This window comes from Leptosomus discolor, chromosome 17 (assembly GCF_034619465.1).
Source record: "Leptosomus discolor isolate bLepDis1 chromosome 17, bLepDis1.hap2, whole genome shotgun sequence".
NCBI classification, from domain to species: Eukaryota; Metazoa; Chordata; class Aves; order Leptosomiformes; family Leptosomidae; genus Leptosomus; species Leptosomus discolor.
In genome coordinates this window covers 7,638,294-7,691,451 of record NC_141407.1, presented here as the reverse complement: position 1 = coordinate 7,691,451, position 53,158 = coordinate 7,638,294, and the positions used below count along the sequence as shown (strand labels likewise).

Genomic DNA, 53,158 nt, shown 5'->3' with positions numbered 1-53,158 from the left:
TCCCCGTAGGTGAGACCGTGTTAGTGCAGAGCCAGGCATCAGCCCCTGCTCCACTTGGAGAGGCTGATCCAGGCTTGGGTTTGATGCTAGGGCACCTCGGGCTGTACAGGGCATCAAGGTTCCTGCTTAAGTGGCCACTTCAAGAGTGGGTAACCACAAAGCAAGCCAAGTTTCTACTTGAGCATTGTCCAAACACACTTACAAATGTTGCTGAGTTTGTTGTTTCAAATGTTTTCATGATTTTCCCTTGCCTGATACTTTTTTTTTAATCAAGCCAGGATTTATTTCCACTGTCTCTGTGACCCCATCTCTCCCATGAGCCTGCACTGAAATCCAGCTGGCCAGCCTTCTTGTATCAGCAATCACTGCAGCAGAACAGCTTCTAGTGAAAAAGCAGTGGGAGGAAAAGTCAGGAATTTCTGGATTTAATCCTGCCTCGAGCAGTGATGAGTTGTGTGGCTTTAGGTGAGCTGCAGAACTATGTGAGTCAGTACGTAATGTGAGAAAAGAGCATCTCCCAGAGTTATGGCAGGCTCTGTTTGTCTTTCCACACAGCTTAAAATCAGATGAGTGCCTGACACAGTTTTTTTTGTTCTGAAAGGAGCAATACAGGATCATGCTGGCCATGGTTGTTTCTTTCAGCTGGAGATTTCTTTTCCCCTCTTTTTCCATTGCCCCCGCACCAGTGCTGCTGCTTTCCAAGATGTTCTGAAGCTAGTGAAATAGTTTTTTCTTCATAAACCTTTTAAATCATGTCAATCCTCCCAGCGTACCAGCTGACATTTTAGATGTTGCATTTTTGCGATTGTGCCAGGAAGCATTTAGCATGTTACATTTGCTTAAGTTGTTGTATTTTTTTTAAATAAGGGAAAACAGTTCCTTCTTCCTGTGTCTCCAGCAGAGAGACTGTTTCTCCTTGAGGAAGGAGTTCACATGATCACAGATGCGTCAGATAAATCCCTTCCCACGTTTGATATTTGCTAAAGTTGAATGATTGTTATTCCAAAGCCAATAGCTGGGAAGGTTGTGTGATTTAATGTCTCCAGAGCAGTTTTTTCTTCTGTTCACAAGCTCTAAAGAAATGAAGTCTAAAAATGAAATCCTTCAACTTAGAAAGACTCATTAACCAAACACTCTCGGCTGCGTTATCTTCACAAATATTTCTCCCTGTTTGTTTGTTTAAAGCTGGCCAAGAGTTCCAGAAATACTTTTAAGATAACAAAAATGGGCACTCAGATCAGAAGGGAATTCTGTATTTAGAAACTCTGAAATACTACTGGGGGCTGGCTGTGCTGCTAATGCTTTTCTGGTCACTCTGAACCTCTATGGCGTTGGAGAGTGAGTCATGGCGTTCTTTATAGAAATGTTTTTCCCATCCTAGATGATTTAGAAAAAAAAGTACCCTAGTGCAGTCTAATAATACAATACCTCCTCTGGTCACATCGCTGAGTTCAATAGGGTTGTTGCCTGAGAGAGTCTAAATCAAGTGGTTTCCCAAAGGCAGTGCAGGGCAGGAGCTGACAAGGCTTAGTATTCACTGCATCCACGTGCACTGGGGGCAGAAACAGCCACAAGCTTAATTCTGGAAGGGAAGGAAGGGGAAGAACTGAGAGCTGAGTGTTGGTTTATCAGGGGATCTTACAAAGCAGCTTCCTGCTGCAGGACACACTTGAGAACACTGAGCCTTTACTACAAATGCACACACACAGATTTCTAAAAGGTATGCTGAGGCTGTCATGTTATTGCAAAATTCAGAGCATCCCCAGGAAACAAAAGCAGAGCACCTTGCTCAGCTGGGCCTCCCGAGGTGTTTCAGCGGCAGAAGCAGAGTGATTTTCCCCTAATATAAGTAACAGTTCAGTTCAGAATTTGCTGTCTTTGTGAGATAATGGCAGAAGGAGTTTTTCAGACTCTAAAGGATGGCTTACAATTTTTAATTAAATTGTGTGTTACTATAACTATTTGTTACCGTGGTTTTAGGGGCTTGTGCAAAACCCACTGCCTTGACAGGCCCACAATGCAGTTCTTGTGGATATTTTCTTTTCACGGCTGTTTTTGCCAAACGTGTCTTTAGTATTGTTACAGTCCTCAAACAATTTCAAGCAAGAGCCATCAAGGCAAAGCAGAAATGCACACACTGATGCCCATTTGTATGTCAGAAAATTTCACTGCACTAGCAGTGGTTTCTGGACTGAGAAATAGTCCCTGCAAGAACACAGAGCCTTAGGTGAGATACAACGGTATAAACGAGGTGTCTCTTTTCCTTTCCTGCTTGGATGGGTTTCATCTCACTGCCCTGAAGCTGCCTACAAGGTAAGTATCTAATCCACGTAGTTACCAAGCTCTCCCTCTGGCCAGTGAAGATGGACAGATGGGATGAATTGCTCTCTGATATCTGATCTACCACCGCTCCCCTAGTCTGGCCTCTACTTACTGTCACTGGAACTTTGATGTCTTATTTTTAGATGAGTTTTTGTGGTGTTAGAACGAAAGTCTGATTGTAGCTGGATACTCATTTCAGTGAAAAAGACCATGTGCAGAACCCGATTCATGCTGGTCAAGAAGGAGTGTGGTGGGCAGGGGTAATCTTGACTCAATTATCTCTTTGTAGCGGTTGAAATTAAGTTAGCGTTTTATGGTTAGGCACCAGCTGGTGTTAAAATGTTGCTTAACTGAAGAGCCATTATTTACCGTTAATAAAACTGATACCATGGCACATTCCTTATGGCATAGATGTGCTGTCATGTCTTGGCAACGGTAGCAGGAGGAATCATTGTGCCAGGCTTGCAGTCTTGTCTTCATTGTAAAAGGAAAAATAATGAGGCTGTAATTACCCAGCTTGGAACTAAATGAACCCGACTGAAAATGCTGAATGATGAAAGATGACTTCTAACAGCTTCCCAAACTTAGCTTGTTTGAATAGCATCACTGACAGTGCCGCTGTCATCTCCTGGCTCTCGCTGGGCTGCATCAATAGCCAGCAGGCACAGCTCAGTTGTTTGGACTGTGGTGGCATCCCAGTTTGCAGTACCGATGAACAAGTAGCAGTAAATATACCATAAGCCTTGCCAAAATGACCTCTTTACATGAGGAAGGCAGCATGCAGCAAATTAGGATGAATTCATAGCACACATGGCCCTCCATATAAATTCTTGGAGTAAAGAACCCTATCATGTAGTAGTTTACTCCAAATTAGTAAATGCTTTGCAGATGGAATCACACACTCCTCCCTCCAACGTCCAACATTCAATATCAAATCGATAAGATTTCTCTAACTTTGTATCTTAAATTTGTCTAATAACCAGTAGATTCAATGAGTCTTTTCTTTATTATTATTTTCTGCAAATATAAGATGGGAAAAGGGGGGGAGGGGTCTGTTATTTCATTAATTCTAGTTCTTATTTTCACACAATTTCTTGTTAGCCATCAATGCAACAGCTAGCAGAGTTATTTCCCAAATTGATTCAGATACTGAAAAGCTGGTGACTTTCTGCCTTCAGCACAGAAAGTGGTGTGTTTGGTGGAGCTGTTGGAGAGACAAGGATGAACTTCCCATGGCAATGTGGAGCTATAAAGGATTGCTTCTAGGTGCCCAACTGGCTACATTCTTGTTCAACTCATTCTTGAAGACTGCTGAGATTTAATTGTGTTATTAATGATACCTTATATTGCCTGAAGACTTGGATAGATAATAACTAAAAAGGCCTCTTAGTCAAAATAAAGAGGATTTTCCCTCCTGGTTGCTCAGTTTGAGCCCTCATTTCTGCAGGAAAGCAGGCAGTGCAGCAGCACACACCTCTTGTCCAAGCAGTGAGATCTTCTGCCAGTTGCCATAGCGATGGAGAGATCTGAGGCTGTTTGGGGTAGCAATTCTGCAATGCAAGTGCCCGTTCACTACAGCATCCCCTTGCTTAGAGGCTCATCCAGTCAGCCAGGTCCCAGCAACTGTGGCCAGCTTGTGAAGGGCAGCTTGCAGAGTATCCATCTATAGAGAGGGCCATTTTACAGACACTTAGCTTGCTCTGGAGTTTGCTCCCTTAAATGTGCCTTTGCTGGATGGCCAACGTGTAGAAATATGTTGAAATTCAGAAATATGTCTGTCCTTATAGAAATAACGGCATAACTGTCACACCGATGGCCTGCAGCATACATGGCAAGTCACAAATACTTGCAGCCACCTTTGCCTGCAGGGAGGAGCTATTAGACAGCACAGAAATCTGGGCAACAGGTATTTTTGACGGTGACTGGCGTTTACACCTCAGTCAGTATTAGAGGACAAGGAACCCAGACCCTAACCCAGAATTTTAGATCAAATATGATGGAAACATTCTGATGCAGGACAGCCTGGATGGTGGCCTTTTATTAAAACGTCTTCTGCAAGACCTCCTTGTAAGACATCTAACTCAGGATTGTATGGAGCTAAGGTTTTAACGTGTGGCTCAAGGAAGCTGATGTCTATTTGAACGCTATTGGTAGATTATTCTTGCAGTGGATAATCTGAACAAATATACTTAATGCTTTATCTGGCTGACTTTTACAAAGCTGAAAACAATTACTTGAGAGATGTTATAAAAGGAAATTATTTAATCCACAAAAGTGTGTGGCATCTGGGATCTGTATGAAAACATTAAACTCTGTGTCCAAAAAGCTGTAATCCTGCATAAAAGTGAAAATTTTACACCTGTCCAAAAAACCCCAGACCAGCTTTGGGAGAAATCAAGAATCTGAAACAGATACAGTGAATTAAGGGAGTAGGTGGAACCCTTTGAAAACTGGAAATGCTAGAATAACCATAAGGGAATAGTCATGACACAGAAAGCAGTAAATAAAATACATTTCAAGAGCAGTAGGGAGTGAGATTGGCCATTATTAGGTGAGGAAGGTCTGCTGGCATGGACCCACAAGAGCATCAGGCTGTCCATCTGTGAGGGACATGGAGGAGCTGCCAGCAACAGTGTGGACAAGGTTAATGTTCTGGGCTGGGTGATAATCTGTCTCTGTAGCGGTCGTTTAGCCTTCTGTCCTTCCACTAGCCAACTGCCAAAAGGAGATGATAATACCTCTTCTCCTTTATTTTTGTCTGTCTTGGCTATTTAAAGGATTAAGCTTTCTGAGTCTGGGACTATGACTTAATACCTACTACTACAGCAGGGATGGAGCGTGGGATCTCAGTCTGAGACAATGGTGTAACACCATCAGAATCACTTGAGAACTGATGGCTGTGCCTTCTGGCAAATCCCATGTCCCGCAGAATCCTGCATTCCTCCCAGCGCCCAGCACCGTACTCTGCCCACACCGTCAGTAAGGAACAACAGGGTTTTGTCAGCCCCTGTGTCCACCCTGGGGTGGCAGAGCCCTTCTCTAGGCCACCCCATATGCAGGGTGGCCCCGTCACCTTTGCTTACACCTCCCGGTGTCAGCCACTGCACATCTGGGCAACATCTGAAACCCAGGACAGCTTCCTAGTATGGTCCTGGGAGCAGAGGGCTGTATGCAATGCCAGGTCCCTAGGCAAACCCTGTTTTTATTTCATATACACTGTCAGCACAAACAGAATATTTTGTTCCATGACCAGAACACAGAGCTCTTCCCGTGGTGCGCCTTGCGCTCCTGCTGCTCTCAGACCAAACTGCAGGGATGCCGCACCTCCCCAGTCTTAGTGCTTATGGCCTCGGGAACAGCTAGAATAGATACACGGCACTGTGTCTAAGGGCGTGGGATGGCACAGGACACAGGAACAGCCTTGTTGAGCTTATCCCGGTTGTTGGAGTGGCCAGCTGCTTCACAAGAAGGCATCTAGTTACACATAACCCCTTAATGAACCGACATGGAAAGCAGGGAATCATGCCAGGAGGTTAGGCTGAATTTTTTCCCATCCTTAGGTAGAGACCAGGTATATATGGCAAAGCCTGAATATTTCAGTCCTTTAACTCGCAACAGAGGAATAACCTGAGTTTGATCCCTCCCCATTCCACAGCAGGAGTACCCTGCTCCAGAATCCATAGAATAAAATCACATGAAAGCCCATTTAGCTGAGAGCACAAGTTGGGATCAAAATATTTACGTGGCTTCTGCACATCTGCAAGAGGAATCCTTGTCTGGTTGCCAAACACTGGGGAAGAATCATAACCATTGGCTGGGTGGCTCTGGCATATATTATAAAGCTGACAGAGATGATTATTTTCTTCTCGTTTATTAGCATACCCCCTTGCTCTCCAAAAGGGAGAAGCACAACTGCCAACCCAGCCTGCTACTTGTTTTCTTCCAACGACCCCCTCTAGCAGAAACAGAGGAACAAAGAGAAGCGGTACCTGTGTGTGGACCTCAGAGGATCTCCTGCTTTCCTGCCAGCAAGACCTAAGCAGTCAGTCGCAATCAACTTAAGCGATACCTCTCCTGTTGCACCTTCTCACCACGACAATAATTTTTAGCTCTTTCTGATTAACACTTACATATTCTCGCCAACACACGCCCCCTGCCCCCCCCCCAATCCGTCCCTGAGCTGACAGAGATGTTGCTATTCACCCTGTGTTCCAAACAAGAAAGCTTTTACTAGGGGGATGATTTTCTGGTGAAGCATGTGCTGGATGTATGACCTTTGCGGGTTTACACTGAAGAAGCTTCTGGATTCCTTTGGACAAACAAATCCCTGACCAAGCAGGATTTATGCTTGTTTTGTAGTCTTTGTGCCGCTAGCCAGCTGCCGTGCTTTCTCCTATCAGCAGCAGGTAAAGTGCTTCTTATATAGATGTGTAAGGGAGTTTGTAATGGGCTTTGGGACCCTTTGGGTAACGCGTGGTGTAGGGCAGTGCTGTCACTGACTGGTGACTCTGGCTTGCCATGAGATCTGAGTTTGAGACCTGCTTGTATTTGTGGCAGGAGCAATGAGGTAACTGTCTAGTGACTTACTTTGCAAGAGCCTTTGGACAGAAGGAATTTGGCAGAAGTGAAGGATTAGAGGGTGCGTGTCCACAATGGGCTTTCAGCAAAGGCTTTGAACCGGACTTTGGAGTCTATTAAAAAAAAGTTTGTTTCTTTTCCCAACTGAATATGATCCCTAAGCAAAAAGGAAAAAAAAAAAAAAAATAAAAAAAGAAGCAAGACTGGGCAGAGATTCCAACCTATCTAGTCGGGACAAACTTTTCGGAGGTGTTTGGCTCAGCAGACAGAGGAGATAAGGTCCCCGGGGAGTAGTGGCTGGGAAGGGGGAAGGGACGAGCTCGTGGAGTGAAATTGCCCAGAAGCAAAGCACAGCCACTCACTTTGCAATGAAAAGCTTTATCATCTCTGTACAGATTACTGGAGCTAAAAATAACTCCAGCTCAAAGTAAACAGTTTGTTGAGCGTGCTCTGCCTCGCTGGCATATCAGCCCCACGCCGTGCCAGCGGCCACGATGCGTGTCCCCACAGTCCCAGCGCTGAGAGGGGCTCCCCACTGCCAGGCTGGACTCTTTGACCCTGCCCGCGGATAGAGGTGACCCCGGAGGGGGTTCACTAATGAGTTTAGCCTCATTATAAGCGTTTTCTGTGTTTCACTTGTTGCTGAACCTTTCTGGACGAACAACTTCTATAAAAGCAAAATGGGTTTGAGCGCTGAGTAATTCATTCAGACATCCCGACACCCACACCCTCTTCCCTAGTCAGCAGCAAACTGGGTCCTTCCTTTGACAGCAAAAAGAGTGGCTTCTCCCTAAAGCTGCTTTTACCTGTCAGTTTATCATCTTCTCGTGAATCTCTGAGTGCAAGCTGTTATTTGATGGCTTAAGACATCCACGCTTTCCTTAGGGAGCCCAGCAGATCATTGAAATATGTTCTGTGGTTTTTCTGATCCAATGTTTATTTAAAGCATTTATTTTGGGGGAGGAAGTCTGGAAAAAAATCAGGTTGTCACATTTTTTCCATGCGTATCTTGTGCCGTTCCACATTTCCTTGCAATCTTGATGACATCAAGTGACACAGAGAGCTCAATGCCTGGGAAATGCAGCGGGAAGCTGCTCTTACGTGAGGAGGCTTCATGCTACATCAGCGGGCTATCACAGCGCTGCTCTAACCCCACAGCCCAAGCTTCTGAAGGAAGCAAGGCTCAGGCTGCAAAAACATTCAGGTCAGAGGCAGGTCAGATCCTTCTGAAGTGACAGCTTGTCTCCTTGGGCTTCAGAGCTTCCTGAAGGGTCCTTTATGCTGGTGGTTTTCCTTGCTGGAGCAGGCAGTGTGCAATCCAGCACTACAGCATTGCTCCGGGGGTGGGTTTCTTCACATTAGCACCCTCGGGGATACTCTCACCTCATTTTGATGCTTGCCCTATGAGATTGCTCTGGCTTTGTCCCTCCTCCAGCTAAAGGCTGACAATCAAGCCACGAGACAGCTTCTTGCAGTGCCTGAAGCCGTGCTCTCTCGTCCTGTGCTGCAGCAGAGCAGTGAAGGTGGCACCTGCAGGGCATCGTAGGACTCTCCCTCCCCGGGCTGTTGCTCGCTGCATCCCACTCTGTGATGCAGAGCTAAAAAACCTCACCGCGATTCTCTGCAGACCAACTGCGCACTCAACAGCAGTAACAGCTGACAGAGCAGAGCCAAGCCTCCTGTTGTGCAGAGCGGCAAAGTCATTAACATCAGTCCTAGGCCATGCAGGATAGCACAGCATAAAGCAGATGGGTGCAATAGGCAGCAAAACCCTTACCAAAGACAAGCGTGCCGTAAAGCAGAAGCCATTAAAGGCTGATTGTGGCTGCAACGGAGTCGGTTGGCTCAAGGCTGTAACACCATCCATCATGCGAAGCGGTGCCATGCCAGGCAGCTACAACCTCTTCTCATTATGGAGAGATAGCAACTGCATTTATTCATAGCCCCCACCTCCTGGTGAACATCTGACGGTGTACAAAGCCATAAGATGAGAGATAGTGAACCTGAGAATTAGCTGGAAGTTTGAGAGGAATTCCAGAGAAAAATGTCAACTTCCATTTAAAAATAGGAAGACTGAATACATTGAGAACCATGCATTCTTATCCTAATGCATTAAGATTTCAGGCAAACTTTTTGGCATCTCAGGATTTTTTTTTCCCCTTGTGAAAAACAAACAAACAAACAAACAAACACGTTCTGTAGAAAATCCCAAACCGCATTTTTCTGCTTAAAAAGAGTTTTGATGGAAAACGTTTGACCAGTCCTTGTAGGGGGTAGTATTGGATGAGGAGGTCACTGTACTACACGTGAGTGTGTGTAGAAAAGGATGGACTCTTTGATGAATGCTTTGAGGGGCTTGTTCCCAGGACCAGACACACAGGTTTGGGAGGTTTCAGTAAAACAGAACACATCTTATTTTACAAGTACATACGCTGTGTTCCTGGCTTTCCAAAGCACTTTGTTGTTGCCATTGCTATATTTTGCCTGCGTTGTAACGGTGCTGGCCAGTGGCTGCCATGAAGATGCCTGCGTTGGTGATGTAGCATTTGCATCCTTATCAGATGTACTTCAAACCCACAGTCCAAGCGTTAGTGTAAAGCTGTAGCCTTCTGGATCACTTTCAAACGTGAGCTGGAGTAAAGAGAAAGCTGCAGCCTCGGCCAGTGTAGCGATCTCCTGAGGCTGTGCCGGTCCTTCGGCACAGCGTGGCAGAGTCCTCCTCCCTCCGCTGCATCTCACAAAGACAGGCAGGGCCTTGTGGTGAATCCCTTACTGTAACTTTTGGGTAAATAGTAAAGTGTGACTCAAAAGTACTGGAGAGAGATGACTTTCTGCCGATTGATGCATCTCGGGAAATGGAGCTAGCTTCCCGGGTCTGGTTTTGAAATAAACCAAAACTGAATCAGAAGGCAGAGCTACAGGAGGGCAGTTTGGGGATGCAGCGAGCATGAGGATGTTTTGCTCTATTGAGGTGCGTTCCCCTTCCTCCGTGCCTCAGTATTGTCATCAGGGTGTTTCCTGCACTGCCTGCTGCTTTTGTTGATGTTTTTATCTCTTCCTGCGTGCAATGGCAGGGGTGTGGGTACCTATCCCAGCAAACTGCATGTTTTTGGGTGCACACAAACAGATTCTGGCTGGAGGTGGCAAGGCCAGCGGAGGTGGAGCAGGTCTGGCGGCTGTGCAGTCGGTGCCAAGGTGAGAGGAGATGCTGGTGCTCCTCCCTGGCACCAAATGGCTCTGGGGCCCATCTGTCATGGGAGAGCTGCAGGATGGCAGAGATGCTGCTTCTGCTTCTGTCTAGTGCTCAGCAAGACGGCAGGTTGAGAGAGCCAAGTCCTCCTGGCTCACACTGCTCACTTTGCACGTGAACTGAAACAAAAGCTCGTCTAACTCGAGCAGGGACAGGATCTGGTCCTTGGCAGACACCCTTTATGGTCCCCAGTTCAGTCACGCCCCTTCGCCCCCTTACAAGGCTGAGGACCTGACTGTGCTTACAGCAGGGATGGAGCAAGTCTTTCACTCTCTCAGCAAAGCAATTAGCACTAACGAGCCCTGTTCCAGTCCGGGTGTTCAGGCAGGAGCAGGCAGCACTGCGTACACCCTCGTGTGCTCACACACCTTCCCACCACACTGGTAGGGCTGGGCAGGAGCGTGGGCCAGGAGGACAACTGGAGACCTGGCGCTACAACCGGCTTGTTCATTTGGCTTCAACCACCCAGAGGTGTCTCCGAGGCTGATGTGACACAGGGAGGTGATACCACCCAGAGGGACATTCCTTGGCTCCTGTGGTGCTAACAACAGCCAAAACTTCCCCTTCTCCTGGGGTGGCCCTGAGCTCTCAGAGAGCTCCCAGGCCGTGCTTCACAGCAGGGTGGACAGAAGGTACGTGCCTGATATGCGGTATTGCCTTGCCCTAAGCACCTTCTCCCCCTTAAATCTGGGTGCTCTCACCAGCTCTGCCTTTCACCCCCAAATAAGGCTGGCATCCAGGGGCAGATGAACTGAAGTGCGCTTGGATTTTATCCCGTGGCAGTCAGTGGAGCAAAAAGTGCTCTAAAAAAAGACACAAAGCTTGCTTTTTTTTTTTCTTGGGAGGCACTTCCCCAGCGCTACACCTGTAAAACAGCTCAGGCTGCATGGGGGGCGATGGTGCCTTTGGCCAGGCCCTGATGGTGAGGGTGATCAGCACGATGTGGCTGGGACGTGCATCCGAGCGATGCGCTGGAGAAACCCGGGGGAGCGGCGGGCGGGAGGAAGAACCCAGCAGCAAAAGCCGCAGCGCCGAGCATCGAAGGAAGGATGTTCGGGCACATGCAGCTGCCGGGAGATGGGGTTACAAGGCGAAGCTAAACAAAGATCGTTGTGAAAAGGAAACGGATCCCTCCTGCCGACTGTAAGGTAGGAGCTGAGCAGTAGCTGCTTGACATCATCGGGATGAGCATTGGATTACAGCAGGCAGGGACTGACTCGGGAGGGGAGGAGAACACGCCCCTCGGCCCCAGAAGTGCAACTTCATTTAGCAGCTCCCAGTACAAGGAAACTGCAAGTCTGAAACTGGCTGCGACTCCTCCGGCCGGCTTGGCTGCTGGCCACACTGGGCAGAGAGGCCAGGAGGGTGTAATCCAGCCTCCGTTTCTTCCTCAGCAGCGGAACTTGGGATTCGAGAAGCAGCGGGAGCCGGGGTGGCCGTAAGTAGGGCTGTGCATGCTGCCGCGGGCACATGGGGCAGGCAACGGGCTGGGATGGTTGGTGGCCAGGAGACCTGCCCGGCAGCATGGCGAGGGGCTGCCCCCCTGCTGCCCCCAGCGTGGGAGCCAGAGCCACGCTACAAAGGGGTGATTTGTTTAGAGATAGTTAACTTTTAGCTAACAGACTGTGAACAGCGAGATTTTTGCCACCCACAAACTGTGGGCTGAAAAACTAAGCTGCATCCCAGTTTTTCTGCTGTTGGGAGAAACCGTTTGTGGGTTATGGCAGGGAGGTGGCTGCTGTTTCACTCGGAAAATAATGCAGTTCCGTACTTGCTGCAAAGGGGTAGCAGGGAGAGCAGAGCTGGCGGTTAGAAATCACAAAGGACCGTGGATCCGTGACCCCCATGGGGATTTCTGGCCTCATTTCTGACATGTGTCCATTTATTCTCAGCAACACACCAGAGGGAATCCCTTATAGCATCAGGGTAGCTCTGTGATCGCAGAGGCACTGATGCCAGCCTGCGGGACAGGCGCCTGGTGTGCCATCTATGCGGGGCTGTGGTGTCAATCCATCCTTACAGCTGTCGGGAGCTGCAAGGCTGCCCAAGGCTCCTCTTTGAATCATGAGTGAGGGCTTTGCAGAGCGTGGGGGCAGAAGCAGGCTCAAGACTTGCTGGCATCCAGCTTTCCAAGCAAATGTTTTAAAAGGCGAAGACTTGGGATAAAAAAAGAACTGCTGTGTGGTGGTATTCTCAGGAGGCTTTGCAAATTCCTCCACCTCAGAGCTGTGTGTCTTTCTCTTCTCTCTCCGGATTCCCCTAAGCAGCTGGTAGTGAGCCACAGTGGTGAGCTTTCACATGCATGTAATGCCTTGGCCCCAAAGGGGTGTTTGGGAAAAGTTTTCCCTTTGCTTGGAAGGGGTAAATGGTTCTGCAGAACAAGAGCCAAGTATAGCTGTGAACCGAGAATCAATGCCCAGGTGGCTGGGCTGGGACTCCAACTAGGAGGAGGACATGCCGGAGTCAAATGAGCAAGAGGCAGCCACAGCAGGGATGCTGCAGCCCTGCAAGGGTGAAAGGAGACTTGTGGAGCGGGGAGGGCTTGACTGGGTGGCAGAGACCCTCAGATGGTTGCAGCCCCTCAGGCTCCGGGCAGTTTGCTTTCAGTGAGGTTGGTGTGCCTGGCTTGGGTAGCCGTGGGGCAGACCTTGGCTTCTGAGGCTCTTGGCTGGAAAGGGCTACTGTGCAAATGCATGGCCACCCAGCTAAAAAATTGACACATTTCTGCTCTCAGGGCGTTTGGGAAAGAAAGATGCCCAATGAGATCCTCAATGCCTGGATTCATTTGTAGTGCAGATGTAGGTTAAATGGCCATTTACAAACACAGATGCACTAGTAGTGCTTGATACACCTTGAGCACAGAATAGGGCATTGAGTCCTTCAGAGTTCCACATGGATGTACAAGTCCCCCATGCCATCATTTTCAGGGATGCTTTCCAGAGAGTGCAGACTCAGATGCCTCGAAGAACTGGAGACCATTAAATACAGTATATAGGCTCCCAGTGCAGGCAGCTTGGTCGTGGAGAGACGAAACACCAAGAATGTTCATAGCCACGAATCTTCCAACCACCCAGTATTTCTATACTGAACAGCTGATTCTGGGGAGGTGTACAGGCATATAGCAAGCCAAAATGCCGAATTTTGCCTTTTCCCAATATCCTCTTATTCCAAAGAAAGGCACGTCTACTTTTGAGCCCACTCAGAGGAATACCCGCAGCCATACCACCCTGCCCCCCAAAATAACCATGGAAAACATTTTCCCAGTTGCCAATATTTCCTGATCTCCCACATTTCAGAGCCGGTTCCTGCAGCATACTGCTGTGCATTAATCCCACCAGCCTGTCTGTCCAACCAAACACCAGTGCTATTCCTATTTTACACGGGCTACACACAGAGCAGATGATTTTCCTGGGCTCATACAGGTCTGTGACAGAATCAGGGATGAATCTACAAGTCCATAAGGAACAGCAGAAGCTTCAACCCCGCTTTTTGTTTGCCTTTCTGTGTCACCCTGTTCTGGTCTCTCCCATTTTCACATTCCAATTGTTTCTCCACACTCTTAAGGGTTTCCTTAGCTTCACCAAAGCTGTATATATGGACTGATCCAGAAAACAGATTTTCCATCACTGTATCCATTTCAGAGAGGATGAGAGGGAAAAACCCCCATGCTCCTAGTTGTCTCTAACCCATGACTAGAAAAAGCCAAGTCAGAAAGGGAGCTGCTCCCAAGGCTTGCCAGCACCAGGCAGTGAGAGGGGAAGGTTCAGCTGCTGCGTGGACCTTGTCCCCAGCTCCTCACGGCGGCAGTTAGAGAGGTTGGGACGTGGCTCCAGGACTCCGCTGGCACCCGTAGCGCAAGCCGGAAGAACCGCAGTTGGACTGTGAACCACCTATTCCCCCATTTCAAAACTCTCGCTCCCTTTGAGCCTACGGGGACATGTGCTTTATACCACCCGTTTCTGGTTTGCACCCAAATGCTTCCTTCCCAGCGCAGCCCCGGAGAGGCTCGATGCTCTTTGCGTGGCTCCTCCACGCCAGCTTTCATGCAGACACATTGCTGGTCACAAGCCGCTGCCCCGGGAACTCCCTGGTGAACACTGAAATGCCAACTTTTGTTGATATTTGCAGTGATGTAATAAGCCAAACATATCCCCACCAGAGCGTCATCAGCTTTACTGGAATTAGTGTTTCCACAAAGTGTAATTAGTGTGGTGCTCATTGCCACGAGATACCACTGGAAAGAGCTCAGAAGGCGTTTTAATAGATACCAGGTAGTTAGTAACAAAACAATCCTGGGTATGATTAAGAGGATATTGCATTTTAAGGATTATAAAACCTCCTGGTTCAGGGTAATTAGTAACTGATGAAAAACATTCCACTACAGTTAGAAGTTTTCTTGCACCTCTGAGGCCAAGGATGCCAGCTGCTGCTGGGGACAAGGCACTAAACGAGAGTCTCTCAGTCTGCTCAGGGTGGAGCAGGCTCCTGTTCTGATCAGGGATGCCTACAGCCTGTTGTTTACCCAGGAGTCAAGAGACACGACAATCAACCTTCTCTCTGCTGCCATCACCTTGCTTGAAACCAGAAAGGATTTCCTCTCTGGATCAAAAGCAGAACCGTAACAGCTGTTGTGTAGAATAATGCTGTTTTCTGCCAAAAAGCATTCTGGGATTGTTTGGAACATATATTCATTTCGAAGCAATACTGAGAGCACAGAGTTTGTTTCATGCGTTTGTTCCTTTTGGGTAACAGCTGAGGGAGGGAATCTGAACCCCAAACTTGTGCATCATACTAATGCCCTTGTAATTCATTCCTGATGGGGTAAGGATGTTTACCTATCCAATGAACACTTCCACAGAGGTCTCCAAATAATCCATGGTACCTTGGAGGGTTATAGGACTGGATTAGGAAATATAAAGTGCTTTTCAACAAGTTACTTTAGCCCATCCTTAGTCACACTGTGTGGACTAGTCCACCTCACCACTCTTAAATCCCCAAACTCCTCACGTGGGATACTGCCTCACTTTTGCACAGAGGGGCCTTCAGAGCTCTGCCCATCACTCTGGGAGCGGCAGGATTGGGTAAGCCAGGAGATGATGAGCCTTTGGGGTTGGAGCAAGGGGCCTAGCTTCAGATTTGCAGAGTACAGATCCTGAGGCAAGGGCTGTGGGAAGAAACATCTAGCCAGAGCCAGGGCTGCAGGGTTGGAAGGCAAATACCAGTTGCTAAAGGGTTTATGTCTCCAAAACCAGCATTTTTTGTGAGAAAATGGGGTTTCCCCCCACAGCCCATCAGGAACAGGGCTGCTCAGTGATAACTTCTACTTCAGAGCATCATTGCTCCAATTTGCTTTAAGCCTCTCTTGGCAGAGGGCCATGTATTTTGAGATATTTTGCAACACATCTGAAGTGCTGGAGGTTTAACTGTTTGGGCTGCGTAACACATGAGCCAGAGTGAGGCAGGAAGGCAAAGGAGGACAATAAAGACTTGTGGATTTCCAAAGCTGGCTTTCTTCCTTCCTGCTTTTGTTTGCCTGCTTGGTGCCCCAAAAGGGCAATGCATATTCCCAGAGTTGTGGGAATACCGCTTCTTTTCCGGTCCAGTGTTTCCAGTAAGCACTTCACTGTAAATGGGGTAAACACTAACAAAAGCGTATTGTTAAATCCCCGTGTCTTTGTTTGGCTACTGTCATGATCATAATTAGTATTTTCCACTTCTGCAAGCCTGTCATCTGCAGATCTGAAAGTGCTTTACAAATATTTGAAGCATCTAGCAAGGGGAGCAAGTATTAATAGCTCCGTTTAACAGATGGGCAAACTGACACACAGAAGCAGCAAGTGCCCTGTCCTTGAAGCAGGGCCAGAGCCAGCAAGTAATCAGCTCCAACAACTAGGGAGTTTTAAAAGCAGGTCAGTGAAATAAAGTGAAAGGCTGTCGATCTGACCCAGCTTGGAAAATGATGGGGAATAGTTTCAGTCAGAGTGGTACTCAACCCAGATGGTCCAGACAGGTGAATTGCTGGATGAAGTGCTGCTTACATGGTTAAATGGTTCATCTCTTGCTTTCTGTTCTGCTAGTATTTGTCCCTGGGACAACTTGGAAAAAACAGTCCATGATGTTCCAAAAAGTCTGAAAGCTGAAACAGCTGCTAAAATAAGCAAGTGTCTTGTTGGCTGGGCTCTGGAGGTCAGGAGATTGCAATGCACCCACAGATGTCAAGGCCACAGAGGAAATGTCTTTGAGTGAGGCTTGGGGACAGTGGGAGAAGGCACAGCTGTGCACAAAGAGCAAAGAAACCCAAGGAGCAGAAGGCTGACCAAGCAAGGTGACTAAAAGTACCAGATCAAACTTCCCTTTTGCCTCGGAGAAGCTGACATGGGAGTTTCACTTCTTTAAAGGGCCACTGAGCTGCAAACCAATATTCATTTATATTCACTTATTCCCTTGAGGCAGCTGCTGCGTCCCCCCGTGGTGCACGTCAGGAGACACAAGTTGCTATGGCTCTCCCCAGCACGCCCACATGAAGTTAACAAAAAGAGAAGTAAAACCAAAGCACGCTTCTCTGTGAAGCCAGGCCCATGGCTGGACTTCCCTCGCTCTTAGACACAGCAGCCCAAATCTGTTAGCACACATCCTGCTGAGAAGGTGCCGTATGAACACCACCATCCCGCTTGGTTGTCTCCGTGCTCACCAAGCTGGGCTTCGGCTGAGCCCGCTGGGTAGAGCCCTGCCAGACCCCACATCCCCTTTGCTGTCCTAGTCACAGATGGTGGAAAAAGCAGCTGAGCTTTATGTTTCCCAACAAAAGCACAAATAATATTTTCTTACGCTTATTTTCTTTTCCTTCCCCAGAAGCTGATGCCCTGCTGCTCATGAAGTTTCTTTCAAGTCATGTCCAGAAGGAAAGTCAACTAAATCAGGTAAGGATTCACACTATGGATTGATATGGTTTCTATTCACAAGGAAACATTACACAAACAGGAATGGGTTTTTTCCTTCCTGTTTCATAGAGTCATTTGACCTCTGTCTGTACTCCGAATTATGAGGTGCTAGAAAGATGCTAAGAGGCAAAAAATATCAACAATTCATAATTACTTTCCTGCTGTATTTTCCGTAGTTCACAGCCATGTACTTGTACCAAGCCACGTTCCTTCACTGGCTCCAAGGGCAGCCCCCAGCTCAAGCTGTGCTGCACAGCCTCTGCCCCGCCAGCGACGGGGATGCTGTGTGCAAATCCCACTCACGGGCTTCCCGCACGCGTTGCACAGGGATATTGCTTGCCTGTACATAACCATGTAAGTGAGTTTTGCTCTGCACAGAGACTCAGCCCAGCAAGATCCAGGGAACCCCCAAAGCTTAACCCTTTTGTGGCGCTTGTGTGAACGGCAGTTCCGCCAGCTCACAGTCTTTTCCATGGTTTCACTCCCATGACTCCTGCACTCGGAGCAACTCCTCAGTCCTCAGATCACTTTGCTGCTCTCTCTCGTTCCTGCACTGAGCTCTCTCTCACGCAGAGCTGACACAGTCACATTGTTCACAAATCTGGCAATACAGGATCTTAGGACACGTAGACATTCCTCCTGCAGGTCTCTCAGAGCAGTTCATCTCTTGTATCCAGCATCTTTCCCATGTATGCTAGGGACACCCTGTGTCCTTCTACACCCAGGCTGCATTTCAGGGGACCATAAAATAGTTGGCAATTCATTTTCATTAGAAGCTTTCCCTTTTTTGAGGCTATAACCTGCAATGATCACTGAGCATCCCCAGTGTAATGTTACATGCATGTTTCAAGCACCACTTCAGCTCATGTCTAGATGTCATATCCCTGGTGACTTATGCAGACAGATTTACGCTGCCTGCAGAAAGGATCTGAAGCTGCTATCACCAGACACAGATGTACAAAATTCTCCACTCCTCACAGAAATACTCAAGGAAGGGGGCGTGCAGGCCAGCAGAGCTTTCTCTGCCCAGGTAGGGATACAGCAAGGCAGCACAGCCAAAGAGATTACTGATTTCAGTGCATTATAGAAGCTGTGGAGCCACACAAAAAGTGCTTAGCTCAGCCACCTCTCACTACCAGCCTCTTTTTAACTCCTACTCTTTCCTTTTCTATTGTGTGCAAAGCACCAATAGCACCATCCCAGCCACCCAATCCTTCTCGTAACTCACAAAGGCAGATCTTCCCCCTGCCCCCATCTTCCCAGGCAAACATTGCCCCTGCCCTGGGCTGGGAGTCCTGCTGGTGGCTTTCTGCTCTGCAGCAGGGACAGACAGGGCAGCCAGCTCCAGGGAACAGAGCTAAGTCTGGTTTTGCTAATCAGTCTCATTCCATACTGACACTCTTAAGGGTTGCCCTAGTTATTTTTAGGCACTGCTGGGAGCTGCCAGGGCTCTTGCACCTCAGGAGGTTTCACAGCTTCTTGCTCGGCCCCTTACACCACATTGAGTCAGAAGGACTCTTTGGATGCTGGATGTGTGTTCCTATGGGATTGTGCAAGCCTGAATGAGGAAGAGTCAAGGCAGGTGGCTCTCAGCTTCACACACCCTGTGCTAAGCAGAGCCTCCTCAACTAGTAGCAGCCAAAACTGTGTAGTTACAGCCTGCACAACGCTGCTTCCAAGCAGCTCTCTTTCCCAGACATGCAAGCACTGCTTTCACACAGCAGCAGAGTTCAACTCCTCAGATCACAAAGAAAAGCTGGACAAAATTTCTCTTTTTCCTGATAGGCATTAAAAAAACCAACCAACCAACCAAAACAACACCCTTCATTACTTACCTCTGTCCACATAGAAAGATCTTCTTCCCCCAGAAGTAGAGCTATCCCATCAAGACCTACTGTGGCTTTACCTTCCTTTTATATGTGACAAGGGCAGCTGTGCTAGAAAACAGCCCCAGCTGCATCTCCTCTGCACTTATTTGACTTCTCCTTGCCCAGGGGAACCTGCAAGGTGTTGGGGAGGTTGTGCTGGGTGTGAGCATCTATGGGCCAGGAATTCAAGTGGGGTTTGAGTAAGTGATGGTTACTCAGAGGTCAGTGCCTTGGTGTGATCAGAAGAGCTGTTGGACCCCTGGGGAGTTTCCAGCCTTTGAGGTGAAATCCAGCAGGGACTTTTCTCCCTGAATGATTTGGGGGCAGACAGGGCTAAGTCTGAAGGGGATCCCCGTTGCAGAGGAATCCACTCCATGGCCAAAGTGTGATGGAGTGTCTGCACATCATAAGCACGGACAAACATGAGTCTTCCTGGAACATGCCTGCAACAGCGGGGCTTTTGCAGCTGCAGGGTCTAAAGTGACTGGCCTGTGGTTCATCTGCTTTGCAAGTTCAGGCATTAGCAGATCTTCTACACAGTTACTGGTTTTGTTCATGTAAAAATAGGTTGACATACAAAGGCAGCTAATAAGAAGTTGGGAGAAAATAAAAATGGTGGAGAAGGGACTTGAACCCTCATACTCCTTATAGCTTTGAAAGGGTCTCTGCAGGGGACAGAGAGACCTGTGGGTGCTGGCTCACAAGACGATGGGTGCTCATGGCTATGCTGGGTGAACACGAGGGCTTTGGCTCGCCGCTTTTTGCTGTGCAGAAGTCAGACCCGCGTCCGCCCACTGTGAGCCTGGCTCGGGGGGGTGAAAAACAGGGCGGGGAGAAAGGTGTCAGCCTGCCATGGCCTAGGGCTGGCGGGGCCAAGCATGCCTCATCCAGCTCTGCCACCCCATCCCTCGGAGGGATGTGCATCTTTCAGAGGTGGGGAGTTGGGGGAGGTGTGGAACCAGAGTGCCCTGATTTATTAGCACCTCGAAGCTGTGGGATGTAAAAAACAAGCTCGACCTGGGAACAAAACAAAAATACAACTGCTGTCACGGCAACTGTCTCCAGATGCATGAAGAGACCAATTATTTCCATTAATCAACTTAGTGAGAAGCTGCAGAAGAGGCTTAAGCTGTAGTTAAGGCTTGGTGCTGAGGGGAGGGAGGAGCAGAGCCCAGTTGTCAAGGCAAACCGTGATTCCTCTCGTGGTGGAGGATTTTTGGAGCAGATGCTCAGCACCCATTTCCCATGGGGACTGGCAGAGGGGTGCTGCCTGCTCCAGGCATGGGGATGCAGGCTGGTGGTGCTGCGTGGCCAGAGCTGGGTGCTGGGCTCCTGCCCTCCTGGCAGACAGACGGACGGATGGATGGATGGGTGTATCCCTGCTGCTGTTGCCCACATGTCCTGATGCTGAGGAGATGCTGGCATGGCTGAGCAATCCCCTTCCGCCTCCCCAAGCCTTCCTCTCTCCCCTGGGGACCGCAGCAGCGCACATAAGGACTCACCCTACCCCAATGCCAAGGGTCAGCTGTGATTTTGAAATCCAGCTGGAGTATCTCTTACATCAGCTGGGAGCCAGGCAGTGGCTGGGAGGATGTGGGGCAGCAGGAGGTACCTTGGGACAGCAGAGACACTGCAGTGGGGGTCCCTGGGGACGTGCTGAAGGCCAGGAGGGAGGGGAGGGAGTTTGGGGAGCTTGGCAGAGCTAAGTGCAAGGTTTTTGCAGTCGTAGAGGAGTTAGTCTAAGCCTAATCTTAAACCTGGGGCTGAGCAATTAGTTACCAGATCTACAGGCATTAAGTGATCTTTATACTGTAAAACCAGGCCAAAGCAAAAAAAGGGATCTGTTTATCAACACTGAGCCTCAGTCCCCCTGCTGTATCTGCTCTCCTCCTATATGAATTATAATTTTCCACTAAGTTTTAGAGAAGCCTAGAAGCTGTGTTCCTGCAAAACCACTGCAGTGCCTGGAGAAGCTGTGACGGCCATGCTGGCTGAATTCGTTGTATTCAGCATGAGAGTCAGAGGGTGCGGAGTTATTATGAGGAATCCCACAGCAAAAGCCTTCCAGAAATACCAATGTGCTATGCCCAACCTTGACATGTCTTCACCACTAAAGTGTGGTGAGGCTTTTCCGTGCTATTCTCGCCTGGAAAGAAGCTGCTGAGCACATAACAGGGGCACATGTACCCTGGCGGGAGATTAGGCTGCTGCTCTGGTCCTGCCTGTTTTCTCACCCAGATGGGAAACCTGGGGCTCAGCAGTTCGCAGCACATCAATTCTGGCCAATAAGACCCACCACCACTGTATTTTGAAGAACATAGACCCAGCAGGAAGGAAAGCAGGAGAGCTTTGTGCCTGGTGCAGACCCTGTCACCAGCCTTACCAATGCTTGTTGCGTACGTAGCTGCTACTAGACCGAGGTCCCAACAGGACATCTGCATCTTCAGCTCGGGTGCGGATCTAAGCTCTAGTGCACGGGTGTCATGAGCCATAGTGAGGCTTTTAAGATGCAAGCACAGGTCTAAAAATACTCTCTAACCCCGATAACACCATTACAGAGCCCTCCTTCTTTGATGTGCAACCCCTCACACATGTTCCCAGACAAGAGCCAGTGGAAAATTTGCTGAAATTCCAGCTGGAAGTTGTCAGACCCCCTGACCTCAAGTGCTGGCTTCAGCCCCACAGGATTTTTTTTCTTCCTCACTGAATGTGACTCTCACAGCAGGAAACCTCACAGCAGACCCACAGGGAGCACAGAAATCCTGGGGCTCCCGTCTCTGTGCTCTACCAGGCCCCCCTCCAGAGTAAACCATCTCACACTGTAAATATTTTAAAAGCCCAGCAGGGCTGTTGAGTATGTTTTGCTGTTGTTATGGATCCGGCTCCAGCAGGAGAGGTCTAATAATAGTCACTGTACCCTGGAATGAAAGGGCAAGGGACACTGCACAATGTGGAGAGCTCAAGGGCGATCGTACAACTTCATGCCTTGGTCCCTGCAGGTTGGCGACGAAGAGGAGGGAAGTGGGATGTGATGCATGAGCAGAAGAAGGGATCACATTCCCTGTTCCCTGGCAGAACTTTGACATTTCACCCCAGAAACATGGCAAGGTTTAGTTTGGCTTCGTGTCTTTGACTCCAGAAGTTTGGGGGCCAAAACGGATCATTAGATCCTCTGGCGTGACACAAAGCAGGAGGGAGAGCATATCCCCAGCCAGGCTGTGAGACAAGGGAGCCACCTCCACCGAGAACCTGCAGCTGTTGGTGCCAGCTGCCACTGGCAACGGGCTGGGCATGGGGCCACAGCCGGGCAGTGGCACCCCGGGACATGAGTCTGCTGGGGGTCCTGCCCCCAGGGACCTCGGTGTCCCAGTCGCTGCCCTCGGGGGCTGCCTGCTGCGGCCGCCAAGGTGGCTGAGGTGCAGGGCTCCCCTCCTTGGGTGTCCCAGGGGACAGCACAGCGGGCAGGGCAGCAGCTCCCGCTCACCCCGAGGAACAGGGAGGTCTCTAAAGGAAAGCAGGGAGCAGGCTTCGTTAAGCAGGGAAATCCAGTGCTGTGTTCAACTTTTGAACCTCCTTCCTCACAGCAGCCCAGGTGTGCTGTGCTGGCCACCCCCTCTGAGGGGCGAGGATGTCTAAGCAGGGGACTATGCTGCCTTATGCCCAACAGTGTCACAGGTGCCATGCAGAGATGAACAGGACTTTCCCTGGCCTAGAGGCCCTTTGTGTTCCCTGCAAAGGTGCGTTAGGCGGAGAGGAAAATACTGAGGAAGGCAAGAGGTAAGAGAGGCAGAGCAGAAAAGAGAAGCAAAGCAGGCAGCAGAGGGGAAGCTGGCTGAATTCAGGACAGCCTGCTGATAGCCAGCACCAGCACAGAGTCCAAAAATAGCCCTTCCTAGCCATAAAAAGCTTACAGTTTAACCTAGACAAGGGACAGACACAATATCGTGCAAAGGGTTTCCTTGAAACTGGAGTCTGGGGCTGAGTGGGACTGTAAAAATCCATCCGATCCCTTGGAGTTATATCCTGGCCGCTGGCTCGGGTCGCAGGGCTTGTGTTTGCTCTGCAGGCACATGGCCCTGTGTTGAGTTTAACCTGCCCGTGGCATTTCCAGGTCATTCATCTGCCACTCTTATATTATTTGCAGTTACTGTTTGCTCATAGACCCTGAGATCTGTGCTGTGGAGAAGTAGGCAAGGGGGAAGATGGGAATTAAATGCTGTCTTGTCAGTGGGACTGAGAGAGGCATTGAGCAGACCCAAATGAAATGCCCCAGTTTATTCTACCAGAAGAAACATTTAACCTTTTAATTTCTTAGCATCCACCTTCTAAATGGGTAAAATTCAGCCCTGGTATGAGTAGGGCTGGTTTAGCTGCAGCCCCCCAGAGCAGAGCCAGCTGCTCTGTCAGCTGCTGAGTGACTTCCCTGGAAAATGCCGGCGAGCCCAGCTGCAGTCCGACAGCGAAACCGCTCCGGAAGCCGAGTCCGTGCCAGCAAAGCCAAGACTATTACAGCTCCAGATTTTTTAGTCCTCACAAGACACCACAGAAAAATAAGCTCAGGCCAAATGGCAGGTTTCGCAGAGCCAGGTTATTCCAGGGGGGCACGGGAGCAGAGGCGGCTCTGGGGACACATCTGGTGTCTGTGGCAGCTTGTGAAGGGCCTCCCCGCTCGTGGCCAGCTGCCCTGGGACAGGCAGCACCGTGTCCCCACGGTGGAGCGGACACAGCCTCCCTTCAAGCAGCACAGAAAAGCTTTTGAGGAATGTGCAACAGGCAGCAGGTCCCAGCCCCCTGCTAATGGCTTTTGTCACCTTGCCACACATCCCCTGCCCTGTCGCCACACAGGGACCGTTTCTGTGACCGTCAGCAGCAAGGAGGGAAGGGAGGCAGGAAATGACCCTCTGGGGACAAGTTGAATCATCTCTCTGAAGCGCCCTGGAAACCCTTGCGTAGTGCATTTGTGTGCTGCGGGCTTATTCCTGCAACGCCTGGCAAGAGCTGGCACACCGTTCCCTCCCGCCGGCCCACAGGAATATGAAAAACCGAAGGTGGGGAGCCGTCGGGTGATGCACCCCCTCTTTGAACCCCCCTGCCACCACTAAATGACTGTCCACAGTGACGCAGTTTCAGGTTGAACTACGTGGTTCCTTTCTTGTCCCTGGCAGATGTTTAAAAGATGTTTCCACTGACTAAAAACCCACCAAACTGCTTTGCACCTGCCTGGAAATGTGGAAATGCTCTTTGAAATACCGTTTTTTTCTATAAAAATCTGTGGCAACCACTCCCATCACCTCCTCGGTCCAGCAGCTTCCCGGAGGCAGAGGCTGGATTGTCTCAGCCAGCGGGGAGGGATCTGCCTGCCAGGCTTTTGAGAGCCGCCCACCTTGAAAATCCTGAAGAAACTGCACGAATTTGAAAGCTTTGCTCACAAATCCGCCCCGCTCCAGCTCTTTGCATGGAGAGCCGAAGGCAGGAACCCTCCCAGCCACGGAAAATAAATAAATCACACACGCCATCTCCCGGCCGCTGAGCCAGGACCCAAACCTGCCCCGAGCAGGACCTGCTTCTGCACACTTAGTTCCTTCTCCTGTTTTAAATCAAGATCCCATCCTTTTCCCACGCGATGGGATGCCGCAGCTGAGCAGATTTACCTTTGGCCACTACATCAAGGGACATGGGGAAAATGCTGCATCCTGGTGGCTGTCAGGTCCTGCTCATTAGTTTGTGGAGTCCATCCTGCAAAGCAGGTGGTCCAGCCTTTGGTGCAAGGGCAGGATTCCTGACCATACCAGCTCTGGATTGGCCTCACTGATGTGAAGATGGACCCAGGCTCGTGTGGACTGCTCTTAGGGAAGCCTCCCAAGCCTGTATGACATCTCTCTGGCAGCTATAGAAGGTCAGCAGCCTCTGGGCTCCGATGAGCTGTGAGGATGACTTGTCTGGGAATGATGTTTGTCCTGTCCCAGGGAAAAGGCGCTTTGCTCGCTGAGATCAGCCGCTGTGCTGCATCCAGAGTAGGCTCCTCGTCCCAGCAAGAGCATGCCTGGCAAGGAAGGAGGGGAGATAAGGGATCTCTTCCTGGGGCAAAGGATGCAGTTTTCCCAGGGTTTATTTAATAAGGACTAGATGGATGCCAAGCCCTGGGAGGAGGTGGGTGTTTGCAAGGACTTGCTGGATTTGGAGAAGTGGGTTCTCCTGGGAGGTCTGGGTGGGCCAAGCCCCACAGCCCACCAGTGCCAGCGCTCCCTGAGCTGGCATCAGCACCAAAAGAGACATCCCTGGGGCTACTGAAACATACTGGGTTTATGCAGGTTTGAGGTCACTGCACCCTGCTTAGTCTCAGGAATAGGGAGAATTTAACTTCTTTTATCCTGGCTATTGCATCTTCTCCAGCATCTCCTTTATACTGCCATAGCATTGGGGATTAGAGTGAGGAGTGCGATTCCTGCCCAGGCTGGTAGTCTGCTAGCAGATTTCCCTGGTAGGAAGATCCATATTAAGCAGGATTTGTATAGGAGGCTAAGCAAAGTTCTCTGTGGGTCATTAACCCCAAGATACAAAAGCACGTGAACGACAAGAAGTTGAATTATTTTTTTTCATTACACATGATCATTTCCAGTCAGGATCTCCTTCAAGTATTGACAACATCAGCAGGGCTAAAGTGACCAAAATCACAGGCGAGACAACAATTAATCTCTAACTTCCACACAGAAAAACAAACCAAGAGCCAAACTGGGCAAACAGGAGCAGGAACCAAGAGCACCAGGTTTCCAGTGCAGAGGCAGCATGCACTCGCTAGCTCTGTGCCTGGGAGCCAGCACGCCTGCGACACATCCCCCAAGCTGCTGAGGTCCCTGGACTCTGTGTGCTGTACAAACGCTGGCAAGTTAAACCATCAGCTAAAATGAAAAACCAACAACTTAAGGATTCATGCGGCTGAACTAAGAGCTGGCTCGCAGCGGTGCTTGTGGGTGACAAGTGGCTGCTCCGAGCCTTTCTTCGTGCCCTGCACTTGGCACAGACACAAGCCTGGAGTGAAGGGATCCAAACATCTCACAGAAAGGCTGATTTTCACATGTTAAAGTGCTTATCTCAAGGCAGTCCCGCCCAACACTTCTTCAGTGACATCTGACAGCCAGTGGAGGCCAGTACCAATCCAAAGCCCCATACCTCTAAAATACTCCCCTGCTCCCAGAGCTTTCTAGCAGGTATCTGTCTGGGCCCTGATCGTTTCCCATTACAAATTCAAGTAGGATCAGCACCCCATCCCCCCTGTGCAGAGAGCCAAATTTGGCCTCCATTCAAAGCTCCTGTGCCATCTTGAGGAGGAAGGAGGGCTTTTTCTGTAGGAAAAAGCTGCTGCAAGTGACTTTGCAGCTCCTAAAGAAGGCCAGAAACTCAAAAGGAGCGGGCAAATGCCCCGTCTGCCTTGCTCTGCAATGGGAAGGCAGAACAAGGGCCAGTGAGGCAGCTGGGACAGATCTGTCCTGCCTACCTGCCCTCGCCCGGCACGGTGGGTCACCCAGCACGCTGCCCCATGTGATGGGGTTGATATCTGAGATTTCAGTAGCTGCTGTTAGAGGAACGAGAGCAGAGTGACAGGGACTGTGTTTTCATGCTGTAATTTAACTCCATGGAGTAACCTAACCTGGAGGGAGCCATGACTCGAGGCTTGCCAAGCATCCTCGACCTCACAGCTGTTTTCTCCGCAGCATTTTGCAGGCGTATAGAGATGCAATGGAGGTAGAGTCCAGCACATACACCGACTTTATTTCCTGCGATCGGGCTGGTCGGAGGAACGCTGTCCACGACATCCAACGAGATGCAACCACCATCAGCATGCGCAAGCTGACTGAGGACCTAGGGGACCTCGCCGTTGAAGGAGCAGGTGAGCTGCTGCAGACACCAGTAGTCCCAGCTGTGGCGCCCAGGCTGGAAGGGCAAGGCACAAAATGGCAGCACAGCTGACCAGTGCTGTCTCTGGGAACATCTCACGGATGCTCAGGAGGAACATCCCATTCCTCGCTGCAGTCAGTGCCTTCACGCTCTGTGGGTATTCAGCCAGTGGGAAACTCCCCAGGCTGAGGGGCTCTTGCAGTGAACAGGGTGGCCCCGGGGTTCCTGGCACACGAGCGCTGCACACTGTCCAGCCAAGGCCCTTTGCTCGGCTGGTTTGTAGAGGCACTGGTGATCAAACAAGACATGAACGGACCAAGAGCCTTCCCATGGCAAATTACACACCAGGTATATCTTAGACTTTATAAAACTGAAATGTGGGGCAGATTGTGGTTCACTTTTTCTTTGTTGGTTGGTTTTGGGTTTTGGTTTTGTTTTGTTTTTTTTTTTTTAGATTAGCCTTCAAATATTTCCACAGTATTTTAAAGAACAACAGAAATAATTTTAGCCACCAGCCACCTCCAAATATTACCCTGTAGCCCAAACATGGCAGCAGTATCACCCTGCTCAATATACACTGGCCAGCTGACTCCAAGAAGCATGAATTCTCTGTTCAGAGCACAAGCAAACCAGCCAGATTTCACTAAGAAGCAACAAAACATACAGCACCACTGCAGAGGGTAAACTCAGTTTTTGCCCTTGCTCTTTTACTCCTCCAACCTGCAGTCTGTAACTATAAAAACACTTTAAAACACATTAGCCCAACTATACCTCTTTCAACATGCCCATACTAGCAGGTGTCCATCCACCTGCCCATAATAAGCACAAATTAGAGCTCTTCTAGCAGAGAGCAACTCAGGTAGCTGCCAGGCTGTCGGGCAGACATTCCTGGAGCACTTGCAAGTTGCTGTTACAGGTTAGACAAGGAGAGAACATCCCTGCCCTGAGGCTCCCTCCCAGCACCACCAGGCACTTTGAGAAGCGTTTGTACTCCAGGAACGTGAAGGGAGAACCCAATACTCTTAAGCCACATATCTGGCCACACAGGGTAGCGATAGGTCCTCATGTGGCAACCCAAATGAAATCAGCTATAGCAATTGCTGTTCTCCTGTGTCCTCAGCAGAGTGTAACCATGCTTTCTTTTCAATCCTCCCTTCTGCAGAAAGCCAAAGAGATGCCACTTCTTCTGAGAACAACCCTGGAGCAAGACCAAAGGGGCAAGAAAATAGCCCCTCCCCATGACAGTGTGCAGGGGGTGGGATGGGCAGGAGGAGGGCTTTGCTGTGAACATCAAACAAGAGTTTGCTATTGAATCTGCGGACAAATGCCAACCTGGAACAGCAAGTTGTCTGTCAAATGCCTCTGCTGCAACTATTTTTGTTTAGAAAGCCACAAGATGCTGTGCAAGGACTGGCACCTCCAGAAGACTTCTGCTCTCATCCCTAACGATTTAGAGCAACACTGACGTGGTTGTAGTGATATGAGCCATTCTCAAGATGCCTTAGCTGCAATTTTCCCCTAGGGGAAAAAATTATTTCAGTAATAATAGACACATCAGACTTTCCTGTCCAAGGTACCTTCCTCCTTTGCAAATTTAGACTATTATTTATTCTGTTTGCATAGATTAGAAATTTAGATTATTGGTTTTTTTCTAAGCCTCACCCTCATCTGCATCTTAGACCTGACCTGGCCTCTGGACTGCCCAAGTGGCCCCTCATCAGGGTGGGCAGTGGGGAAGGGACGCAGCCAGTCCCACTGCCTTCATGTCAAGCACCACCCACGTGCTGCTGCCACTTAGCATCAGGAAAGGACCAAAGCACAGCTCTGTGTGGCTGAGCTCCACCTACAGCCCCAGCAGCACCAGCCACAGGCATCTTTTTCTTTCGGTTTTAGCATTTTAAGGTATTGTTTAGGGGAGGGGAAAAACATTTTGCTGGTTTGACTGTTGAAATTCAGGCTTAACTTTGCAAGCTGTTAGCTGAGATGATCTCTGGTAGGATCTCACACCATTCTCTCTCTTAGGAGACATGTTTTGTGTTACAGATGGTTTGATAAAACTATATAAACTGTTGGAATAAATAACACAGCCTTCAAGTACTGAAGGTGTTTTTTTCTGCCTGAATGTTTCTTCTTGCTGTCTTTTGCCTTGTAGCTAGTTGATCTGCAGGGTGGTTACCCCAGCTTCCCCTAACGGGGAGATAAGGAGCTGTGTTACAAGAGAGTCCCTTCTGTTTGGGTCTGTGAAACCCCACAGGTTTGCAGCACCCAGGTGGAAGCAGATGTAGTTGGGCACAGAAAATGCTAAAAGTCTGCCCCCCACTTTCCCAGGGTTGCTGCCAGGAGCACTTTTAGCACGGGTGTTTCACCCCCCCCATGGGAGCACCACTCCCCTCCACATTACTACCCCAGAAGTCAAGCACAAGACTGGCTTGGGACTTGGCAGAGTGGCCCAGACACCAGCAGGAGAGGTGCCGGTGGGAAGAGGCATCTTTCCCTCTGCAGCACAGAGCTATGAGGACATGGGGACATGGCTGGTGTTTCACCCAGCCCAGGCAGAGCCGATCCCACCAGAGCTGCGGGAGGCACCTACAGCCCCACTGGGATTGATGGCCGGTGCAGGGACAAGGCAGAGCTGGCCTCAGAAATACTCTCCACTGGTGACACGAGGACAAGCATCACCCTGACAGCCTAGGGAAGAACTGAACGTTACGAGTTTGAGACTTATCAGAGAAAACAAGGCCATAAATAAGCAGAGAAGTGGCTGCCAGACAGAGGGAGAATTGTCTGTGGGCCTCCAAGAGGCAAATCGCTGAGGGGCTAGCACAGAGACGCCCATGGCTCCAGCCCCCACAGGAAACAAGGATTTGGCAACCAGGTAGCGGCTGCATCTGCTCCTTTGGCAGCTGCGAACCAGCTCGGCTCCCGGAGCTGCCTGGATACTATTGCAGCTCTGTGCCGGCCGGCAGCCAAGAGCCTGCTCCCGTTTCCCCGTGCCTGGGGACAAAACAGCAGGTAGCTCCTGGGCTTGGCTGACCGCACAGTTGGGTCTTCAAGCCCCATTTCCAGCTCTCCTCACTGCCACTGAACAGTATTTTTGGCTCATGCTGACACACACAGAGAAAGCTGAAAGGCAGTGCAGAGGGACTGTCCACCATGCAAGACTCCCACCAGTCAAAGGCGGGCTAATCTTAGGTCTCCCTGGTCAGAAAATATCTGTTCCAGAATTATATTTAGGCAGATGATTAGGGACCTGCTGGCCAGCTACCCTCAGTGGACAGGCAAGAGGCATCAGGTTCCCCCTGCAAGCGAAAGAGCCAGCTCAGCTGCCGTCGCCGATTGTGCTGAAAGATCAAGGGCACTGGCTTAATCCAGCCACATCCTGACTTGCAAAGCTGCTGAGCACACAGATGCTCCGAGCCCTTCATTTCAGCTGGACAGAGGGGCACGCTGGACCTCCCGAAACTCTAATTGAGCGCTAAATGATCGGAAAGTCTTTCAGCAAACACTCCTCTGCCCAAGCTGACAGTGCAGTCCAACAGCCAGGCAGCCCAGGCTGCACCACTTCTGGCTCTTAGTGTCACCCAACTGTGCAAAACTCAAGAGACAGGGAAAAAGAAACGGTACACCGTTTTTGATACACACCAGAAAAAGTGAGAGTACACAGGGATGGTGCTGCTGCTTCTAGCAGTGATATGTGTCCCTTGGATTACCGAAGGGAAAAGGACACATGAAGTTGGAACAACCTGCACCTGTAAATCCAACTTGCCCATCTAGCAAGGGAGCAGGGGTACCTTCCCTCTGGCTGTCAAAGTGCTCTGACCTGGCAAGAGGAGAAGGCAGGAACTGAGCTGCCAAAGCCCCCATCACACCTACCGATTAACCCTCATGCTCTAGCAGGAGTACGATGGCTCACGTTACGGACCACGGTTCCTAACAGTTGCCCTTGAACAGAAAGGCAAGAGGATTTATCTTTTAATATAAACTTGTTATTTTATTAAACAGGATCAACAATCAACTATCCAGAATCCAAACAAGCAACTCTTCTTCAGAAATAAGTTTTGGAGAAAAATTACTAAAAAAAAAAAGCCTGGTTCTTACCACAATCATGTTTTTAAAAGTGACACTTTATAATTTGCTTATAAAAGTAAGAAATTCACTCTCTCATATCCACCTATCTAGCTATATATATGTGTGTGTATATATGCACCACGTACTTCAGAGATGAGTATTTTACTCAGTAGACAAATATGGAAGCCCAGAAAGAATGGAAATACTCCCAGCATGCGGTGGCTGCTGGCTGAGACCGGACCAGTCTCACACACTGACCGTGGTAATGGTGACCACGGTCCCTTGTCAAAGGCAACTTTTTGGTACAGTATCTTTGGAGTAAGCATCTTGGCAGACACCGGGGATGCTAAAGCACACCACACACTCATGTAAGAAAATGATGGTTTCTCCTCTGGATGCACAGCTCTATTGCATAGTAAGTAAAAATACTATAATGCACCAAAATCGCTTAGGAATTTTGGTGAATATTGCCGTATAAATTTTCCATCAAACTGAAGATCTGAATTCTAGCCAGAGTTGTTGAGCAAGAGAAGCAATTCAGATGGGACCTGAGTCAATATGTGACATTGGGCTCTAGCTTATTAATTTACCTAGTTTTAACGGTGCCTAAAGATTACGTCAGGTCAGGAAGAGGGCGAAACGGTAAAACAGGCAATCGATCATGGTTTATCCAAGTCCTGAACAAAGGTAGAGGAAGAGCAAACTGCAGTTCACAGGAATTCTCCAGGATGAGTACAAAACCAGGAAAAGTCCCAGAAGGCAGATTTCGGCCCAAAATGGTAAAAATACGTTCCAACGTCCTATGCATGTGTAAGCGTGGTCATGGCCAGCTGTGAGCACAGCTGGAGCCTGAGCCCAAGGTGTGCGCTTCTGCGGCAGTGACACTGGGGAGCTGATACACAGGAGTCCTTGTCCAAGAAAGTCTGCCCAAAAAATGATCATTTTTTTTTTTACGTGCCCCTCAGATCTGTGCACGGGCAAGAGCACCAGCTTCCAGCTTGTTCTTGTTCCAGTCTTGTTAGTACAAGACTAACCCTGGGTAAATATAGCTGTGGCCAAACCCTCCTGCCCACACGGACGGGAATAAAGCCTCTGTTTCCAAAGTGCCTGCTCAGCCTCTGTCAGCACTAACACACTTTTTTCCTAGAAAAACAGGCACAGTCACAGTTAAAGGTGGTTATTTCTGCACTGCAGACAAGGGCTAGGCAGGTCAGTGAGGCAGGACAGATAAAGCAGGGGAAGAGGGAGGGAGAAAAAAAAAGGTAAGCAGGGGAGGGTCTTCTGTTCTCATTTGCAGTACAGAAAGTACAGAAAGACTGGCAGATGGAAAAGGGAGTCAGGCCAGGAGGCAGTTTCAGTCTTCTTGCACAACAGCAAGATAGGAAGCTGGACATCCACTTGGGACAGAGTTTGTGGGGGTCATAGGTAGGCGTATGTGATAGCCTGATTCTGCTTAGCATTGTGAGGGTTAACAGAGGGCTGCCAGTAATAAAGACTGACTCTGGCGCTCCCACTAGCACAGAGAGTCAAGCACGCATGAAGAAGGGCCACCACTCCATGCTGGCTTGCAGGGATGGGTCACGATGCGTTGGGGACCATCCCATAGGCTTCATACAGTGTGTCGAGCAGCTCCTGCTTTTCCTTCTCAGGTAAGAAGCTGGACTGAGCTGCATTGATGTTCTGGGGAGACAGAGGGGAACACAAGGGAAACATTAAGACACATCAGACCTGAACATGTGGTTGTGCACCTCCCAACACCTGGCTCTGAGCAGCAGTGTAAAGTTTCCACGCCGAGATTCATTTCCACAGCCTCGCTTTACAGGGCAACTCACTAGTGCAAGTCCCAAGAGGAACATGGCAGGCACAAAGCAAAGGTCTTCAAAGACTTGGGAGTTTTAGGATGTGAACTTTAGACCTTTTCCTACACTCCCAGCTCCCCTTTGGACAACAGTCTCTCCCGGCAGCCTGATGCGCTGCTGCTGGGACACAGGTCTGCTCGTCCATCTTGTGCAGGGACCTTTCTTTCGTTACACAGGAACAACCTGGCCTTTGCAAGAGCAGGAGAGGAGAGCTGGCAGCAGAACAGCTGTGGATTCAGGATCCCAGAGCTGAGAGCTGTCCTTACGCCTCCCTTCCAGACCCAGAGTGATGTCTGTAGGAGAAAGGGACTCATTCTTCCAGCCACAGCTGAGAGCAGGACTGACACTCTCTTGTGAAGTGCATCCTGCACTTCCCAATCCAAGCCAGTATCTTGGGAGACATGTAGTTGAAAGTGCTGAGTGTGACCCTAAATGCAAACCAGGAAAGGTTCGCTTGGTAAACAGGTAAGTCAAACTCCCAACAGTTATCCTGTCTTTCTGTCTTGGGTCAGTAATTAGAAAATCAAGGATGTAATCAAGATACATAAATGACTGTGTGTGACAAAACCGAAGCCAGCTGTCACTTTGTTTCCAGCTTAGTTGCATACTCATGTTATACATGCATAAACTGCAAGCACTTTCATACCTGCGGAATCTTGCTAATTTCTGGGCCAGGCCTTGAAATAACCTACCTGCAATTCCAAATCCAGAAAAAGAAAAAGCAACAGGTACCTTCCTTACTTACTACAGTAATCCTTCCTTACTGCCAAGCCCTGCTGTGAGGATATCAGCGGACAACTTCCACTCTGACCTGCTCCGTATGAAGCCCAAAGCAGTCAGCCCCAGCGAGGCAGCCCCTGCCGAGCCCACCCTGCACCCACATCCCCCCGCACCCTGCAGCGCTCCCACCACCCCCCTCCAGCCAGCTCAGCAGCCACCCTCAGCTTTGTGCTTACAAGGCCAGCAGAGGATTTTTTTTTTATTTCCATTGACAACTCTTCAGCTTATAAAGAAAAACAGCGGGTTGTTCTGGGCTGCACGCGGGACGTCAGCAGAGCATCCAGCTGAGGCCGACTCACCACTCTCTTGAATTCCTCTTCAGTGAAGCCCATGTAGTCCTTCACTATGCTGTAATCCTTGTCAATGTTGGAGTTAAAGATGAGGGGGTCATCCGTGTTTATGGAATAGTTAGCTCGATCCTTCCTAAATCTGTAAGGAAATCGGGTTGGACCAGTGGGTAAAACAGCACTGGTCATGCACTTCTCAGGGTAAAAGGCAGTGAAAGCAAAGACCTTGCAGCTGCCCCTGCAGCTCGCATTACTGGACACAGACACAGGGCTTGGCTTGCCTCACCACCTCTCTGCACCGATCTGCTTTTCCAGTGGGGAGAGGAGCAGAGCATCGCGGTGCCGCTTGCTTAGAGGTTCAGCAACCTCAGCTCTCAGCCACAGACAGGGGCTAATGGCGGGCGTGCAGCATCTCGCACCCCACAGCTCAGAGCAGGGGCAGGAGGGACAGGACAGCCTCCCCAAGGGACCCCAGCACCCCCTCCAGCTGCACCAGGCCCATCTGTGCTGAGGAGTGAGGATGTACCACATTGTCCTAAGCAGTTAGATGTGCGTTACCCTTGTAAAGCAACAAAGCAGCTATAACCAACCCAAATCCTAATTATTTAAGAATGCACGTAATTGAGAAGTCTTACTGTGCTACTGGGTGTTTCCCAAAGTCCGGAAGACATGCTCCAGTGAGATAACTGGACCAAGGGCAGACCTGTTTGGGGTAGTTAAACATGAAAACCAGAATCAGCTACGCAGATCTGAACCCCAGCTGTGCACACAGATAGCTAAGCACGCTGGTAAAGCCAGATACAGGTTTAGAGCTCTATTCACAGCTACCCCCTCGGTGCTACTCCGATGGACCAGTGCACATCCCAGGACACAGATGCAAAGAGCCTACAGCATGTGTGGCAGCGGCAGGAGCCAGTGGGATGTTTCCCAAGGCCTGTCAGCCACCAGCTGTGTGTTGACCACAGCTAAGAAACCACTGGCATTAAGTATATACGTATATATTCCGTATATTAGTTGCATACACCCACTCTGGGGAAAAGCCAAGGAAATCTGCCCATGCACAGTAACTCCCAGGCACCTCCACCCAAACAGGCTCCAGTACCGCAGTCTGATTTGTGGGAGGAGGAGCCTGCAAGCTTGAGGTATATAGATTAGTGAATAAGCCCTCCAAAATTTATTCTCAGCCAGATCAGGATCCATTTCTCTCTGCTACACGCCTCCTGCAAGCTGCTGTATGCACCGGTGCTCCTCGCAGCAAAGATCTCAGCAAACAGCCAGATCTCCCCATCATTTTTGCTGTGGAAGTTTGGGCATTTGGGTTCAACGGCAGTGTCACCACACACATGGTCAGCACTCAGGTGCCAGGTCACGTCCCTGCCTGTAGCACAGCCCAAGCGAGGGCTGATTTCCCACTCGGACAGCAGCTCCCTGGCTGTCACCCTCCCACCACACATCCTTACCTCAAAATGCATCTTCGCTCTCAACAGCTCCTTGTAGAGCTCGGGGTCCTCCAGGACATGGTAGCCATGGCCAATGCGCTCAGCCTTCAGGAGATAAACTGCCTAGAGAGCATGGGATAACCACGTACAGCCTCCGAGCAGCAGCTCGGCTTCTGCCTGCCCAGAGATCCCTGCCCCAGCACAGGTACAGCCAGCTCCAGGGAGGTCCTTCTGAGCCGTCAGGGCCAGATCTCTGCCTGGGTCCCCAATGTTTGCTCTGCTGTGAATACAGAGAGGACTTGGGCTCCTCTATCCCTGGCACAGGGGATGCAGGACCACTTCCCACCCCTGCCCCTCTCTCTGCCCCAGGATGCCCCAGTCCCTCCCGCTCCCTGTCCCAACCCAGGAGATCCTCGTACCTCCTTGATCATGGCAGGCGGGCCGGCCTCCCCGGCATGGACAGTGCGATGAATCCCGCATCTTTCAGCTTCCTGCAAAGCAAGGGAGGACACGTTCCTGGCCCACCGCCTGCAGCTAGGTCAGCGAACCCCTGGGCTGGCACCGCTCTCGGGGGCACAGCAAGCAACAGGGCTCGGCGTGAAAAGCCCCCAAACCACATGGCCTGCACCCCAAGTTGCATGCTTCTCTGTAGCACAGGCTGCAAGAGAAGAGCTCAGTAATGCCAGCAGAGAAACTTAGAAAGCCTGGTTGCCTTCCCCTGGAGCCCAGCCAGACTCCTCAGGGTCTTTTAATACTGGCTGAGCTCACTGCCGTCTCCTCTCCAGACAGCAGCAAGCTCGAAGCTCTCCCTCCTCCACCCACTTGCTCTTCTGCATGAACCTTGCAGAAACGTCCACTTTTTTGGCCAGCTACAGCCACATGGGAGAATTCAAAAGCCCTGAGGGCAGAGATGAAGCAACACTCGGACACTGAGCACACCCCCCCTGTAAGGGGCTGGGGACTGAGGCAGCTCAGCTGGGAGGACCCTGAGGGTGCAGCTTTGAGGGCATTTTGAGATGCTTTCCATGGTCATCCTGAAAAATCCCTTGCCAGGGCAGACACAGACCACCTGGGCTTTGGGAAGCCATGCAGTCTTGAGGAAAGCCTGGCTCCTGGCTTGCTGGAGAAGGGCCACCCAGCTGCTGGCGGCAGGCAGGCTGCAAGCCCCATCTTGCAGCAGATGCTTTTCCTGCGCAGTCCTTCAGGGCTTTTCACTCATGATTTTTTTCTCAAGTTACTTAATTTTCAGCCCCTCATGTTCTGCACGCCCAGATGCAAAGGTCAGGCCAGGATCTGCCTGGGACACCTACAGAAGAGCCCTGTGTGCGTCGACCTGAAAGGCACTCTGTGCTCCCTGCATTTAAGTGAGTGTTGATTTTTCCCAAACAGCTAATTTTTGACACTTTCTAAAATAACAAAATCCCTCTGGCTGAAGTACCAGACCAGGAAAAGAGAGACTCACACCAGCACAGAGATTTTCCACTTGTTTCTACACAGGATGAAGAGAAACCAGAAACTCTTGCCCCCGCCCCTCCCAAGACAGGAATCTCTAACTAACCCAACTGGAGCTGGGGATACAAGCAGAGGGGTCAGGAAGAGCACATGCACCGGGACCCTTCCCCACTAACCCTCCTGGCTGCTGAAGCCCAAGCTCCTCTGTTCAGAAGTTAGCTTTTGTCTAGCATCCATCCATGGGCACATCTTCCCTGGAGTGCTTTAATCCCTTTTTCAACCCATTTGTCCCAGGACACATGATGCTTCCCTTGGCTTCTCCCCCAAGGATCCCCGCTTCCTCGGACAAGGCGGTCCTGAGATCCTTGGCTCTACGCTTCCTGGTGCCCCTTTGCAGCCAGCAGCCACAGTCGAGTTTTTGCCATTATCTGCTCTTTCCCCTCCAGCAGCCCCAAGAGCTCCCAGGCAGAACGTGCCTGCTCGAGGGACATTGCAAGTCTCTCCAGTCTCCTTGGATGCATTATGTACCCCATGGAGCATAGCAGCAGCATGTATGGGATATACTTCCCTGCCACGCAGGCCAAGAGGGGCTGACAGACAGGAGTGGGTTTGTTTCAGCATCTCAGAGCCCCTGGCACAGAGACAAGACGCATCCTTCAGACACAGGAATCTGGACCTGGGCACTGCTGGCACATCAGGGCAGGACGGGATGCGCCAGCCCGTCAGTTAATAAAACCCTGTGCCCACGTCTCAGTTTACAAGCACTTGGTTCGTCCAGTGTGGCACAGCAGCACAGTCAGACCTTGTATCGGCTCCCGCAGAGGGGGGCAAAGACCCCAAGAAAGCCCCATGTCGTTTCAGCCCTGAGCACTGCTTGCAAACCACCATCCTTTTTGGCAGTGATGGTGCACAACCTCCTCTCCCACAGGTGCAGGGGACCAACAACCCCGAACTCCCACCAGCAAAGAGGAGCCAGGCGTGAAGCTTTCCCTTTGAGCAGCTGCAAAGCGCTGAGATCTAGGGAGGGTCTCAGATGAGGATCCTGAAGCCATTCCAGCATTTGCATTGGAGATGATCAGATAAAAGCACTTCAAACGTGCAGCTTCTTCTCTGCGCCTTGGGGGATTTCTGCCGGACTGGAAAGGCCAGTCTCTTCCACCCTCGGCAGTGGTTTCGCCAAGCCCCAGGAGCAGACCCCAGCCAGCAGCAGCGAGGTGCTGCTGGGGACACATGGGCTCCACATCACTCACACTGCACTCAGTGCTATGGGGTAGCGTGCCGAGCTCCAGCTCTAAGGCCATGTTTAAGCAATGATGCCTGCCATTAATCATTTTGGAAACATAAACAAATACTTTTGCTATTTAACAGAACATTTTTAATAGCTGCAACAAATTTTTAAGCTGTCCCAGCTGTTTGCGGTCTGAATAACATACCACGTCCCCTCTTGCACGTTCCCTCAATATATGTTTTTCTTATAATTTCTTTCAAGAAGCTTATTAAACAAACCTCATAAGCCTTCTTATGCTCAGAGGAATTCTCCACCTTCAGGGACTCATCCCCAGCCAGGTCGATGGCCACCACAGAGTTGTTTCGATACTTCTTGCAGAGCTCCACCACCTCTGGAGACCAGCCTGGAAAAGACAGCGCCAGGGTTCAGGAGAAAGCATTGGTAAGAGTTACACCTTCAGCACTTTTCTAACCAAATCTAGAAGGCTAGAGCGATTTTCTTTGGTCTTGCTTAAAATTTGACGCTCAAGAAGAAAGCTAACAAATTCCTAGCTGCCAACTGATTAGCCCATCGTCAATCAAAGGGAAATCAAATGCATTTACCAGCTATAAAACTGCTCTCATCACGTTTTTCTGCTCACTTTTGGCAGGGGAAAAAAAAACAAAAAACCCCTCCAAACACAGTGGCGACTGCTGCAGCTGGCCCAAGGTAAGCTGAACTGCTCAGCCCAGGTGCTGTAACACGGTGCATGGGAGAAATCCCTCAACCTGCTCCTGAGCTTTCACCCCATCCCAGGCCGGGCAAGCAGCGGGAAAAGGGAGGAACTAGCCTGTTGGACGTGCTGTGTCACAGAGGAGTTTGGGCTGGGGGGGATCTCTGGGGGGCCCTTGTATGCCAGTCAGCCCTGCCCTGTCACAGAGCATCGACTGCCCCAGACGAGATGATGGATGCTACTCCTGGTGGGACGGATCTGCTCAGCCTCCTGGAAGGTTTGCACTTGCAAAGCGTTATCTTTTTGGCATCAGTGAGAAAGAGCAACAAGTGGCCAACAACCCCTTCAGAGCTATCTCTGATCAGGATAGAAGATAACATCTGAGAAAGGACATCCACCTACCAGGTCGTTTAGCACTTATTCTTAGCAAAAAGGTCAAGAAACAGAGATAAACGGTAGTGTTAATAATTAACAGGCACCTGCTGTGTACATACAATTCCAAAATCATACAAACACATAAGAAAACGTATACAATTTCACCTTCTTTTTTCATCACTTTCCAACTCACTGAGTTAGAGCCATTATTTTATTAACAAGTTTAACGTGAGCTAGTTCTGGCTGGCATCTCTGCCTTTCAACAGGTCCTAAATTACAGGGTGGCTTCTCACTGCACAGCACATCCCAAACACAGCACTAAAGACTCTTGAATCGAGTGCATCACTGGCTCTGGGTAAGAGCTGATGCCCTGGGACACAGGCATGAGAATGCCAACTCAGTTTGCACCAGCAATCCCTCCTGCTGTGTAAGCACGTGCTGCAGGTGCCCTCGGGTGCTCTCACCACCTTCTGCCTTTACCACTTGAGTGTTGGCAGGGACCGTAACTGCAGACAAGTGTGGCACTGCCTTACAGCTTTCCAGTTTCTACAAAGAAAAAAGTTTTCTTCCTAGAAACTGGTAATTTAAGGGTAAAGTTTTCCAAGTATTGTTTGGGGTTGATTGTGTAGGCAAGAAAAAACACACTCTCAAATCTCCCAGTTTTGAAGAACATAATTTTTCACATTTCTAGACACAAATTAACCGTGTACGCATTAGCAAAAAATCTTTCCACCATGTACCCTACTAAGCTTACATAAAACTGTTGTGAGATATGAAGATATTCATAACAAAGGCTTCACACGGAACAGCTGCTGCCATACAACCTCGCTCTGACTGCATCTTTCCCTAGAGGAAGGTGCTCACAGAACTCAGCAGCCCCATGAAACACTGGAAATTCTGGGTTGCAGAGCAGTGACTGTTTGGTTGATCCTATTCTGGGTCACAGCACCTGTTACTGATGAAGTTCAAAGCTGCTGATTTTATAAAAAAAACATTTTATATATGTGACTTACGTATATTTTACTTGTGTTTTCAGGTGAAACCAGCAGAGACTACAGCCAGCAGATCCTCTGGCTGACCCGTGGTCCAGGCTAATGAAGGAGCATGCTGCTGTAGCATGACCACAAGCAGGGGAGTGTGAGATCTCACACCCGGTTCTCCTCCCTGACCAGTCGCTCTCAGACCCACCCAACGGTCATGGCAGATGCAACAGCTTCAACTGGCCAAGGAGAGCTCCAGCCTTTGGGCAGGGAGCGAGGTACGAGCAGAAATTGCACCTCCTCCAGGAGAGGAGAGACAAGCCTGTTTTGTCTCTCTAGCAAGACCCTGCAGATACTGGTTGTACCCACAGACCCCCACTCTGGCATCCAGCAGACCCTTCCCCATAGTGAAGGGAGCAGAGGACCAAGAAAAAAAACCAATACACCTCCTCAGCACTGTCTGGTCCCACACCGGACCCAGGGCCACAGAACTGGGGCCTTCCCTGCACTTCTGCGGGGACCTGAACCCAGGGGACGTCACCCCCCGCCACGCGTCAGGGAAGGGGAGCAGAGCAGCAGGGGAGCTGCAATACATTACTTGGCATATGGCGCATGCAGCATAGAATAGACCTGGCTTTGATGCGGAAATCCCTTTCTCCATCCTGCAGTCCCTGATTTACGAGGTTAACGACTTCATCTGGAGTGAGGTCTCCCCTGCAAGGAAGAAAAGTCATCAGCAAGAGGCCAGACACCTGCCAGGGAGGCAGGCAGGAGCCGCAGGTCCAGCCCAGCATCCCCACAGGACACCCCAGGCAAACCCCGGGCTGACCAGGGTCCCACTCGCCTTAACATCCAGAGGAGCCCGACGAGACCGCCCAGAGCTGAAGAGCACCTTTTACACCCGTGCCATGCCCAGATCTAGCAGGTGTCAGGCACAAAAGCATGCAAAGATGACAGTAAGATTTAGAAAAGCTTTAGGGAACTGGATGCCAATCCTGCCTGAGCAGAGGAACCCACTCTTTGCCAGAGCATCTCATCAGGGCACACAACTGCCTGCAGCCAGGCAGGGGCAAGCACGGGGGCTCAACACCCATCACAGCACATTTTTGCCAGGGGCCACAGAGCCCAGCACCGATTTAATTAGAGGCACAGATGACAGAGGGGGTGACAAGTAAAGAAGGGACCAGATCTCCAGCCCCCTCCAACATTGCCCACCATCTCTGCCAGCTCAAATTCACATTTTGTGGGCGGGAAATCCGTATCTGAACGCTGCTTTCCCTTGCATAGAGAACAGCTTCAGCCAGAAGGCTGAGCATATCCGCTCTGCACGTGCAGATTTAGGTGCCCAAAGCAAGGGACATTAAAACATGGCAGTGCACAGAGATATTATAAGAGGAAAAATCCTATCATCGATGGGGAAGAGAGGTGGAAGAGGACCGGCGCTCGCTGCGTTGGAGGAGAGAGAAGGTTTGGTTACACCAGACTTTGAACCCAGGCTGGCTGACCGGTGTGGGCCACGCCTTCTCCATGCCCAACCGGTCACCCAGCAGCTCCCCAGCACGGTGGGATCACTCACTCAGTTTGGCCCCAGGGGATGGGATCCACGCGGCAGTTGGCCAGGAGGTGCGGGCTGTACCGGACCTCCACGTAGATGACACCTTCTTTTGCTTTTGTTTCCACGAGCTCATAGGCAATCCTCCTCACCGCCTCACGGTCGCCCCTGCAGGGATGGCAGTGGGACCCATCACCGGGACTCGTCACCCTTTGGGGCACACTGGGGATGGGCAAGGTGACCTCCAAGGCCGAGCAACGTCAGCCAAGGGGTCCTGTCAAGGGTTGAGGGGGAAGAAGCAAAAAATAGAGGTACTTACGCAATGGCAGGCATGTAGTGATTAAACTTCTCTAGAAATTGGGTAAGTGTCAGTGGTGTTTTGTAGCTGACATGCTTCAGGAGGTCATCAACAGTGCTGCCAGGAAGAGGAACCCCTCTTTTCCTGGAAACAAAGCCACGTGTAACTGACAGGGAAGGCTATCGTATTTTTAATCAGTCCACTCCATACAGCAATCGCATCTCACGCTGGCAGCATTAACCCCATTTCTTCATAGGAAAGACAAGGCACATGTTGTCCTTCCAAAATCTTCTCGCAGATGTGGCCCTGAATCTCAGTGGGGAGGAAGGCTATACAAAATACAGGCAAAGCACAAACAAATCGAAATACAAGCCCAGACTGACCCAGCAGGAACACAGCCAGAGGACATTTTAAGCTTAAGGAGTTCATCTAAAGGGGCTTTGGATTATTTCTTGGCACCTCCTAGTCCTAGCAGCAGAATTGCCAAAATTCTTTAGAAAAGTTAATTTCCACTTACGTAGGCTCAAAGGCTTGAAAAATCATGGAGAAGCTCCCAGGCCTGGGATCATGCATGCAGAAGTGTTGTGGCTCGTGGGTTTAATGCCAGCAGCTCCTGCGAGCGAGCCGGCTCCCAAGCCCAACATCGTGGTGATATCTTCTCTGATGGGGACACCTCCCACGCAGGAGCAAATGGCAGTCCTAACAACTGCTCTCACCAAAGGGATGGAGATGGTAAAGCCCACCCAAACACTTTCAAGAGGGAACAGGCCATTTTTCCCTGGAGCGCCTGGAGTCCTGGATGGATGTAGGTGTCCCCAGTGGGGTGACAGTCGGGCTCAAGAGGGGTGCCGGCCAAGGATGCTACATGCTTCCCAGGCAGGCTTTGCCACCCCCACCCCACACCCTGTTACCCTGCACATGCCAACCTAAATTAGGAATAACAACTAGACATTCATTTTTAATCCCCTTTCCTGCCACAAGGAATGACAGCCCATTGATGGATCTCTCTGCTAATAGAGACAAAACACCACAGACAGCTTTAGTGTCCTGATGCCAGCAACCATCCCGACGAGCAGCCTGCAGGGAAGGAGCCCAAAGGACGCCGCTCCTGGGCTTTGTAAACATTGCTCATTCCCTGCTCAGGCAGGAAGGAAACCAGCCCCACGCTCAGCCTTCACATGCAATCTGCACAGATTAAATTGCTGGCACTTGGCAGGGGACGCTCATCACTGCCAAGGCATCGGCTTTCCTCCCTGCCTTGCCCTTTCCACAGCACTCACACACCGGTCTCTGCTCCAGGAACCGGCCCGTGCCTTCCTCACCTGCCCAGGGAAAGTTCCCTACAGCGAAGCCATTTCCCTGACCTCTTTCATGTGCTCCCCGAAGGATCGCCTCCGTGCAGCCAGCGGCGACAGTGCTTTGGGATGCTCTGCAGCACACAGACACTGGAGTCAGGTCTCTGGCTGAGGGGCTCTGGTGGATCTTGCCAGCGTGTTTTCAGGAGCTGCTGCTGCCCCATCCAGCCCATCTGGTAGCTGGGAGCCTTCCTGCAGCAAAGCTGCCCCAGGCAAATGTGCTCGTGCCCGCCGGCACCTCAGCCTCCTGCCCAGAGCTACCTCCAGCCATGGGCAGCACCACACACATCGTCCCACTGCTGAGAGGGCACCTCTCCTGGGGACACTGAGGCCTGTGAGGGGTCTGTCACACCTCTAAACCCTTCGGCTGGGCAGGGGGGATGCAAAGACTGACCCAGACCTGACAGAATTGGAGCCAAAGTTTCTAAAAAACAGCCAAGTTCAGCCACTGCCTAAGAGGGTTTGTGCATCCCAGCAGCTTCGGGTTATTTGTCAGCCACCACCTGGCAAATTTATTTCCAGCTCTTTACCTTTAAAAATAGACTACAAGCAGCTTTCTGTGTCCAGGGTGAGGTTATTAAGGCAGTCCCCTACAGTCTCCTACACTGCCTCGTTGCTTTTACATATGTGTGAGTGCTAGTTTTAGAGCCTATGAATAGCACAGCCTTGCTCCACCCCAGCCAAGTGCGGCACCCAAGGGCTGGCAGCCCCGGGGGATGCCAGGGCAGTTTAAAAATAAGAGGGAACTCAGCAAACACTCGAGCAATGAAGGTTTCTGTCCTAAGCAAGAGAGGGGCACAGGATCCTCAGATGGCTGGTGGCTCCTGGGCCTCAGGGCTCCTACAGCCCTCCTGGGGAACTACACTAGCATTTGTCCTTCGCTGGCAGAGGGACCACACACTGACTGCTCTGTCCCTCAGGACTTGTATTCCAGCCCTGCAGCCCACCAGCAGCACGGGCAGAGCCAGCAGGAACCCCGATTCAGCTCGCCATGCGGACATCCTGCAACGAATGAGATGGACATCTCTGATCTTCTTTACTCTCACTGCACTGCAAAATGTATGGCCGCTCCCTGCAGAAAAGCACTGCTTTAGAGAGAGTATTCCCCTCTAGGATCACATTGCCTTGGAGGCTGCTGGGCTCACAGGATGCCAGAACCACTTCCCATCCTCCTCAGAATTCCTTTCCTCCCCAAAGCAGCAGAGTTGTGCCTAAGAGCTGTTTTCTGAAATCTCTAAGCTTGCCACTTTCTCGATCTGAGGGTATCTGCTAGTCTCCATTGGCTTTTTAAATAGGGACAGGTGGAAGAATTCTTAGGTTTGTCTTGCTTACAGCCGTGGAGCCAGGTCCTTGCACCAGTCAACCATTCACCCTGGTGCTTCCCACACAAGCTATGCTGAAGCAAGAAGATGCACGTGGGCTCTGGAAATGGGAAACAACTTCTCTAAGTCACTGCCAAGTGCTTTCCTGGGTTACCCTCACACGAGCACGACTCCTTGAGTGCTGGTACCAGGCAGAGAGCCTGGGGTTCAGAGGCACACAGCAGCAGGGTAGGGAGGAGCACCCAAGCTGGTTTTTCCTCCCAAGACTCTGGTAGGCCACCACCGCCAAGAAGACACTCCCAAGCCTGCTTTCATTTCACCTGCTTTTGCAATTAGGAATGTGGAAAAGAAATGAGAATACACTGACTCTGCCCCTTCCCGGGTGCACTTCAAAGGCAGACAGCTCTGTTTAGGAGACATCTTCTGTACTTTTCTCACGGTGGCTCCTCCTAGCTTGCCCGGCTCACAGGACCCATGACCACCCTGCTCACACTCCTGCTACCAGCGCTTTGGCATGTGCTCCGTGTTCTTGCACCGTGCAGCCAGAGGACCCGTCTGTGCAGAGATGAGACCAGAACCAGCCGGGTTTGCTGCCTGCGCAGCAAGGGAGAGAGCTTTCCCAGCCTGCCAGCGCAGGCTCTTCTGTCGGAGAAGTGGGTAAGCAGAAGGGATGATGCTTTTGAACTGCAGCTCCCAGCGCTTTCTTCCCCCCACAACTCACCTGCCAAAATGCAAGATTGTTTCTGGTCGGATGGCTCCATCCAGGTGGACGTGAAGCTCAACCTGCAATAAGATAAAGACAAATCAGTGAGGTACTCTTAGAGCTGCAGCAAAAGTTTAGAGATACACAGCTGGTGCTAATACGGGTGTAAATGTGGCCAATACAGTACAAGGAAGCACAAAAACATTTTTAAGATATCATCATTATAAAATTTATTTTCCAATGTCAAAGTATTGTCTAAACACTTTCTTATTGCTGCTGCAGTTCACACATTTAATAGATCTTTAGAAATTTATTCTATTTCCAGTAATTTTCAGGAACTGCCCTATCCTTTTCTAGCTTGCACGGTTTGGAGTCTGGGAAGGGTGGAAAAAACAAGCTTCCTCCAGCTTCCTCCTCTTTGAATTCACAGACACTCAAGCATCAATTAATTTGCTACCAGTCACTACCCAAAAACTTTGACTTCACTTCCAAGAATCAGCTCCTGATATATTGCTAATTACTTGGTATTATCAGAGCTTACAGGCTTTCTAATCCTACACGTGGAGTCAGTCCCATGGCACAAGGTGCTGTAAAAAATAAAAAGAACAAGAGCTTCCCCGCAGAGCTAACAACCTGGTTACAAAATAAAACACTCAAAGTTTGATTAAAAATGGGACAGTAACTCAGATCTCTTCACTCTGAAACCTTGTTTCCCAATTATTGCTGAAACAACGGATTTTGGAGAAAGGGCTCCAGAAAAGCAAAATGAAGCTTTTTCCATTAGGCAGATGGGACTTTTGGAGGAACATGACAAATGTAATTTGGAAGTCAAACTGGAAAGGAAAATATTAGCTGTAAAGTGTTTCAGCTAGATCTTCACATTTCCAGAAATGTTTACTTTTAAGCAACAGAATAGCCTACAAAATACATATTCTATTTAATGCTGCTGTGGAGCAGCAACTTAATACACAAACTTCTTGTTAGTTATAGCATTGTGTAGATTTTCCTATGCAGATGATTGCTGCAGGATGCAGAGGGTAAGAATTGAGTAGGATTCAGAAGACGACTGGATATTTGCATGGATAACCAAACCGCCCACGGTTACTAATTAAAACCCACAAACCCTCTGGCATCAGGGCATGTATCAAACAATAACTACAAGGAGCTGGAAGAAAAATGAGTAAGCAGTCCCTACAAGCAGGGCAATGAGTAACTGTTCACCTCTAGATCCTTTCACCCTCCTCCGACGCGTCCACGAGCAGCTGATGTGAGCTCAATGCTGCTGGCCCGGCACGGAGCTGGCAATGCCCATCTCTGGAACAAGCACTGATGCCCACGAGCTCACTCCCATCCCCACCTCCTCCCGCAGCCCTAGATGCCTGCCATGCAGGTACAGACACCCCTCTTCTGACTCACAGCCAGGGTTTTCATTGACCACTTCTGCTTCAACAGGCCATCATTGCTGGGGTGGGACAGGGCTCAGGTTCAGGCCACCTGCACAGGATGGGCATGAAGCTACCGCTGAAACATGCACCGGGGGGATGCAAAATGCAGGTGCCAGGCCCAGGGCAGCTCAAGCTACTGATCCTGCACCACTGCAATCAGCTGGCCCAGGCGTCATGAATATCCCCACTGACACCCCCACTAGCAGCTTGTAAAAAGATATCCCCGTCACTTCTCCTACCCTTAAGGCACGATCTGAATCTACAGGAATGAAGATTTTAAAAGGGCAAAACCTGATCTTTCCCCCCACCTCGAGTTACGCAATCCTGCTTATGAGGACTAAATGTCCTGAGAAGCGGCAGTTAAAATAACAGACTATGGACATGATCTGCATTGCCAGATGTGGATGCCTGGCACATTTTCCACTCTTTAGCTCTGATTCCTATTTCAAAATCATGTGAGCTCCATTCCTTCAGGTTTTCAACAGCGCTTGTGACCTTCTGATGGAGTTACAGTCTTGAAGTTCACTCATGCTGGATATAAAACTCAAGAACCCTGAACCTACCGGGTTCTTCTCACCCCAAACACTTCTCAAGCATTTCCTGCAAGAACATCCCAACGTGACACTTCTGTCAATGAGAAAGCAAATTCAGTGGTGTCCTTCACCCACACAAGCCATCTCCTTCTGCCCCTGCTACAGGTGAGATGCTTGTAAAGCAGAAGGTTCCTCTCCAACACCAGAAACAGACTCTTTCTCCACTGCCATGCATTTCTTTGGGTCTGGAGGGACCTAAACTAAGAACTAAGAAACTCTTGTGCAATGTTACTCAACCCAAAATTTTCTGGTGTTCCTCAAGATCAGTGCTAAACTAGGCTATTCAGATTACCAAGCAACGTTCAGGTGAAGAAGTAAAGGTGTGTCTACAAGGGACTCCAACAGGCAGCCTTAGATAAAGATGCAATCAGCAGAGACACAACCAAGCAGCTCAGATCCCCAGGTGCCTTGCTCTCAAACCCTGCAGGTTTCCAGGTCCATGGGAGGCTGCTTGCTGCAGATTACACGTCAACTCCCTTTCTCCATGTTTGTTTTGGGTAAACAAAGCACAAGACTTTTCCAGATACAAGCGGGTGACATGACCTTGCTTTAAGGCAAGGAAAGTACCCAGATAAAGATGAAAGATTTTCCTCTGAACTGTGGCTCCAGGAGACAATGCCTGAGCAAGCAGAAATAAGGTGAATGCAGGAGCCCAGTGCCTTTTCCAGGGCTCTGCTCCTGGGCACACAGAGGTCCACACACATGTGGTCTCCCACCTCAAGCCCTCTGGTTTATTTGGAGAGGAAGCCTGTGCACACAGATTAAATGGGGATCTCGACCTTTGTCAGGGACACAAACAGCACCACAAGCTGCATCAGCATCAGAGAGGAGCCTTCAATCGTTCTGGAACCAGTGATGCCTTCCTTTCTCACAGCAAACCTGGATGTGGTAACGTCTGATGAAGAACGAGAAAGCAGCAGAGCTCTCAAATGCTTTCCTGGGGCAGGAGCTCTGCTCTTCTCCCAGCTGCAGCGAGGACACTCAGGAGCACCTCTGTGTAGCCACCCTTCAGCCCTTCTTCTGCACCTCCACAGCGCTGCAGCTAACAGCGAGTTCACTGCCTGCCAGCCAGTGCATCAAAAAACCACAGCACAGCTCAACAAAATCTCTGAGTTTCCCCAAAGAGGAGTCAAAAGCCATAAATTGTGCATCCTCAGCACAGACAACCACCAGCAAAGCTGTGAGAGCAAACGGAGCACTTTCCATTTTTACGCAAAAAAAGTTTTAGCTCAACCACAGCACGTGGCTCACTAGTGCAGATACCAGCAAGTTGGTTCAGATTTTTTTTTTTTTTTAAAAAAAAGAAGAAGTTTTAAGGGCTCTGGCTTCACTTTTCTCTTCTGAAAATATTGTAAAGTTTTATTTGGAACTTAATAAGCTTCAAAAATAAACTCAAACACAAAATGAGGTACTTCAAACAAATGTTCCATTCAAAGATCAAATCTGATTATTTTCAATTTAGTGAAATTAAGAGGAAAAAGTTAACCAAACATTCAAAGTATTTTCAGCTAAAGTCAACTCAACCGAATTTCTCTATTACTCTATGGTTTGCTCAGCAGACCGCAGCAGAGCAGTTAACTGTTCAGTTTGCCTATTATGTGGTACAGAAAGTACCATCCAAGCTAAGGCACCTGAGGGAATTTCTGTATTGGGTGCTTTTAGGGTCTTCTTAAAAATATATCCAACGAACAAAGTCAGCCCTAACACCATGGTAAAAGTAACACCAACCTCACTTTTTATGTTGATGGTTTCCAGCAGATGTTAATAGATAATCCAGGTGGCCACTAAAGTTGCATCATTTAAAAACCCTTAGGCAGTGACTTTGCCCAGGATTATTTATCAGCACATTAAAAGGTTATAATTTAAAGTTCACTCTATTGATCTCAATAACTGATAAACAGGGTAATTACAGCTGTCATTTGTCAATTGTTAGATACACATGGCATGAAAATGTTAACAGAAAGCAAAATTCAACAGGAGATAAGATGAATGCCAATCACTGCAAAAAGCATGAAATGTGTTCCCCAAACACCAGTTCTACAGAATCCTAGAATCATTAGGTCGGAATAGACCTCTTGAGATCATCAAGTCCAACCGTTGACCTAATAGCACCATTCCCACTATGAAAGTGCGCTGTCAGGAGCAAAGTTCTGCTCATCATAAACTCATCACAAATGCTCATTTAGAAGCAAGAGGTGAGAGTGGATCAAGAGGGACGTGAGGTGGAAGGTGCAGAGTGTTGTCCTCACACCTGACAACACCCACAAATGCGTTTTGGAGGTGGATCTGCCATACGCTGTAAGGCTTGAGCCTTGCAAAGAGAAACGTGGGAGACTACAAGACCCAACAGACACACTGCTCCATCGCAAGAAATATTCATGCTTTCCAGAGAAGCATTCACACAATATGGGGGTTTGGTGAGGGAGGAGGAGGAGGAGGATGCTCCTGTGCTGAGCAGCCTTTAGTACCATTCCTCCTGGCACCAGCTACTCAACCTCCACCAACCACGGTAGGAGGCTCCTGGCGCCGTTAATAGGTGATGGTGGCTGTGCCTCTCCCTCCTGCAAGGATAGCTCCTCCCAAGCCATCCCAGATCTCACACCCGCACGTGGCTGCTGGAACGAGGCAACACTTCAGAGCAACAGAGTCCTTGCACTTCGTACAGCACCAAGCCAGCCTCTTGCTGCCACCACGTTTGACAAGTGGATCCGGGAGATCGTGCCTGCCCCGCCTCAGTGAAGGAAGGAGCGCGCACATCCCTGCGCAAGGTACGGCTGAGTTCCACGCAGCCGTGGTGGCACCAGGCTTTGACCAAGACAGCCAGGGGTCAGCTTGTGCATGAGAAGTGAATAAGCCAAAGACAACATCATCCTGGGCACACCCTCGTGCATTTGCACTCCCCACAACAAGGATCACATTTTTAAATTGTATTTATTTATTTATCAAGGCAAATACCTGCACTGCCAGCTCGGCACAGATGGGCAGGTCTGTCTCGAGCAGGGGGAGGCTGCAGTGTTACAGAGAGCAGGGCAGGACGCCCACCCACCCCCTCCGGGTACAGCCAGTGCTCTGCAGCAGAGAGGGCATCTTTGCCGCCACCCAGGTTGGGTCACCAGGTGCTCTCCTAACCATTTACAGGACACACATGGCTACAGCCAGTTCTGGCCACCTCTCCCAATTCCCAGGTACGAAGGGCACGTCCAAGATCGCTGCCTCCCTTTGGGTAGGGACTGGACACAAGCACCACGACACACAGAGTATGCCCCGGGAGGGCTTGCAGGAACCTCTGCCCAATGTGACCTGAGCTTATTTTGGAAACAGGTACCCAGCAGCAGAGCTACACCAGCTGCTGGGAGGGTGCAGGCCTGACCCCAGAAGCCCCCATTCCCATCCTGCTCCCCACAACACGGCTCAAGGCACACGGGAGCTGCAGGAGAGCACCACATGTCCCAAATCCCCCAAGATGGGGCTGGCCTGCAGGGAGAGAAGCCAGCAGAGAGCGAGGACATGGTCTCCGCTTTGGTTGTGGAGCAGAGAGAGAAGAGGCCGATGGTCGGCGGCCAAGGAACGGCAGCCTTTTCTGCTCTTTTATGGCCTACGATAAGCAGGGTTCAAAGTCGCCCTCCAGCAGCCCCAGCAGCTCCCTGTTCATCTGCTGCAGTAGCCGGGAGCCAGCGAGTTCCCGAAAAAAGCGGAGGCAGCCCCGGCCTCACGTTCAGCTAGGGCTCAAAGCGGCTCCAGCTACCAGAAATGTCTCTAAAACACAACACTGATCATTCCCAATGGCAGAGGGTCCAGGGGAATGAATAGGGCTCATTAACTGACTTCAGACCCATTTTTTTTTCCCCAAGCCTGACTTAGCAGGTTCACAGGACTGAAAGGGACTGCCTGACTCAGGAAAACCAGTCTCGTAATTGCCGGCAACCAGACAACAGAAGCCTGATCTTAGTGGTCAAATCCTGCATGGTTTTTCCTAGGTATTTCTCTTCGACTTCACATTCTCCCACGCAGTGGAAAAGCAGAAAGAAGTACAAGTGAAAGAGGAACTTAACTTGCTTCTCTTAGCCAAAAGTGTAAAATCATTGGGGTGAATCAACAACTTTTGCTCTTAGTGGAGCTATGAAAAGGCAACATCTCCCAAAATCGAAGTAGCCTCAAAAAATAGCCTTTAACCATTAGCAGATGTCAACACTCCCTGGATTTCGGTATCAAGGTTTGCCTGCTATTGCATGGGTCACCTTCCCTGAGAGGGAAACCTCACGTAGTGATGGAATGAAACATGAATCAGACCTGTGCACACAGGCTTTTCCAAGTATGCTAGACTTTCCTGGTGTGAGCTCAAACTGAGATGGGACTTTGGCTTGGGAGCAGTAGGGGATGCAAACAGTGACAGAAAACAAACAAACCAACCAACCCCACAACAAACTCTTTTGGGTTTTTAGATGTAATCTTCTTCCCTTGGGAAAGCTGCATGCAGTTGCCACCACTCAGATTCTCCCAGAGCAGAACCACCACGACCCTCACATCACTTTTCTTTGTCTCCTTGCCTTGGTCCCTTGCTTCCACCAGAAGCCCAACCCCACCTGGTAGTCAGTGCCAGAGCCCGAGGCAGCCAGGCAGAGAAAACCTGCTCCCCATTCACCAGCTTTACCCAGACCACAACCTAAGAGCTGAGCTGTCCTGCAGCACAGGCAGCACTCTGCCATCAGATACAGGGTTATCGGTAACCACACCTGTTTCACCACCTTCCTTCTCACTTTTTTATAATCTGATTAATAAACATGTTACTGTATGATCCTACTTGAGATGTATTTGTACAGCGCACGGCAAGAGCTAAAGACTGGAGCACCCTCTGACAGCAGTCACCGAGACGGTATCTCAGGTATCTGAGCAATAACTGAACCAAACGTTTAAGAGAAACAAAACACACAACACTACAAGAAAATCAAAACAAAACCACCCACAAACCAACAAAAGCAACCCCCCCAAACCAAACCAAACAGAACCAAACCAAACAAAAAAAAAAATCACAAGAAAACATTGGGTTTAGCAGACCAAGGCAAGGGCTGGGGGGCTGGACCCGTCGGTGCTCGCCGCTGCCCCCGCCGTGGCCCCGCATCCCCAGCCCGGGGGCGCAGTGACCCCGGCCGGGCGCGGCGTGTCCCCGCGGCGGGGAGCCGGGACCGGCACCGTCCCGGCGGCGGGATGAGCGGGACGGCCGGGTCCCCCGGGGCAGCTCCTGCCTGTCCCTGCCGGGGCGGGGGGAGCACCGGGCCGGGGCAGCGCAGACGGCGGCCGGTCCCGAGGGACACCTCAAGGCGCACCCCCACGGCTCAGCCGCCGGGCCCCGGGCTCGCCCCCGCTCCCACCCCGCCGCACACCGCCTCGGCACCGGGGCACGTCCCGGCTCTCACCCCGGGTGCATGTGCGGCGGGCTCGGCTCCGGTGCACGACCCGGTGCGCAGCTCCCACCCCCGGTGCGCCGCACCTGGGCGCCGGCGCACGCCCCGCTCCCGCCCCGGCCCTCACCGTGGGGTCCCCGAAGACCCGCAGCCCCCGCTCCCGGCCCGGCCCTCACCTTGGGGTCCCCGAAGACCCGCAGCCCCCGCTCCATGCTGCCGCCGCTGCCCCGCTCGGCCCCGCGCCCGCCGCCCGCCGCGCTCCGCTCCGCCCCGCCCCGCTCGCCCGCCCGCCCCCCGCCGGCCCCGCCCCGCCCCGCGGCCCCGCGGCGGGCAGGGCTGTGTCCCGCCGCCCCGAGACCCCGGGGCCGCGCCCGCCGGTAGCGCCCCGCCGCCGGCGGTTCCCGCGGGAGCCGAGAGCCCGGGCGGAGCCGCTGCCGCGACGGGAGCATCGCA

The 53,158-nt window shown here is 50.4% G+C and overlaps 2 protein-coding genes across 2 annotated transcripts; one reads left to right on the top strand and one right to left on the bottom strand.

Annotated features, from left to right (window-relative positions):
* The first annotated feature begins 26,693 nt into the window (after nucleotides 1-26,693).
* PKIG (cAMP-dependent protein kinase inhibitor gamma) lies at nucleotides 26,694-28,097 on the top strand. Its single transcript, XM_009957175.2, has 2 exons — nucleotides 26,694-26,847; nucleotides 28,018-28,097. The coding sequence occupies exons 1-2, from the start codon at nucleotides 26,697-26,699 to the stop codon at nucleotides 28,095-28,097; spliced, it is 231 nt and encodes a 76-aa protein (XP_009955477.1). The 5' UTR covers nucleotides 26,694-26,696.
* A 4,404-nt stretch (nucleotides 28,098-32,501) lies between these two features.
* Nucleotides 32,502-52,917, bottom strand: ADA (adenosine deaminase). Its single transcript, XM_086474846.1, has 11 exons — nucleotides 52,882-52,917; nucleotides 45,284-45,345; nucleotides 41,907-42,029; nucleotides 41,612-41,755; nucleotides 40,634-40,749; nucleotides 38,247-38,371; nucleotides 35,708-35,779; nucleotides 35,310-35,411; nucleotides 34,485-34,552; nucleotides 33,862-33,991; nucleotides 32,502-32,603 (listed from the first exon to the last, which is right to left on the bottom strand). Exons 1-11 carry the CDS (start codon nucleotides 52,915-52,917, stop codon nucleotides 32,502-32,504), a joined length of 1,080 nt encoding a protein of 359 aa, XP_086330972.1.
* Nucleotides 52,918-53,158: the final 241 nt, after the last annotated feature.

What these genes read in the sequence shown, in the direction of transcription:
- PKIG (XM_009957175.2), top strand. Translation starts at nt 26,697, where the DNA reads ATGGAGGTAGAGTCCAGCACATACACCGACTTTATTTCCTGCGATCGG. An exon ending in CCTCGCCGTTGAAGGAGCAG is followed by an intron (nt 26,848 to 28,017) that starts GTGAGCTGCTGC and finishes TCCCTTCTGCAG; the next exon opens with AAAGCCAAAGAGATGCCACT.
- ADA (XM_086474846.1), bottom strand. Translation starts at nt 52,917, where the DNA reads ATGGAGCGGGGGCTGCGGGTCTTCGGGGACCCCAAG. An exon ending in ATCCCCTGGGGCCAAACTGA is followed by an intron (nt 40,750 to 41,611) that starts GTGAGTGATCCC and finishes TCTTCCTTGCAG; the next exon opens with GGGAGACCTCACTCCAGATG. An exon ending in AGCATAAGAAGGCTTATGAG is followed by an intron (nt 35,780 to 38,246) that starts GTTTGTTTAATA and finishes CTTGCTTTGCAG; the next exon opens with GAAGCTGAAAGATGCGGGAT.